A 59,927-nucleotide genomic window follows, 5' to 3' on the forward strand; every position below is an offset into this window, starting at 1 on the left:
GCTACGTACCTTGCTTTTGGAGGAAAAAATGTAGTATTTTGAAGTATGGTAATGATTAATTATGCCTGTTATGGCAGTGGTGTCAGATAATAGGGGGCGTGGCATTACCTTTAATCCACCCGACACTGAAACATGTCATCGTTACGTCACCATCGATAACCAATTATACCCTGGCATTGGTACATATATTCATCACGTCATATGCTCATATGTCTATATGTCTATACTGTATGTATGTATATGTAATTTCTGAGTTGATTAGTATACTGTGGTTACTCGGGTGGTTTGATGAGTACTGTATGTCCCTTTAATCCACCCGACACTGAAACATATCATTACGTCATTGTAAACCAATTATACCCTGGCATTGGTACATATCTTCATCACGTCATGGGACATACGCTTCGTAGAATGACGGAAAACATACCTGCACGGTCTGCTTCCGTATGTACCGTACGCATACGCATGGTAGCACCTGACTGATAACATTACTTGCACGCTCTGCTTGCGCAAGTAAATAGGATTGGATTTAAAATCGAAATTTGAGGCAGTCCCGGCTAGTTCAATTCACTGCTGTAAATATTATAAACTGTATCAAATGCATTAATTTGTCACTAGTGTCATCCAACACTGCCAACATCTCCTGTAGGACTCCTGCATTGCCATTACTTCCGCGAGCAGAGCGCAAGTATTGTTTTCGGCTGCGTATGTCCGTGACTGCTTCGGCCAATCGGGGATTGTGAATTGTCGGTGACACGCTCGGCCAATCAGGGATTGTGTATTGTCTATGGTGGTGTCGCTCGGCCAATCCAATCATGGATTGTGTATTCTTGGTGGCGTCTGGTGGCTCAGCCAATCAGAGAGCAGGCTGGCAGCTTGCTGCGTATGTTGGTGGCCCCTGGACGGATTGGATTGGGTCCGTATGTTGGTGGCGTCGCTCGGCCAATCAGAGATTGGCTGATGACCTAACTACCGGTATGTGTGTTTATGTAAAAACTGTGGTTCCGGGGGACAACACCGACATATGTGGATGACGTAACCAATTGCAACCCATTGAACCCATTGTAGTGGTGAGAGATAAGTTGCGCACTCTGCTTGCACACAAGTAGGCAAAGCGCAAGTTGGCAGCTCGACAGAGTGCATTTCTAGTTTATCCTGGATTTGGTATCAAAGTCCCAAACTTCACCAGAACACATCTACTATGTTAAAAGGTTTCTGGGGGAGTCGTCCCCCCCCTGTCCCCCCCCCCCCCCCCCCCCCCCCAAAATAAAAAATCTCCTGGATTTTCACCAGTGCCAAGAGTTGGGGCTCCTGGACTAGAGTACGTTTTTGTGTCCCTCCTATATACAGCTTTTGTCTCCACGTCTCAATATTTGCCATTGCCAATGAAAGGAGAAATTGAGTCAAATGTCCAGAAAATATGACGTCAATCTTGTCCCCACAAATGTCCGCCAAATTTGACGTAAATTTGTGGCAACACAAAGTACCCCTCACTTCACACAGTTGTGATTTTTGAGTGGTGCAACCACTCCTACAACCAGCAATGTCTGTGTTCAACTATGTATGTTCAACTATGTATGTGTTAATGAGCATGAGTACCAGTAGGGGCGCTGTTGCCTGCTAATGAGAGAGAGAGAGAGAGAGAGAGAGAAGGGGGGGAGAGGGGAGTTGCACCACTCGGTTCACACAAGTGTGATTTTTTTTTAGACTAGGCTGAACACAAGCAATCTTAAAATTTGAGACACAATACAATATATCGGTAAGGATTAGCATAAACTGACAATTTATTTTAATGTTAAGGGCATATACATCTGTGATGAGCCAGACCTTCGAACCTTGTCAGTAAAGAAAATCTGTTTGTGGTGGGGTGGCAGTGGCTTAGGAAACATCGGCCGCTTGGGAAACATAAGGTTCCCAGTTTGATTTTCAGCTCCCCCAGAGTTAGTGTTGAAGTGTCCTTGAGCAAGCAGGTTGGTGCCTTGCATGGTTTCCTACACTATCGGAGGGTGAATGTAATGCACATTGTGATTGTACTGCATTGTGCTATATAAATGCACCATTTAAAGTCAACTTAAGACATTCTTCATGTAAGCGAAATGCCCACCGACTGAATATCGTCAATGCTGTCGTACAAAACAAAAAGGTCATCCCATGTCATCAGCCCTAGATTCAAAAGATTTATTTATCATATTGGTCTTCCTGGTGAGATAACAATGAGTAACCTCAGAATCTTTTGATTAATTTCATCTGGAAGATTTCTGGAGGCAGTAAGGAGACCTTGTCACCTTGAGGTGAACCTGAGAAAAAGCTTAGAAAAAAAATCCCTATACTTCTGCTTCAATTATTTTGAAATTATGGTTAATCAAAAGCAATATAAAATAAAATATAACAAATGACAGACAAAGCAAAGAATTGAATGATCACTGAGAATAATGAACAAATATGTGTATAGTGCACCAACCCAAAGCTTCATATTATGACATATTTCAAGGTCTTGGACTCTCAGCTGTCAGCATTCTTGTGTTATTGCCTTGAAGCCACAAGGCATAACACCAGACATAAAATGACCAAATAAAGGCCACTGTTTGGATCTGATCTGCAATACTTTCCTGTAAGACTTCTACCTTTTTCTCCTGTTATGATCTGGATATTTGTAGAACCAATTATGATAATTACCCTGGCTAGCATACATTGTTTTGACCCTAGTTATTCACAGTTATCTAAATATTGATGGCTATTTCTGAATTTTGTTTCTTCCATAATAAACACTATAGGTGTGTGTGTGTGTGTGTGTGTGTGTGTGTGTGTGTGTGTGTGTGTGTGTGTGTGTGTGTGTGTGTGTGTGTGTGTGTGTGTGTGTGTGTGTGCGCGCGCGCATGCGTGAGCTCATTAGACACACAGAAAATGGGAAAAAAGTATGTTTTCCTTTTAGGTCACAGCATAGAACTATAGTGCATAACATAAACACTGTGGAGAGAATCCCACAAGAATTGTCATTTATCACCATGTTCAGAGAGAACCTTTTGGAACAGTTTAATGCTTCAATTACCAGTACACGTTACCTCATCATGTTTGAAAGAATGTATACATACAGATGCCTAAACATTAGTTGTGGCAGAATAAATGTCCTGTGATCTACACAAATAATCATGGCGATATACATCAAACTGTGGACTGGGTCTGAGAACATAATAGTCTTCGTCTAAAATGTCCATTAACTGCCATGCTGTTTCATAATGCAGGAAGTATGTACTTCCTGCATTATTGTGTTAGCAAACTTTTACAGTCTGTATTTATAGTCCAGTGAAATATTTGTTTCTTCAAAAACTGTACAATGTCTACACAAATGCATCTCTGGGATCTATTCCATAAAGTGTCTTGGAAATAAATTGAAGGATTACAATTCTGTTCTGTTGATAAAAAGAAAAACCTTCAAATGATAGGCTACTGAAAATGAAGACAATTGTATGACTCATGTCATGAGCCATAAGTGAGCTAGTTTAATGAGGAAATAGCGACCTCTTGAGGAGAAATGCATAATATGCATTTCATCATTTTGTCTATATTGTAGACAAAATACACCAATCAAGGTTTTGGTATGTAACCACACTTAACGTTGTAAAATGTCTCATCTGAATAGTAAAAATAAAGCATTGCTGTAAAGTTCGACAATGATTGAACTGTAATACTATAATTTTTATGATTTCTTCCAAATGTCTAATTATTTTATAAGATGTGCCTTCACTTAAATCTGTTAAAGAAACAATATCCTGACCCTGAAAAGCACATCAATGGCTGTAAGGTTTTACTTTTGACTTTCCACTATTTTATTTTAGAGGCAAATCACAACATTCATTTTATTAAGTTAAATTAATTAACACTTTACATAATATTGACCAGAGACCCAATGCTATGTGTTTCGTTCAACATGCATTGATGGGAGATCATGGTACATGAACTCACAGGTGGATAGGGAGAGCTGAAGGCCTGCTGGAGATAGAGATGGAGGGTAAAAGGGGATGAGATAGAGAAGGGGAGGGGAGGGGATGGAGAGTAGAAGGTGATGGAGAGGAGATGGGAGGAGGGTAAAAGGGGATGAGATGGAGAAGGGGAGGGGATGGAGAGTAGAAGGTGATGGAGAGGAGATGGGAGGAGGAGAGGAGAGCTTGGTGAGCCATGGGGACCTCCAGCAGCCTATGGCCTATAGCAGCTGACTACAAGCTTTGCCTAATCTTAAATGTACAATAGAGAGGGTGTCATGAGAACAACTGAGAGATTATTCCACAGTTGAAGAGTTTCATGGTTAAAGGCTCTGCCTCCCATTGTGATTGATTGAAATTGATTGAAATTTGTATTCGTGGTTTGCAGAATGCAGTACATTACAACAAAGGTACAGATCAATACAAAACTGCTACGAGGATAAAAACCAGGAAAAGCAATAAGACTTGTTTACATCAGGGTCCTCCATTTTCAATTCATCTTAACATTTAAAGACATACAGATATACACATCTACTGTATGCAAAAAGAAAAAAGAATCACACCCGTGTGAAGTGAGGGGCGCTCTTATCATTGTACATCATGACGTAAAATAGACCCCTTTGAGAGCGGTTTTGAAGGAGTATGTGTCCGGGTATACAGCTCAGTCGGTAGAGCTCTCGCCATTGGACCACAAGTTCATAGGTTCAATCACGGGCACTGCCAACTCAGCGTATGAGTAGCGCGGCTTGGAGGCAGCAAGTCATGACTTGTGCGGGAAGTAGGCTACTCGGAGCTGATGGTAAGTGTGGCGCTGCACCTCAGCAATCCATCTCCCAGGGGAGATGGATTATAAGCCACTCGCCCACTCCCAGCCTACTTCTAGGGATTCACATTTCTTAACGGCTGTTGGTAGGGGCGTTACACATTTTAGTGGCACAGGAACGAAGAGTTTAACCCCTTGTTTGAGCTGAATCTGGGTTGAACGTGGTTTGTGGTACTCCCTCTGGTGTTGTGATCGTGGACTTCGTTGACATTAAAGAAGTATTTTGATACTGGGTATATCTTAGTGGTGTAGCAAAATGTATAGACCAAGCTCATACTATTGATATATCTACTCTGATATTATATTCTTTCTTTCTAGGAAACAGAACTAAACCAGCATACTGGAAGTGCACTGGTGTTCTTCTAGCAGGCTTATACAAGGATGTGGGTCTGCCTGAACTGTAGGTAATATTAATAAAAACAGTAGATAATAATGAGTTGCAATATTCCAGCCTGGAAGTAACACATGCAGAGGAAAAATGCAGACTACCAAATTCCTTAGGGTGGCACTAGAGGCCAAGATAATTCCATTGATTCCAGAATAGGAATATGTTTCTGGTTTAGGGCCAAGCACAATCATTGCAGTATTGTCTGAGTTTAGTAGGTTATCATTGTTTTTTTTAATATAATCCTTCTACCCTAATAGACAGGTGGTACACAAGCACATGGCCGTTTATCTGTGCTCCTTCTCCTACCAAACCACACTGTTAGCACACATCTCTCTATGCAAAAAGAAATCTGCACACCCCCAGAATCCAGCTGCACTACATTGCATCCGTGCAACATATTTACTGTACAAATATTACTTTTGTCACACACACTGTTATTGCGCAACATTTCGCTGTGATGCAAATTACATCACAACTTTCTCGTTCCCCGGCACCTCCCCTTTTCACTGCACACACACACACACACACACACACACACACACACACGCACGTGCGCACACACATACACAGGGCACAGCAGCACGGTACAGCACAGTATGCTACAGTACAGTATGGGAAAGTATTGTACAGTACAGTATTGTACAGTACCGCATAGTACAGTATGGCACAGTTATGATACAGTACGGTACATTATGGTACCGAACCATACAGTACAGTACAGTACAGTACAGCTATTTTTGACTGCACCAACAATGCATAGGGCTTCAATTATATATACACTGTATATATCCATCTTAAACCACAGCCACTGTCCATCGTAGTCTGCAGACCCCCATTTGAAAATATATGCCAAAGACCCTTATAACAGAAGATTTTTACAGTAGTGATTTTCAACACTTTTAATTTCAAGGACCCCCAGTTTGATATGCAACAGGCTATGGACTCATTGCATTTCTATCTCTGAGACCCCAATGTATATTTATTTTTTTTGTGACCTAACGGAGTCCTGATTTAACCTTCTGTGCCGCTGTGAGTAGGGCTTGGATGGAATCTGTCCTTGCTCCCTGTGCTCGAGCACTGGAAGCCTCCAAACTCAAGACGTCATAGTAGGATAGCTTCCAACGGTGGATACTGAGCTTATGGGGCGGTTTCCATCTCATTACCAGCATCTTTTTTGCAGCTGTTAAACCGGCAAATAGCATTCTCTTCTTGTGAAGTGTTGGCTTAGAGATGAATCGTCATTTAGCAACAGAATGTGTGGTAAACACGGTATGTTTGTCTCGACTATATCGGACATAATGCTACCTTTGCCCAAAAGGCTAATTTTGGCATTCCCACATCATAAGATGTAAGAATGTTCCGATGGGTTTTAGCGGACATAGTGAGCATAGAGGACTTTGTAGTATTTTAATTTGGCAGAGTTTCCTGGGTGTAGAATAAAATCTTAAAATCAATTTGTATGTATATTTTAAAAGCAATGTTAATTTGTTCCAGACCCATAAGGGTCCATTTGGTTCCAAATTATCATTTAGCTGGGGACCCCCTGGACCACTCTTAAGAATCAGTGACTCAGAGGTAGGCCTACCCTAAACAAACATAACATTTATATGTTGGCTATTCAAAAAATTGCAGATATACAATTGTACATCTGCTTTTTTTTTTAAACATTTTTTACATTATTTTTTTTGGAAACTAAGAAGTAGTTTTGGAAGTGTGTTCAACCTTAACAGGTGTATAGAGGAATCTATATGTTGAAAACTATTTTGACTGGCATGCATAGGGCTTCAATTATATATATATATATATATATATATATATATATATATATATATATAGCTATATATAGTGATATAGTGAGACTCTGAGAGTGAGTGACTGATTGATTACTAGTGATATTGAATGTTTAACAAACAATTTGCAGCAGTTGGTTGCCTGACAACCAAATCCAATCAAGAAGCCATTATCCGTCCGGGCTATGGGATACTGGCTCTTCCTTTGACCAATTAGATCAAGCGAAATCACACAGGACTAGGCAGCGTCTTGAACGGCGCAAGAGGCCAGGGTAGCAACGACTTGGAAAGCATATTAGCATAATTCACATTACAAGTTGTAACATTAGCTCGCTGTCCAGCCTAGCTGCAGCTTGCAGGGGGACGTACGGGAGATTCACAAATATTGTGCTATCAAACAAACGATTCGCCAACCAGGGTGGAATAATTAATTGGCATTCCGCGCGGAGGAACCCAGAGGAGATGAGTAATAAGCTGCATGTAACCCTAAGGAACTGCCTGTCTGTCAGTTTAACATCAACTGACAGCTGTCATCGTACGTAGCTAGTTAGCTTAGCCAGAGGCTAACTAGCATCTTCTGTCCCTCACACTGGCTAACTAGCTGCTTCTCCTGTCGTTTGATTCGGCGGCCACTTCCTTCCGCATGGACATTATCTTATTCATCTTATCAACTGTGCATTTTGCTTGACTTGACTATAGCATACTGTCCTTTAGGAAACATCATGAGTTAAAGGTTAGGCGACGTTTAGTCAGAAGGTTGCTCGGAATATCTTGAGATCCAGCTAAGCATTTTAGCTGGAAGCTAGCTGTTTTCATTCAATTATTTCCAGCGTTAGCATAGCCATCCCTGTTCACAGTAGTAACAGCAGCGAGCTACTGTCCAGGATTGATCGTTGCTTACAAGGGTACTATTATACTGAACATTGACTGGGGGCGAGATAGACGAGAATGAAGAAATTCTTTGATTCCCGTCGGGAGCTGAGCTCCGGGCCTGGTTCTGGAGTCAGTGGAGGAGGAGGAGGAGGTTGCAGCTCCTCCAGCAGCGGTGGCAGCTTCATTGGACGGCTCTTCACCATTGGACGGTATCAAGTCACCATCGAGGAGATTATTGCTGAAGGTGAATTATAGCTTCATGTTACATTATATAGGTAGTATAGGTTCCCGTCACGCATGAAGCCATTTTTAGCCGTGGTACAGTTATGGACCTTTTGGGATATTTGGGGGAGAGAGCAGATTATAATGCGACCAACTCTGTGCCACCAGGGCTAAGCCAAGTTCCTGCTCTATGCGCGATGGGCAAATGTCCAAAACTAAGCTATACGACATGGCAACAAACATAACCACAACACTGACTGAGACTTAGCCCTTCTTAAATAGATAGATACAACTATGATGGTTTTACTTTCTTGATGGAAAAAGGTTTTTGACATGGTCAAGTCCTTGGTCAAGTCCATAATACTGTTGTAGTTTCCTGGAGCTGCTGTGGTATGGATCATTTCACTCAGCTGTTGACCAGCTGTCTCTGTATCCCTCCCTGGCATGTAAGTTAAACCTCTTATGCTATGGACATACAGTAACCAAAATATTTTACTATAAGTCTAGCGTGTTCTTAAATAGCTCTAGGTAAAGCACATTTCATGCTGTGTATACGGTGTCAGTACTGTACTGTTGAGTTTGTTGCTGTTTCTGTTTCTGATTCCATTATTTCACTTAACAGGCAGCTAGCCTCCAAGGCAGGGAGGGGAGGGACATGTATGACTTCATTGCCAGCTTGGCTGTAATGAATCCAAACCATGCTGAGTCATTAATCTTGAAAAGGCTGATAATGGGAATTAAAATTTCCATTTGTGTCCTTTTTTTCCAGTCAGATCACCTTCTGGCTAAATGAAACTTTCATATGATATTGATTGCCTCTTCACTTTAATAGTCTGACTTTAACAGACACCAAGAGCACAGACCCGGTTTCAATCAAAAGTTTCCAATCATGCATTTTGAATCTTTGATGCAAAAACGAATAATGCTCAAATAAAAAATTCCATGGTGCATTCCCAAGAAAGACTGATATAATATTAAATCATATCTTGCTGAGACACTGACCGTCTTTTTTTTTATGGAGGGACAGACAGTAGGCTGACAGGAAATGGGGAGAGAGATGGGGGGGGGGGGGGGTGACATGCAGTAAAGGTTGTCAGGATCAGGAGTCGAACCCGTGGCACACTGCCAGATAGCCCCTCTCGGACCCCCCCGGTTGAGCTCTTTTCATCGCTACCCGTGGGGTCCCTGTTCAAAAGTTGAAATCCTTATGCAAATGATGGTACACAGACATAAATACCTTCGGAAACGTCTTTGCTAAGGTTACCTGATGCGGGTCAGAATGTCCAAAAGGAGCATATAGGAGCTATAGGATACAACGGAAACCACTGCGAATTTTCCTTTGGCGCAGAAGCCGTTAAGTATTTTTAATCTGTGTTTGACCGTTTTGGCAGCTTGAAATTCTCTCTAACTTCCTTCCTTGACTTCCTTATTGACATCCCATTGTACCGCCTAGCTGGCTAGCTAGTGGCTAGCTGCCATCCCTACGTTCTTGCCTCTGATCTGCTCTGTCGTAGCTAGCCACTAGCTAGCCAGCTAGGCGGTACAATGGGATGTCAATAAGAAAGTCAAGGAAGGAAGGAAGAGAGAATTTCAAGCTGCGAAAAAGGTCAAACACAGATAAAAAATACTTCCACGCCAAAGGAAAATTCGCAGTGGTTTCCGTTGTCTCCTATAGCTCCTATAATGCTTCTTTTGGACATTCTGACCCGCATCAGATAACTGCAGCAAAGACGTTTCCGAAGTTATTTATGTCTGTGTACCATGTAGCAGGTTAGCGCTGGGACAGGACCCTATGGGTAAAGTTATCCAAATGTCAGAAACTTTACGTACCATTGGGTTCTGACTCGCGGGGCTAACTGCCAGACTGGATTACCAGCCAAGGTGCCTGGACCGCTGAGCCACGGCCCAGGCCAGACCGTCATTACTGTGTTCCTAACATTTGTTGTTTAATATAATATATATAATATAAGAGAAGAGATTACCACAAAGCTTGTCTGTCAGTGAGCTAAGGACAGTGGTTACTAAATAATGGATGGGCAGAGTGATTAATTCATCAGTACTATAGATGGGCACCATCTGTTGAGGCACACCATGCTTCTACTTATATGAATGGAGTCTCCATCTATACTGTCTGTACTCTCACTTCCTGCCTTGTATAGTATACAGATACGCTGGCCTGAGTGGTGAAAGTTGTTCATTTCTATTTAATCTATCATCTGAGATGGTAGCAGCTGGTTTATAGCCTATCCCCCCCCCCTCCACCCACCCACCCACCACCAATAGTTCAATTGGGCCTTTAATTATATTTTATATTATATTTTTATATTATATATTTTTTATATCATATGTATACATTTACATACATGCATTAAAATGCACAATACTGTGTGTATCTAATATATTTGTAGTTCACATGGATTGGGCTTGTTGGCAATATTTTGGTTCAATACAATGTAGCACCAGATTGTTTCCCTAAATGTGCATGTTTCATATAAAATTGTAGTTTTGGAATGTTATTCTGTGGATCATATTTTCTTGCACTGGCAGTGCAAGAGACTCATTCCTGTCTCAGTCCTGTTTGCTCAGATGGTTTTGGTTGTAGTCTAGTCTCTGTGCAACTGTGCATTGCTTTCGATCTACTATTCAGTGGTTCCCAAACTGTGGTGCGCGGGCGCCTTCTAGGGGGTGTGCGACATGAAAAGGCTAATGGTGGTGCTATGGTTTTATTTTAAATGTATTAACATATTGATATGCCAATATATGGCAAGTATATGCAGAATATAGCCTATGCTGGAATGCTGGATATATATGCCATATTCAGGTTGCATATATGTGGATAAATATTAAATAGGAAATAGTAACTATGTTATATACACTACTACAGTATTTGGAAATGGTGTTTGTTCTTCTCAGAAACTGGCTTCTGTATGTTGTTTGTGATCTCTGTGAACTGTGTCTGACGATAAGGCTATGTTCCATGTGTACAGTGTGAGAGCTTGAGTGTCATAGTTCTGTAGCTTACAGTATCAATGTACAATGTAGGCTTCATGCTTTGGAATCAATTTCATCTTGTAATTAATAGAGCCCGGCTGATATATCAGTCTGGGTAACATCATTTGACTTGTTGACAACACCTGTATCGTAGTTATGCAGCCAGTGTCATGTAAAAAAAAAAATCTAAATTGCATTCGACCCAAACATCTGTGGCAGAATGTCTAACTTAAATAATAATTACTTCAACAAGATGAAAATAGATTCCAAAGCATATTGTAATAATTAGACAGGTGAGTGTTGCTTAGCCTTAGACATTTGTGATTTGTTCTGGCTGCTTGATGTCAGAGGATTTTCAGTGACGTGACTTTCTTTCCTCACTATCAACAAGATAGGGTTTCTTCTCGCCGTCTACAATTACTGCTGGTAACATTATCCAACCCTGGAGCTATATGGGTGGCATTGTAGAGGGAGGATATCTGCCCAGTTCCTGCAGAAAGACTTTCTCAACTTGATTTTAGTGACCACACAAGACAAATATTTAAAGTTCACCGTTTTATCCTGGGGGAAAACAGCTCACTTGTCAAGTTAGTCTCACAGTCTCACTTGTAAAAAACAACAAAAAATAACAACAACATCATGGACATGGACTTTTCTATTTATGACCTAGACCAAAGCTAAAACAGGATAACCCATGTTAATCGTAGTTATTGAGATGGGGGCATTTCCTGATGTCAGTGCAGCTGCAGCATGGTCTAGTTTTGTAGTGTCCATGAATGTAAACAGTGTAGTACTAGTAGCCATGTGGAGTACTAAGGCCTGCATGGCTGTTACATATTTCCATTGTGCTGATGCCAAGATGCCAATGTTGTACCATTCGCCGTTCTTCTCATAACAACCTCTGAAGGTGTACTACTATTCTCATATACATTTGCCTGTGTCAGTATGTATTAGCTGAGCTCGAGTGGTATTATCCTGGTAGGCTACTGCATCAAGTGGCAATGGCTATTTGTAGCTCCACTTACTGTTGTTCAGATCTTCTGTCCAGTCGGTGGGAGCATAGGCCACTGCTGGATGCTGCTTAAGAAGGCGTAATCCTTCTACCGTAATTTCTTACAGGCATGTCAGATTAGATGGCATGAGGCAGTGGCTGTGTCAGTGTCATGTCAGTTCTGACACACAAGACAAGACCACTCATTCTACTAAACATTGTTGTTAACTAAATACTAGTCTTTATAATCATAATTGAAATAGACTTTTATGCTGCAAAAAGACACAGGGGATCCCTAAACTTCTTTGCCTTTTTTTTTTCTTCTTTTTTTTTTTTACTATTTTGAAAAACAATTCAAGTTGTTCAAGCCTAGTACAGTCCAAAGGCATAGCACCAAAAAAGTCCTTGCGTTCTTGTTTCCATTCAGGCCCTATGCAATCAATTCATAGACATGAAGAATTAACAAAATTCTTGTCTTGCCACTCGGCATCTTTTGTTATACAGTGTGTAGCCCGACACACACCGGCTGCGTCCCCCGCGCGGCGCCGCGCCGCGCCCCCCGGCGCGCCGATAGATCACAGTTCTATTTTCCAGGCGGCGCCGCGCAGCAACGTGCCGCAGACGGTCGCAGCCGGTGTGTGGTGGGCTTAAGAGAACGTGGTTGAACACAGGTGGTCGTCTAATATTATGCAAAGCAGGTAGATGCCATTCAGTGCTTTATTTAATTATTATTAAGGTCAAAGGTCATTGTTCAGAGTCATTTGGATGCAGGCTCGACTCTCGTAGGCACAGCGTTTATATGTGCCGGTGAGTGGGTGCCATCCCTGTCCCACTACACCCCTGAGTACTCTCGTCCAAGATCAATGAAGTACTTTATTAAAGCTCAAATAGATTTGAGCAAGATTGTTTTAACATCGTCTGTGACTCACACAACTCATCATCTTGTCATGAAGTCCTGGAGGGGTCTCTGAACCATCACGCTTATTTTTCTAACAGACAAGACCTAGGCCTTATTCCAAAGATATTACCAATACATTTATAGTGCTAACAAATTAATGTATTCAAAGTAGCTCTACACTTTCTATTAAGACAGATACTACCATGGCCCCTTTGTGCTCCATTCGTTTCTTTCATTGCACAAGCCAGACATACAGTATAGTAGCTCAAGGCAGTCTTAACCAAACTTCAAACACCACTGTCCTTAGGCTTAGTGATGCCAGCTCGATGAGTCAGCCCAATATATGGCATGAGCACAAGCCCGGGAGAGGACAGGGCCACACTCCTTTGAAGAGCAGCAGTATGAGCAGAATTGCAGGGTGTATGTATGCGTCTATGCGAAAACATGACTGGACTAAATCATGGTGAAAGTTGCCTTTATCTTTGGCTGTCTTGCTGTTTATATTAAAGAATACAGTTTTGAGAGAACTAAGTTTCAGGTAGCATACGCCTAAGGTTGTTTTGGCTCTAGGTTGTATTTAATTGCTCTCCTAATTTACATTGTTTTGGATATTTGTAGTACTGGGTCTGGGTTATTAATCAAAGGCAGAATCCCACCTCTTCAGATTTCCTCTGGTTTAAACCCTCACAGAGTTCAACTTCTGACTCTGATAAGTATTGTCGTATGTTTTTCATAGCATTCTATGGCTGCCTGCCTACCCTGTTGTTGCATGGCACTTACTCCAACCTATCACATTTTGTAAGTCGCTCTGGATAAGAATGTCTGATAAATGCCTAAATTGTTCTATTATAACAATATACCCAATATACCCAGAACAGAGAACAGTAAGACAAGCAATTTATTATTATTATTATTTTAATAGCACATTTCAACAAGGCAATACAAAGTGCTTGTTTACATAAAACTTTTAGATTTTTACATACAACTTTTAGACTTTTAGACACAGCATTAAGAGCGTTATAAAGGGACATTTGCAGTGCAGAAAAAAACTATAGAGATCACACCTGTGTGAAGTGAGGGGCATGCCATGTCGTCGTACAAATTTACGTCATATTTGGCAGACATTTGACCTAATTTCTCCTTTCATTGTCAATGGCAAATATTGAGACTTGTGGGGACAAAATATGTATATAGGAGGGACTAGCACCCCTCAAAAAGAAGCGGAAAAGAGCAGACAAAGGTTTTTCATAGCTAGTTTGTTCCAGATTTGGTGCATAAAAAAACAGAATGCGCCTTCTCCACCTTTAATTCTGACAGAAAGCAGACCTGAAGTTTTGTGATGTAGATCAAGATCAGAACATTATTTTATCCCTAAACCATTCAATGCTTTATGAACAAACTAGCATTTCCCATAATTGTATATGGATGGAAAGAAACCTGCATTTTGTTGTCAACCACACCATGTGAGTATGCAGATGGGAGGATGTATTCCGTCACTATTACAACCTTCCTCCACAGCGCTACTGCTGACTCACACAGTGCTGCTCTGAACTGCTCCCAACACTGCACTCGATACATATTGCACTGTAGAATTATTCTGCTTAACACGCCATCCCCATCAGACAGTGTTTGTGTGAATGTGAGGGCACAGTAGACCTGTTTTTGATTGAATGCCTTATTAGTCAGAAATGTAAACGGCGCAAGGTACAGTCAGACATTTAGGCTAAAAGTATAATTCCAAAATGTCCTGGGGACTTGTTTCCATTGTGGGTTTGTTTTGCCAATGCCAATGTTCTGTGCTGATGAGGTAATGAACAGATTAGAATAGGCTTAGCCTACTAAAAGCCATTTTGCAGCGCTAGGTGTATTGGGCTAGTACAGTAGCTGCCAGGCTGATCCCAAGACTGTTTTAGGAGTGATCTCTGAGAGTCAACCTCCTGGGGAGTTTTTTGCTTATGGATATTGAGAAGAGATCATCATGTCACTGTCAGATTTATGCTCTGTTGTCCATATTTCAGATGTTTGATATTTGAAACACTGTATGTCTCACCGTCTCACTGGCACTCTCCCTCATCTCCCCCATTCTCTCTTTACATCTTTCCTCATCCTTCTTAAAAATGTACAGGGGGCTTTGCCATTGTTTTCCTGGTGCGGACACACCAAGGGGTGCGATGTGCACTCAAGAGGATGTATGTCAACAATGAACATGATCTCCAGATCTGTAATCTGGAGATCCAGATTATGGTGAGTAAGATAAATCAATGCATTTGACTACAATTATAGAGCAATAAGCCAATCACCAAAGGATAGTGTTTATTTTATTTGGTTTATTTTATTTAGTACAGTATGCAGATTATTGACATAATGTCTTTTATTCATAATTTTCTGATTTGAAACCCCAATTATTTAAAAACAATCCTCCTTAAATTATTAAAATGACCCTACTCACGTGTATATACAGTGTGTAAGGTACTTGCTGTACGTATAGTACTGATGGTGTCTGACTCTGCTTGTGAAACAGCCAACACCACTTTTGTCCAGGTTATGATGAACTAACACTCTGTATTAGGGTGACTAATTTCTTCCCAACACTTAAAGCCTTTTCATGTAGCCGGACTTAACCAATGCCAAATAATACGATTATCATTTGACTTTGACCCGATGCCAGCATTGGTATTGGCGCACCTCTGGTTATAGTTGAGCAGAAAGTTGACTGTCAGATTTGTTTCAAATGCCAGTGTCAAATCAGAACTCTTTTTCCCCAGGTACGTACAGTGTATATATACGGACGTTGGCGCTAGCTGGCGTCTTATCCCAGGTCCGTATATATACGTACCCCAACGTATACCGTCTATATAATGGTTGAGGCCTACGGAGGCTTTTAACATTGGTCCGGTTCCTATGGCAACGCCCCACCGTTCCAACTATGGGATTGCAAATATAATCACAGTGCAAAGCAGTTGAAAGGAGGATTTTCAAACCTCCATAAGTCGGACTCCAGGATCGCTGTACTTGGTGGATCTTCTGCCATCTACATTTCAGGGGGGCAGCAACTGTGTATGGTGGCACTGGGAACTGGGGTTTATGCTAACAGCTAGCCGCAATTATATAGTTAAGTTAGGCATCACATTCTATTAAAATATACAACTTTCTAATTCATAATGTGGTTGTCTAAACTATACGTTACTAACTGCATTCTCCTTGCGGAAAACCCATTTCATCCATCTAGTAGCTTAACCCATTCTGACCGGGCACCCATTTTGGTGTTGGCATCATGTTATGCTTTAGCTATTGAAAAATAGCAGATCTACAAGCTCATATCGCGCCACCGAGTGGCGCGATACGAGCTTGTAGGTCTGCTATTTTTGAAAAATTCGAAGAACGACTGACATTTTTAGAATCTGATCTCAGGTCAGAATGGGTTAATCAGACCAGTGTGTGTCCCGTGGAAACCTCGTATGAATCTGATCTCAGGTCAGAATGGGTTAATAAAAAGACTTGAGACTTAGCTAGTCCCAGGTCTTCTGCCAATCCCCACTAAGAAAACGCAGGAAGCGTGAAGGAGCGCAAGGACAGATAGTGAGTCATTTTCTCTCGACATGCCACTGAAAATGTTGAGCCGACACTTTTCAAGCTGAACCCCCTCACCCGTCGACTTCCTAACTGAAGGCCTTACTGTAAGGGAAGCTAAGCAGTTTCCTTGAGGCACACCCTGGGGGGAGGGGGGCAGGGGGGCATGACTATTACAGGATGGTTATCATTATTACTTCCAGTCCTTTCGGCATGAACCCAACAGTCCTGTACTGACCAATGAGCCAAAATGAGCTGAGCACACATGGATGTATTTAGTCCGTTTCTTAGCCGCATTTGTTAGGATAAAAAACAAAAAAAGTCCTTGAAAGATATATTCTCATTATCTGTTATGTTAACCCATTTGCATGTTTGTTTACACAGAGAGACTTGGTGGGCCACAAAAACATAGTTGGTTTCCTGGACTCCAGCATAACTGCAGTTGGTGCAGGCGATGTGTGGGAAGTCCTTATCCTAATGGACTTCTGCCGAGGTAATTTTAACTACAAAATGTATTTTTGCCATTCTCAGAAATATTATATTTATAATTTCATTTTTCATACTTCCGACCTTCTAATATGTTTATTTAAAATATAGTGGATGTTATTCTAGTTCACTGCTTTCTGCTGCCCATCCATCTGACGGCCATCCTCGTAATGTCTTGCAACAGGTTCCCCATAGAGAAAAAGTAATTTGCAATCTAGCTGATTGCTTATGCTATATGAAAAAGTTGAAGATGACATACATTTTTCCCTTCATTGTCAATATAAGTAGCTCTCTCTCTGCCCCTTTCTCTCTCTGCTCCCCTCTCTCCCCCACTCCCTACCCCTCTCTCCCTCTTTATCTCCCGCATATATATTGGCTCATGTGGCACACCTGTTATGCGATGCTCAGCCAATCACAGTGCAGAATGACAGACCTCAAAGACTTCAAGACACAATTGACCATGAAATATTACTAGGAAAAATGCAGAGATATGGAATTAGGGGAGTTGCCCTCTCTTGGCTAGACAGCTATCTCAAAGACCGGATGCAATATGTCCATGTTAATGGAGTTGACTCAGAAACCCTGCAAGCAACATTCGAAGTCCCTCAAGGCTCTGTTCTAGGACCAAAACTTTTCATACTTTATATTAATGATATATGTGAAGCCTTGCAAAACATGCACTGTGTTTTATTTGCAGATGACACCAGTCTGTACTCTTCAGGAGCAGACCTTGGATAGCTCCTGCATCTAGTGGAAAATGACTTTAAACTTTAAAAAAGTGGTTTGACTTAAATAAACTATCATTAAACATCAGCAAAACTAAATTCATTATATTTGGCAATAAAAACATTAATTCTCCAATCAGATTAACCATAAACGACATTGAACTAGAGCAAACAAATCAAACAAAATTCCTAGGTATAATCCTTGATAACACACTCACTTGGAAACCACATTGATATTCTAAAAAGAAAACTGTCTAAAATAATTTCAATATTACATAAAATTAAAGTTTTTTTAATATTAAAAATTATTAATAAAAAATCACTTCAACCACTGTACAGATCATTACTGCTACCATATTTGACATACTGTGTGGAAGTCTGGGGGAATACATACAAAACAATATTACATCCCATTTTTATACTACAAGAAAAAGCAATAAGAATTGTCAATCTGTCAGATTACTGCACACCAACCAACTCGCTATTCATAGAAAACCACACATTGAAATTACAAGATCTAGTCAACCTCAACTCCACCGCAATAATGTACAAGGCCTAAAATGAAACACTCCCAAGCTGCATGCAGGAGTTGTTCAAGCCAAGAGAGGGCAATTATGAACTCCATTCTACTTTATATATATTATGATAAGGTGGGCAATATAAGCCTCTTTAAGCTCATTTGCTTTGTTGCGAACGCAGTGAGCACTTACTATGAGACCTAGCAGATCATGTCTGTCTGTGTGTCTGTGTGTCTGTCTGTCTGTCTGTCCCGCTATCCAAATATGGAGTGTGTTGCATCAGCAATCACTCAGCTCCATATATGGGCACAAAAGGGGCCAGGTCCACTTAGCTCCATATATGGGCACAAAAGGGGCCAGGTCCTCATATACAGTAACAGCGGGACAGACACACGGACAGACAGACATGATCTGCAGGGTCTCAGCTGCGTTCGCTTCCCGCGTTTGCGCGTCTTACTGGTATTTTTCATGCTCATTTGCTTTGTTTAGACATAAACTGTGTATTTCTAATCTATTCTATTTTATATATATACATTTCTTTATGATAAGCTTCGGCTTCAGCCCTAACCTTTTCGGCCAAATAGTCACCTTGTTGACTAAGTTGTAGGCTACTGTATGCCTATCAACTGTATTGTTTTTAACAAATGACCGAAATAAAAAATAAACTACCGGTAACTAACTTTAGTTTTTTTTAATAAACTAACCTTCCAGCCAATCACAGCACAGTATCTGCAGACTCAAATTTCATCTTACATTTTTGAGGACGCAACATTTAAAATGATTAGTTGATTATTTAATCATCTAGTATCTGTCTTTCTTTGTATGGATTACAACAGGATGCTCTCTGTAATGGTCTTTTCTTTGTCCTTGAATGTCAGCCAGCCATTGTGGATGCCAAGATGACCTTTGTGTTTTGTGCAGGAGGACAGGTCGTAAACCAGATGAACCAGCGGCTGCAGACAGGCTTTACAGAAGCCGAGGTTCTGCAGATCTTCTGTGACACTTGTGAGGCTTTGTCCCGCCTTCACCAGTGCAAGACTCCAATCGTACATCGAGACCTGAAGGCATGTCCTCAATACTGAACGCTGAAAGAGCATGATGTAATATCTGATTTCACACCATGTTAACTATTTTGAATTTGAAGTTCCAGTCTTGTCCTGACTTGTCATTTCATATGTTCTGTGTACAGGTAGAAAACATCCTGCTGCATGACCGAGGACACTACGTACTCTGTGACTTCGGTAGTGCCACAAATCGCTTCCAGAACCCCCAGACAGAGGGAGTACCAGTGGTGGAGGAGGAAATCAAGAAGTAGGTAGCTTCCCCCGCCCCCCGACCAACACCAAGATTAAACATACAAAGTACTACAATAGATTGCCTTTGTCTCTTCTGTCACTCAGGTACACTACTCTGTCATATCGTGCTCCTGAGATGGTCAATCTCTATGGTGGGAAGGTCATCACTACCAAGGCAGACATTTGGGTGCGATGGGCTGTTTTCATGACTGTTACAATTGCAATCCTACGCTGTGCCCACAGAATTATATTCCCACAAATTGTGTTAGCAAATACCCACTTCCTGGTGTCCAATTCAAGGTTATGTGTGTTGATAATATCCTCTTTCTTGTCTACCCAGGCCATGGGATGCCTGCTTTATAAACTGTGCTACTTTACACTACCATTTGGGGAGAGCCAAGTGGCTATCTGTGATGGCAGCTTCACCATCCCCGATAACTCACGCTACTCCCAGGACATGCACTGCCTCATCAGTAAGTAAACTTCACCACATACAAAATGATCAAGGACCAATTTTGGGGTGTGTGTGTGTGCGCGCGCAATGGTGATTTTCTTTCAGCACCACGTTCCGTACCTGCGTGTCACTTTTTTTTGGTACCATGGCGTGGTACTGCATTCTACGAGCATGACACCTGTGTGTGTGTGTGTGTCGGTGTGTGTGTGTGTGTGTGCTAGTCTTGGGCCAATATTTGATTATATTCCACAATACTGCCTTAATAACACAATATCTCAGTGATATTGTGATATTTTACAGGTCTACATCATGATCATGATATTACATTTTGGATATTGGCTCAGCCTAGTGTGTACTGTCAGTTAATTAAATGAGACATTTTTAGTGTCTATATCTAAATTATCCTTTGTTGTTGCCTCAGGATACATGCTGGAACCCGACCCTGACAAGAGACCAGATATCTACCAAGTATCCTATTTTGCCTTTAAGCTGGCTAGGCGAGAGTGTCCAGTCCAAAATGTACATGTAAGTCACTATCATCTGGTGTTAAGCAGCTGCTGATGGACTAAATCTCTGTTTTTGCACTGCGAAGCCTGGCACAGCATTGTGCATACAGTGGCTTTAAATGCATATCATTGCTCCACAAAATGAAAACATTAGTCCATAACAAAATGCCATAGTATAGTAGCCAAGCTTTTTAGGCTTTTGACAGTTGGCTGCCTTCCATTAGTTAGGCCCCTTTTGTAATGTATTGACAAAGCAATGTCAGCACCCAGTCCTCTGAGTCAGCACTTCTCCAACCTCATCCACAAAGCAGCCTTCGTGGAATATGCAAAATCAGTCAATGCAGTGAGGCTCAGATGATTTCTATCACCTTTCTCACAGATTGTTTACAAATTTTATTTACTCATCATAGATTTAATCATTTATTGCAACAAATGTAATAGTTATACTTGGCACGGTAACCGGAATCCTCGCACAATTAGCGCCGGGATTTCTTTCAAAATAACAGCTCGGGTGCCGCGCAGATATGTCCGCTTTTACTCTGTAAGCCCCCCCCCCCCCCTTCCGTTCCGGACTAAAACCGGGAGAAATATTTTTGCTTGCTTACCTCGCTATCATTACGATAAAGTCGCTGAATAATCCCTCACGTTCATATTTTGAACGAGAGGCAAAGTCAGAAATGAAGAGCTTAGTATATCCATCTGGTCAAAACCACAGAGAGCTCCCTAGATTAGGAGATACGAGGCATTCTTTCTGAGCTGTCTACAGGGAAGTGAACGGCAAAGCGCATGCGCAAAGAGCAAGGAGTATGGTGCAGAAGGAGAGGCCAACCCCCCCAAAAAAGAAAATAAATCTGAATATTTTTCTCTCGTTTGATGAAAATGCGCTACTAGCAATCCGTCGGTTGGATTAGCTATGACGTTTCCACACGCCCTACATCTAAATGGGTTAAACACGCTCGTCCTATTTTTTTCCCGCCAACTGATCGGTAGGGCGGTTCTTGTATTCTTGCATTTGTTTTTTTGCGAATATGGTAGAAATATATTTGGAGTTAGGCATAGTTTTACTGGGTTAAGTTTAGGAATGGGCAGAGACGTAGAGTTCTTATAATTGCCCCACCCGAACTAGCCAAGCACCATGCTAAGCTAAGGGAGCACAATGCGAGAGTGGACCCAAAGCTGTGAACTTTAACATTAGAGCAAGGCAAGGACTCTGAATTAGAAAGGATGGGGTCAGTGGTGGAGGCAAAGCTTTGCCAGCAGAAGCATTGGTGTAGAGATCAAGGAGCCATATTTAAATGCTTCAGCTTCTTTTGAGAATGGGCTATGACTGAAGCATATAAATAAAAATCTCCCATGGCCTGCATGAACTAACCTGATGCTTCATTTATTCTTAGACTTTGGCCATTCCTGCAAAGCTCCCTGAGCCCATCAGAACCAGTGAAGCTGTGGCCAAAAAGAGTCAAACCAAAGCCAGGTGACTGAAGCGCAGAGCATTTGAGAGTGTACTGTAGTGATCCATGAGTGTGACTTAACAACTGATCTTTCCCCTCTATCAGGCTCACAGACCCCATTCGCACCCTGGAAACCTCAATTGCACCTCGGCAGCGCCCCAAGGCGGGGCAGGCCCAGCCACAGCCTATATCAGGCATTCTACCCATACAGCCCACCCTCACTCCACGTAAGAGGCCTAATGTGGCTGCAGGAGGGTGCCAGCCTATAGGTATGTACAACTTGTTACTACCTCTGTGTTTTAGCCAGATTTGGGATCATTGAAGCTCCACTTTGGGGTTATTTGAATGAATACATATACATATTTACATACTTTATTTACATTTACATATTTTATCCATTTAAATTGTGTGAGGTATAGTTTAATCAATGTATACTCCATTGCTACACGTTGTTAGCTTGAATTCCACGGATGGCGCCAATCTCACAGGAGCGGGTGGAAATTGCTGTAAAAAATAAAATCAGGCCCGTCTGAACTTGTGTGTGTGTGTGTGGCTGCTGTACTTTATACCTCATACTAAGCATTAAAGTATGAGGTATAAAGTACAGCAGCCTTGTATTCCTAAAACAGAAAGATTGGGTATTGACTGACGTTATGTATCTTTCAGGACCTTTCACTGCTTTGTCTCAACCCTTACTATTTTACTATTTTTTTATGTTGCCACTACTGTTGGAGCAGCCATAAACTACACAGGTTCATCCCGATGTTCTGGGCATCTTTGTAATGTTAGTGTTAGTATAAAGCAGGTAAAAGAGTGACGTTTGAGGCAGACTAACATCAGTCACTTTTCCATTCACTGTAGTAGAAGGAGGTGCGGGGAAACCGCAGATATGTCGTCTCCGCCTACAGGAAATACGTTGCCTGCGACCATGAGACCCGTTTCTGAATCGGTCTATAGGAGTGGCTAGCACTACTCAAAAAGAAACCTGCTGGTCACTGAAAAACCCACACCATCCCGCAAAGAAAACGGATATAGCGCACCTGAAGCATGTCTGGTCGTGATTTACTTTAGCTTATGAACACATTAATCTTATGGCTAAATGCAGAGACTTTAAAATATTGTTCCCAAAACGTATGTAGACTATGTACAAATGCATCTATTTAATAACCAAGCAGTAAGTCTAGCCGAGCCCACTGTATCTCTGTCCGTGGTGCTGTAATGGCTGTATCTGTCTTTCATATAAACGGGATAATAACCTGTTTTGTTTACACCTGCAACAAGCGTGCCGTCATTGTGCATATGGTGCGTCCATTATGCCCGGCTGTACTGTATATTTATAGATCTCTTAATTCATTACAGAATATACACAATGCTTTGGCGGTTTTATTTTATTATTTATTTATCCTTTTATTGGGAAACTAAAGATAAGAGTGAAAACAGTCTTGAAAAACGTGTTCATGATTGGGGTGTTTAAGAAAAGGATACCAAAGTATTCTTGTTTGGTGTTGTAATTGCGTACTTGAGCAATGCTGTCCACTTAACTCTTAACCGTCGCAAAAGAACACAAACTCAAAGTTGTTTGCTGCTCGTGTTTTGCTGTCTCTCATTCATTTTTGTGTTTCCGCTTGTAATGTTTTGCAAGTGCGGTATTATGCGGGACCAAACCGCACTTACATTTTTGTTGAGGGCAGGAGAGGCGGACAGAAATGAACTGCGGGTGGTACGAAATGAAACCAGGAGGTTGCAGGCGGGAATGGTTGAAAATTCAGCGGGGTCAGGCGTGCAGTGCCGTGCACAGTATTTAGAAAACAGTCCCTCACAGGGCTCTAGATCAACCCTTTAAGAGTTTAAGGTGTTCTTTTTTTTAATGTTTTTGTTGTGGCTTTCGCCTTTATTTTGTATTTTTTTTTATAGAGGGACAGATACTAGGCTGACAGGACATGGGGAGAGAGATTGGGGGGGGGGGGTGACATGCAGTAATGGTCATCGGGATCGGGAGTCGAACCCGCGGTACACTGCTAGACTGGATTGCCAGCCAAGGTGTCTGGACCGCTGAGCTACGGTCCAGGCCAGTTTAAGGTGTTAAGGGATGTTATGAACCTGTATGCAGGGAGGTGTGTCAGCTAATACCCTTCTTCTCTTTATGCTGGTGACACCATTCTCATAGTAGCTGACATCCTGTATTGAGCGTATTGAACAGTTCAGGTCTTCAGCTGACATAACAAGGCCTTATATTCCTAGTGGTTCAGTTTGCCCATTATTAAAAGGCTGTCTATTATCAAGGCTTCTGACATTCACTGTCTCTTGCCCTTGTCTGTGGCTAGCCAGGCTGCAAACGCATGGTGCTTCCCCCCCTGCCTTTTTGTGCAGTCCACAATGCAGAGAAGCTTGCAGCACATTTTTCACCAAAAACCTGAGGCACAAAAATGGCACCCTGCAATGCAAACGCAGCCATCAAAAACCTTCATTCTCATTGATAACAATTACTGATAAAAACGCATCAGATTTTTGTTTTTGTCTAACAATGTTTTTAATCATCTCTTCTTTCCAGGTGTCGGAATCGGTGTCCCGCCTCCGGCTGCCGCTGCTGTACAGCCTGCTCAACAGGCTCCATCCTCTGCTGCTCAGGCCACACCTCAGCCAGCTCAGGCCACACCTCAGCATCAGCAGATGTTTATGAAACAGCAGCAGGCTGGAGCTTTCTTCAGCCCACAACAACAGAGCAGCCAGCAGGTAGACACACCAGCAGGGCATACAGTTTTGTTGAATACAAACATTCATTGCTATTTGAACCTGTGGGTGTGTGAGTGAAAATGCCCTTAATAAAACAACGGCAGAGCTTTCTTTGTTTTCTAGAGCACACCTACATTGCACCGCCAAAATGACTGATGGGAACTCCTTATATGGGGTCCGCCCCAAGCCCCCAGAGCGGCTAGCCGCATTTAGGCCTAGTAAACCCTGCGCACCTGGGGTTTAAACTTCTTAAACCCCAGGGGGGTCCAGGAGGGACCAGCCCCATTTTCCCGCTGAGAGCTGTTCATGAGGTGGACAGCCGGCGGGGGATTGGGGCTTAAGAGAGCGCTCGCATTACGATCAGAACCAAAAGTGGGTTGGCAAATGCGGAAGTAGAGCGTTCTTCCAGGTGCTTTAAAATGCCACTGAGCAACTTCCATTGAAATGAATAGCAGGGTTACCTTGTGAGATCAGTCAACGGATTAAACACTAAATAATGAAAGAGACATGGAGACAGAAAAATTACCGTTTCAGGCAATTATATTGAAATTCTTTATTTGGGAATACCCCTTGAGATACAGTATCTCGTTTTCGAGCGGTTCCTCAAGGCATTTAATATGCATTATGCACCATAAACCATTATGTGGTTTTCTCCTGAGTTGAATTATTGGCATAACTACCAATAACAATATCCATTCATCTTTGACCTAACAATGACCAATGATGAGTTTTTCTCCCCTTTTGATATTTTTCTTGTTTATGTCCCATTTTTTGTTTTGGGACACATTCTACATATATATTTTTTATTTGAGGGCAGGTTTAATGTTTGTTTTTAGTTCAATATTTGTTTTAAAAATGCCATTGACAATAAAGAGAATTTAATGTTTGTTTTGACACCGTTTGTTTTACATCATCTAATCATAGCAACATGAGTTAGAGCTGCTGCCATACCGAATTCTCTCCTCGATGTTGTAAGATGATAAGAGCGCCCCTCACTTCACACGGGTGTGATATTTTTAATACTACTGTAGGTTCAGCATAGTTCAAGGAATACATGGATTAAAAATAATAAATATAGCAGCTCTATATATTGGAGGTGTATTATGTTACTATAAACTGGAGGTGAGTTGTGCCATCATTGTTGGTTGTGTGTGGTATTCCCGTGTATCATCAGTTGGTGCAGAACCTCCATCACCGCCATCAACAGCTGCAGCAGCAGACAACCTCTCAGGAGTCAGGGCCTCCTCTACCGTTCACTTTTAAGCCCGTTCCTGCAGCTGCTACCCTGCAGCTGCACCACCATGACCAGCAGCCAGCCTGCCCTGCAGTGGTCATGGTCTCTGAAATCGCTGCACCCCATTTGACTCCCATCCCTGAGTCTGTGCCCGTTGTTTACCATGCAGCCGACCCAGAGGCCATGGTAACCTTTCCTTCGTTACGCCTCTCACTGCCGTTTGCTGCTTGATGGATGAGGGTTGCTTACTGGCTCTTCTCCTCTATTTAATGTACTCCATCTTCCCTTGCACTTGGAGTCATTTTGTATAGCATAATCACTTTCTTGGGTCATGCTCCTTGCTGTGATTTACTGTCTGTGAGTCATAAAGATGTCCTTGTTGCAATGATGTGAAATCAAATCCTTTGAAGACATATACATGCCTTTTGGGTAGCAACTAATCCATTCTTTTTTGGTTGACTATACTGTAGAGATACATATGGTATAATGAAAACCCTGTAGTCTCCATGATTAATTACTTAACCAGCATTGAATCATCATCCTTTTCCAGTTCTGTATGTCCTGTGTATTTTTGCTCCTCTCTCTACCGTGTTCATTACCCTGATTACTGAGGGAATTAATAAGCTGTCATCTTTAGAATCAAAATCGATCTTTTCTTTTGTGATCCTCTTTTCAGATATTTTTTTCCTTTTTTCTTTTTTTCTCTGGGATGTGGTGGATGTACCTTTTTGTAGAGCACAACCCACGATTTGTGCTTTGTCATTTCACCTCCCCCTTGCAGACCTCTGGACCAGCAATGCACAAAGTGGGCTCCCTGACACCACCCTCATCCCCAAAGATGGTCGCAAAGAGTGGCCACAGGCGCATCCTGAGCGATGTCACCCACAGTGCTGTGTTTGGGGTCCCGGTTAGCAAGTCGACCCAGCTCCTCCAGTCGGCTGCAGCGGAGGCTAGCCTCAACAAGTCCAAGTGGGTGGAATTAACTCCTCTTTGACCATCTGAGGGATCAGTGGTTCATTCAGGGCAATAAACAGCCCATTCATGAGGCCGATAATCTCAAAGGAGAATAAATGAGCCTTTTACGGCCCTGTGGGTTCGGCACAGGAAGAATCACTTCATTCAGTCTACAAATAACTCAGTGGGCTATTGACTCAGTCTTATTAGCATACATCAGCATCTCTGTTTATACGCATGTAGCATTGACTGAGATAGATGCCTGCTGATCCGTTGTATGTTTTTTGGGGGAGGCTGTTTATGGATGTGTATTTTGTCCACAGATCAGCCAGCACCACCCCATCCGGCTCTCCCTGCTCCTCCCAGCAGAGTGTCTACCAGCCAGGTGAGGGTGGTGCCCCTTCAGCCCCTCAGGGCACCAGTGTACAACCCAGCTGGAACCCCTTCGGGGACGACAATTTCTCTAAACTTACGGCAGAGGAACTGCTCAACAAGGACTTTGCGAAGTTGTCTGAGAGTAAGACCAGCACGTTCAGTGTATATATTGTAACATTGGCAGAAGGATGTGTAGTACTACTAAATTACTACTTCCTTTTATTGCAGCTAACCCAGGAGAGAAGGGCACAGGCTCCATTGAGGACCTCATTCCAGGGCTCCAAGCGTTCCCAGGTAAAGTTCACATATCAGTGTTCTTTTTCTCAATGATTAAATGTACCTTCCCAGAGCGACATTACAGTCAATGCATTCAGCTTTTACATTTCTTCTTCCCTGCTCTGCATGACTTGCATTCTTCTATGAAGGGTGTGTTAACTCATGTCAAGTAGATTTAACTATCTTTGAACCTGTTTGACTGTTACAGCATGGCCCATGGCAAGAGGGTCATGCTGTGTGTTGTTCTCTAGCTTGTTTTGGTTTGTTAATAAGCTCCTACACAATACAATCATCACTGGTACTTTATCCATTTGTAACTCCAAGTGTCCAAATGGTTCCATTTGTACACTCTCGGAGTTAAATGACTAAAGATTTTACAGTGTATTGTTTTCATAAACCTCAGCTTACGTCCACTCCAATGTCCCACCATCCGTCCTTCTATTTGCTTATGTTGTCCCACTGTCCTTTCTCACAACCATTGTGTCTCTCTTTGCTGAAATATTAAGCGGAAAGATCGGCAGACATCCTCGGTTTGGATGCAGGTTCAGCGTTGCTGAGCGTCTCGGACCCCTTTAATGCCCTCTCCCTCTCCGACAGTCCAGGTAAACATTTTTATCTCTGCATTGGAGCATTATATACCATGGGCTCCATCTTGCGCCACCCTTATCCCTTATCCCTAAACGTATTTGCCATTTTTTACTAAAAAAATTGTTCAACTACCTGATCTACATCGAGACATTGTGAGCTTGTAGATCGGCTATTTGAACTATTTTAAAGGGTTTTTTTTTAAATTAGTTCAGGGATAAGGGTTATGGGGTGGCGCAAGATATAGCTCTATGTCTATAGTTCTATACAACATTACACACCAAAATCCTTGGTGTTCATTTAACTCAAGTGTGTGCACTGCAAATGTACCCTTAGCCTTAAGGCTGCATTTGGTTATATTTGTGCACTGCCTAAGTTATGAATGGATAAATGAATGAACACTGAGGATTTTACCATTTCCAAGTCACATCTATACTTTACTGTGAAATTACATGTTACTACCATCACAGTACATTTAGTTATGGATGGCTCTAGTGGAAATTGTACACTTAGTGTTTAGGCTCCTGAGCAGATATTTATTTTTATTCTATTGGTTTCCTGGAAATCGTCACGTTAGCTTTATAGGTATTGGTATTTACCCTTTTCTTCCTAACCTGTGGACATAGTAGGCCGTATCTGGGTGGTCCATTGTCTGTTCCTATGGATAAAGATGGTAGCTAACTACCACTAGATTGCAGTCATAGGTCCTTGCCTTTTGCGGTTGCCTAGTAACATCAAGGACACATTTTCCTTTGTTAATTGGATTGCGATACAGCCGGAGGTGTCTGCTATACCACTGCTGGTTACCGTTTGCCATTCTCAGATGTTTGCTAACTGAACACCGACCTGGCCTTTTTATGCTGTCGTCAGTTCTTAGCCTGTTAGCCTTCAACCTTTAGCCCTTCTGTGAGTGTGGGCTTTTATCTCTTACACACCACAGGTCTGCAGAAAGCACTTGTCTGTGTGTTCGCTCAGTCGGGACTGAACTGAGAGGATAACGTGTTAAGACCGTTACATAATCAGGGTGTAGTAAATCCTCTTCCCTACGCTCTCACTCTTCTTTGTTTCTGTACGTACGTACACACAAACAAACACGTTAAAACATCTGCACCTGGAACACAGAGAGATTTGACCGTTCTCGGCACAGCTCTCTGTCCAGTGCTCATGTGCAGGAGTTGCCACAAGAAGTTAATGTAGATAAGGGACCAAACCACAAAGGGAATAAAACGTAATTCAATTTGTGTGAGAAAGTTGTAGCTTGGCGTTGTTCTAAATAATCCCTTCATGCTCTACAGAGTTTACAGGCAGAGAATTAGCTTTTGTCAGTGGGGATTTATAACATTTAATCATCGGCGTTGATTCTCGACCTGTCTTCCATTGTAAAAGGGGCAAAAGGTCACATCTGCTGTGTCATGTTCTGAGGCCACGCATTCCCTGCCTCAGGTCCTCTGTCCCCATTTCACCCCATAGCAGTCACTTGAGTAAGTATGAGATAAGTTACATAAAGAAGGAATTAACTGGTAATTAAACGCATGGTCTAGTGCACTTAACCTCATTCTTGATTATAACTTGGCCTCTTAGGTCGGTTTTCTGTCTCGTCTGAGATGCTGTGATCTGAGCTGATCATTATACTTTGCCTGTGTTAGTGTGTTGAAGGGGTTGGCACACTGTGCAAAAGCGACTTAACAAATATGTCGCCCTGTTGTCTGTGAGCAATTGTCCAAACTTGTCCACAACAAAAGTTGTGAGAGTTGGCATGTGGAATAGGGGTGGTGCAGTGGAGCTGTGTTTGTCTGGCTTGTTGTAGAGAAAGATATTCAGTGATTACATAATAAAATCCTCTGTGTTAATCTATTTATTTGTGATTGTCAGTGTGCGAATGGAGCCAAATGGCCCCATGGCACATTTGGTTCCAATTTGTACACTCCCAGAGTAAAATTAAAACTGAGGATTTCACTGTGTATGCGCTTGTTTGCTGAATCAAAACCACTGGAGAAACTAATGGTTTTCTGTTAAGTAGAATGTTTTTTTTTGGGATGTCTAGGTTTGAAATATTGCTGTTTTATAGGATAGCAGGGCTTTTTTGTGCCTTGGAAAGCATGGCATTTCACCCCACTAACTGCTTTGTTTGGATATCGCTGTGGTCTGCACAATTAGCTTAATTAACTTCACTCAACGCCCAAGCACATTGACATCAGTTTAATTTCCATAAAAAAAAGGGGAAAAAAGTATGTATTAATTTGTAATTTACAAACTCGCAATATCCAGTTTATTATCATTCTGTATTTTTAACCAAATACATTTACTAATATGATCTTGTGTTATGTGTAATACTGTCGCTTGCCTCAGGTATCATGCTAAGATTTCTTCTTTTTGCCTGAGTTTCAGGCTTTGTTTGTCTCTACTCCTATTCCAACATATCTATGCAAAATCCTTCCTCATCTCCTTTCCTCTCTTCCCTATCTATATCCTTGCCCCACCTTCCTTCCATCTCTCTTTCTCTCGCTCTCCCTCCGCACTCTGTCTGCCTCTCTCTCAATGGCTCATAGAGAAGCTGATTGAGGGACTGAAGTCCCCAGAGACTTCTCTGTTGCTCCCTGACCTCTTACCCCTGGCTGACCCCTTCAGCAGTTCTGTGGAGGGCTCCGGCAATGGTACAGGCAATGGCCCTAGAATCACCTGTTAAATCTGCATGCATCTGTCATACCTTGCTTTGCTTCTTCTCTCTTTCTCCATCTCTACATATGTACACAGTTATAACATTCTTGAAGTCAGAAGGGCCTATCGGGTAAAAGGAGTGAGGAATCTTATTAAGCTTTACATAATCACACAATAGTCTCCCTACTTACTCTTAAAGAATGTCAATACTTTATCTTAATTTATGTTTTCATTCCCTTGTTTATGTAGCGACGACAGACATGTGTGTGGACTCCCTGATTCCTGGCCTGGAGCCCCCCCAAGCCCAGCGACATGCTGGCCAATCAGAGTTCATCTCCACCAGCTTACCAGGTCAGTTTCTTGCACATTATCAGCAATGATCAAATACGAATTTAAATCTGTTTATTATAGCCATCTGAGGTTACGATCTTATCATCTTCTGTTGTTCCCCATTGTTTACACAAGGTTTTCACTCCAGCACCTTTACAGCAGAAATAGTTACTGTAATTTGTGGTTGACAGTATAAAAATGTCTTTCTTTGACACAGAATGGCGTCATAACCCAATTCAAATGACATACTGTATGATGTCACTGTTCTTATATGCAGCCAGCTGTGTTGTCTGGAGTGATTGACAGTGTCGCATAATTGCTGGGCCAAGTGTTTTCTTGAGAGTGAAACGTGCATTATTGGCAATGCTGACTTTGGAAAATATAACCATGGCCTAAATACTCCTGCAATGGTTGACTTTGGAAGACCGGCCAATAGATAACACAGGTTTTCCTGAGCATGTCTGTTGCCCATGAATTTGAACTTGTTTTTTGTCTTGCCAGGGTGGCCAGGTTTTTGCTCCTGTCCGTGTATCTGTGTTTGGCAACTTTGGCTGTCTGTATTATTATATTATTCCCCAAATCACCCTGCTGGCTGCATTGGTTGCCTTCTGCTGGCCCAGTGTAGGATGAGCCAACCCTGAATTAAGTGACTTACTAACTCTGTGCTCTCTCGTCTGCCTTTGTACTGTAACTTTCTTACCTTCCTAATTCTTCTGGTTTGGTCTGGCTTTGTTTCGTCCTCTCTCAGACCCTCTGGCTGGGGAGGATTCTCTGCTGGGCGATCTGTTATCACACCCTTCCACTCCTGGATCCCAGTCTGTCTCTGCTCTCCCTTCCTCATCCTGCTCCTGTCTGGATGAGCTGGCCTCTGTGTCACTGCCCCCAGGCCAGACAGCTTCTGGTAAGATCTTCTCTCTGCAGTACCTCACAGTGAGCCTTATGTCTCAGGTGTTTAGGCCAATGCATTCCAAACCAGACCAGACCAGACCACCAATCAATCTCCAAGGCTGTCTACAGAGTAGACGTGCACTTCGTCTAATGTGATATGTGATGAGTAGAGTACATCTAATGAGACCATAAACAGACCCTTGACTCATTTGTATAAAAGCCAAAAGCCACATAAAGTGCATGGCTTTTAAGCATTGGGACTGCCCTGGCTGCAACTATTTTGTTAGAAACTCCTTGCATCCTCCTTCCCTTTTGCTCTTTCTCTGGGCTGCATTTTATCTTCCCGCCTCCGCCTTTACTTCCTCTTCCTTCGCCGCAGACTCTGCTTTCCTCATGTCGGGTGGGGAGAAGGGCACTGAGGACGAGTTTGATCCCATTCCTGTGCTCATCTCCAAAACATCCAACCAAGGTAAGCAGGCTAGCGTAATACAGAGATGAGCACCTTCCCATTAGGCTTGGCTGATATCCCAAATTTGAGTCCTTGAGTCAACATATTGCGATATTCAATATCATCATCTGTGTGTGTGTGTGTGTGTGTGTGTGTGTGTGTGTGTGTGTGTGTGTGTGTGCGCGCACGCGCAATATATGTGATGTATTTATAACGTATCCATACAGCAGGAGTATTCAACTAGATTAGGTCGGGGGCCACAACTGTAGAATGATTGAGTGTGTGCACGAAGCGCGGCATTATTTGCATTCTACAAATGCATTTTGTGTTCAAACACAAAGATTTATGTAGGCTAATACATTTGTGAACAGTATGAGCACAAGGTGATATATGTCTATACAAGTATATGCTATACCTTAGAATAGACCTATTTGACAGAACGAGCGTCAACGAGCACTAGCTGAAAATACAAACACACACACACTCTCTGCAGAAGTCTGTCTAATTTCTCTCCAAAAGACTTTGAATATGATAGAATAAAATTTAGGATTACGTCTGTCAGTATGATAATCTAGCACTAGCAGTTTGAAAATTATGTCCCGCGGGCCGCCAGTTGAATTGCCCTGCCATACTATATGGTATCAAATATCGCAATGTTCGATTATTGGTCCAAGCCTACTTCCCACACCTGCTAAAGCCTAGGGTTAGAAGCCTCCCTCCTCAGGCAGCGCATCCGCCACATAAAGATGAATGATGAGCCCTTCATTCAGAAAGCGCTAACATCATCAGTGTTCATGCTGTGGCCATTGATGTGAAGCTGATGATGGGAGATGTCTTGGATGACATTACGGCTTTTCATCGACTCAAGCTCTCACATCAGTGAGCTCTCTCACATTCCCTTAGTTATTGCCAGTGTCACGCCGCCAGGGATCCTTCCACTTTGCACGTGTTTGGCTCTTGATCGTTTGTCTGACTATTTATAGCCAAAAATGGGATTGGACAAAGAATAGAATACAGCAATCGCCTTTCAAAGTTAGGATGTATACGTTCTTCTACTCTCTCCCTGAAATGATGCAGCTGTATTAAGATAACACCCAGCTTACTCTCTATCTCTGTCTTTCTCTTCCTTACCCCTGTTTGTCATATGCATCTTTCTGTTCATCATCCTGACCTCATCCTCATCAACTCTTCACCTTTACGGTCTATGTTAATATTACTTATTCTTTTGCTTGTTATTCACGCTCTTACACTCCCTTGGCATTTCCATGTCCATCTCTCTCTGTCTGTCTTTCTTTTCCTCTCTTTCTTGCACGTTTCAGGTGGTCACTCGCGCAGCAACAGTGGCAGTTCAGAGTCCAGCATCCCCAACATGGCCCGCTCTCTCCTGCTGGTGGATCAGCTCATCGACCTATAGGGGTTGTGGGAGAGAGGTCGAAGGGGCGGTGTGCAATCGTAACAAAGGGGGATAGAGATGGGGGAAGCAGAGGCACTTTGGTTTGATTTATACTTCATCGCACGACCCTTTTGATGAGTGTCATTCTGCAAAAATACGTACTTTTTGTTGAGCAAGTGTCGTACGATATTGTATAAATTTGCCTTTATTGTAGCACCTTACAAGGTGAAGCTGAGGAGCCAGCATAGATTGGTTCAGTGGAACCGCTCTCTTTATGTGCCTCCTTGGCTTCAACTCCATCTCAACTTGCCAGATAAGCTCATTTTCAAACATCGGGCTGGTCATTGACATTTCCACTATGGAAACAACAGTAAGGCGAATTTAGACTTTGTCGTACAACAAGTGTTTGACAAAACATTGGTATTTTTCAGTATTGAAAATACGTCATTTTTGTTGGCCCAATGGGTTGTGCAAAAAGGACTAAATTAACCTATATATTAACCCCTTGGCACTGCCTGTTTCTGTCCTGGCTGCTGCTTCTGTCCATGCTTTCCTCATACTGTCAATCATTGGGCTCATCCAGTGTGCTGCCATGGGGATCACCCTGCATTACATGTCCATATTATCTGGCTCAACCCCACTACATTGTGTTTGCTGTATTTGTATACGTATCAGGGTTGGCGCTTTACCCGTACAAACCACCTTTCGGCAAACTCATATGTGTCATGGGTCTGACTGTAGCATGATCAGTGCAATGCTTTAACCCTCCTGGATAATTTACTGCACTTCTTGCATTAGCTTAGAATATTAGCTTTGAACATGAGTAGTGAATGCCTTCAGGAGGCTAACTATGGACCAGGCAACAACACGCCCAGAGCGTGTTCAAAGTGAATTATCGCTATCGGCTGCTTGCATTGATTGGACTATGGCCATAAACTAGGAAGTGACCAATGCTATTGTTGTCATTCACTGCAACACTAGAACAAGGAATGTTCTGCTGCTTTTCAAATGGTTTGGATGAATGCAATCTCAATGCACACATGGAATCTGTGCCATTTATTGTTGTCAAATCATTTGAATTCTAACTATTCCGAGATACACCCAAATAGTAAGTGTGTGATGTTTGCTTTAGTTAGGCTGATCTTTGACGCAGTGTAGAAATTGCATTTTTGCCCTACCTGTAATTTTGTTGTTACCTCATTGTGGCTCTTGAGCTGGTGTTTCTTTTCCTGGTAGTGTAGCCTTGGAAACTACCAATTATAATGATATTGAAATCATGAAAACTGAGGAAACCAATATGAATCATATGAATTTGCTGACTAATGTTCCATGACTTTGGTCATGGCAGCACACATGACCATCACCTAAAATGCATGTTAAAACTATGAAGGACTTTTTTTGTGAATGGTTTGGATCAATATCTTTATCTTCTTTGCTATCCCATTGGCAAGAAAAGTAGAAAGAAAAGGGGTGGTAAACATGCCAAAGTTAGATAAAGAGATGTTTCAAGGTGTGCCAGCTTTGCCAAAATTGCCATTATGTCTGGTCTCAGGGTCTGTGAAGTTGAGGACATTGTTTCTGTACGCCACTATCGAGAGCACGAGGGAATGCGTTCCATCCATTTATGCAGTGTAGGTTTGATCAGACGGACTACATTGTGTTGTCTCCTCTTTAACCACATGAATCCTAGCATCCCTATTTTGGGCATGTCATAATAAGTGAACATTTGGCAAAAAAGAACAGATCTACAAGCTCACAATGTCTTGTGATGTGTTATTAGCTTGTAGATCTGCTATGATCGTCATTTGACATGCAATAAAGTATAATGGGATTTGTGGTTTATGTGTGATGTTGCACATGTTTACTCCCTCTCCCTTTCCTATTCACATCCTCTCTGTCTTGTACTTATCTTATCCCTCTCCTCTTGTACCACATTTCCTTGAAGTCGCTTCCCCCTACAGTAGATCAGAGTAATATTCATTTCCATTCTGGAAAGATATTCTTATCCATTCCTTTGTATATACAACCACTGTTTAGATTTCCGCAATTGTCCCTGGCAGCACTAGTAAAGTAGACTACAAAGTGTTCAATATGTAGAAGCATTTCATATATCATGGTATGAATACATGTGACATGATAGAAAATTAGAATCATGATGAATGTATGAAGTGCGTATCAATATGAAATCAATATGAAAAGTACAAAATATAAGTTTTTATTTTTATTTCTCTGTATTATTTGCTAAGCTGTATTTTATAAGAGTGTTTAAGAGTGCAATGATGAGTCCTCTTTTGTCCAAAGTCCTTTTGTCTATTTCTCCATTCATGTCACAGTCTGAACATCAGTTATCCTAATCTGTAGGTGCAACTCTGTTCTTGTGACTAATCTCATTCGGTATTTTAGTATTTTAAGCACTCGTTTCAAATTATTTTCATAATGTTAGCGATTTGACTTTAAATTGCATGACTGGAATAAGTTTCCGCAACATCTTGGAAACGGCACTCTCAGTGCAAGGCAGAGCTTATGACGGAACATGATTCTTGATATCTCTGATCCTGTAGCCCTTCTCGGTTTCCTCTGCTCATAGCATATAAGCTGAGCAGAGCCACATGTGAATCTTACAAACCAACTAACTGTACAACTTGCATTACATAGGAAGGGTTTTCCTTCTATGATATGGATTATAAGTCCTTAAACCCACCTTTTCATTTGAATTGCCTTCAGCCCAGATGAAAGTCACAAAACGTCCTTGGCATAGTCAGAAGTTACCATTGTATAGTGCATATCAGTTACTGAATATATCAGAAATTACACTGACACAGTACAGTACCAGAACATACATTTAACTGTTTCCTAAACTTGTAAATGTGTTAAAAGCATAACTTTCCATTGAGATGTAACCATTACTATATGCTTTAAGTTAAAGTTATTTATTCCTTTGTGAAATGAATAATGGTTCTATTCTCGCTTCCTCTCAATGCCATTATAGATGGTTTCATGTCAGTGCAATCATGTTGTTTTTAAACAAGCGACTGACTGTAGCCTATATTGACGGGGATAATCCCACAAGACAATTTATCCCATTATAATTTTATTTCCAGATTCATAATGTCACAATAATTGCTCATAACTAGCTGACCTAATAGCTAAGTAATCTGACTGACAAGCAAGGCTTTGCTTAGTTTATATCCAGGAAATGGAAATAAAGTTAATTGCTTGAAACGTATTCGCTGTTTGGAACCGTCTACATTTTTAAGGTTAGTCACAGACATTGGCCTGTGGTTCATTATAAGAATTGCATCAATTATGCGACAAATAATTAGTCACTAAAACTATGCATTTATTTTGTTTTTCACAAGTAATGTTGAACAGTGCAGTCATTTGCAGGTTTTGGTGTGGCTAACCTATGCAATTCTTCAATAACAAAAATACAATATTCTTAGACACCACAGTGCTGTATTCTAGAGTTCTAGCCTTGCCCGTATAGTCTTGTGTTGCTGTGTGGAACCGATGTACTTAGTGTGTTGGTTGGGTTTAAACAGTGACCGATATAATTACTTCGATTATTTGAAAAGTTACATGATTTGGCAGAAAATGTCCATAATATGTCAAAGCAGAGTTATTATCCAGTGTGTACTTATATTTTTATGAATTGAGGGGGAAAAATAGTAAAAACTAAATGATGAGGGAATAAAACTTGTAAATGTGAATGTAACTTCAGTCTCTTTGGTCTTTCTGTATTGATTGTTCTACCAAAGAAAGCAGGGGCTTGCAGTCTTTTTTTTTGGTCTATTTTGAATATTGTGAATTGAATTAGTATTCAGATACTGTATTTATTTCCTTTTAACCCATCTATGTCATTTTAGATTTTAGTGTTGTCTATTCAAAAATAGCAAACTCACAGCGCGTCACTTTGTGTCGGACTGCAAGCTTGTACATCTGCTTTTTTTTTAAATCCTGAAAGTACATTACTGATTTAGAAGGCATTTGTAGAATCAGCCTCAAGTCTTTATGATTGAACTGATAGGCTATTGATCATTCCCGTGGTCAGTCAAAATGTAGTCTAATCCTACTTTATGGTAGCAACTAGGACCTCTATCTCACTAGCCAAGGTTGCCCAATTGATCAACCTTGGCGATAACAACACCCAGAGAGAATAATGTGTCTCACTCTGTTATGGCGTATCAACACTTAAACTCACTCAGTAAGTGCCTTTCCCTTTGGCTGACAGAACAGTGCCAAAAGATTTAAAGGGACATGCCAGTGTTTTCATTTTTATGATTACAGGAGATATTGCCCATATTGAATCATTCAACTAATCTCTAATTTCTTGGATTTACAACCCACCCACATCGCTTTACAATATGTTTTTTTAAGGTTAAATTACTATCTGAAATTCCATCTGTATTGATTTTGTGACATCTGCTTTCCAAGGGAAAACAAAGTACCTCTTTGATTTTAAGCAACAATACAACTTGGTATGCTAAGCAGGAACAATGTGGTCCTAGCCCTAGTGTTTGAACTGAAAGCTGGTGCTTTCCTTTAATGGCTGCCACTAACCATCTTCCCTAGAGCTGCCAGCTAACAGCTGCTGCCCACACTGCTGAGGTAAGACTGTTCTGTCTCTGCTCCTGTGTCTGTCCCCGGCTTCTAACAATATTGTGATTCCAGTGAGTGCTTTGGCTTCTTGTTTCCATTGACCTACTCACTCCTCTCTGAGCTCCTTCCTTGTTCAACAGTGTCTGCTCCAACCCCCTATATCCAAACCGTCACCCTTGCTACTTTTTTGACTCTGTGCTCCAGGCTGAGCAAGGCAGGTTTTGCTGATGGTTGAGTAAATGTGCATAGAGGATTGTGCAGCTGTTGAGAAAGCAATTTGCTGAAACAAGGTAATTTTATGTTGTAGTGGTAGTGATGGCTCGTCTTGTCTGTGTTGTGTTAGTAGTTCTGTAGAGTAGTAGAGTATGTCTAGTGTTTTTTGTTGAACTTACGGTCACTTGTGACTGTAAGGTCACTTCCATCGATTGCTTAGTGTCAATAGTTGTTAACACATTATGTGATATATATATAAGCTTTGACGGACAGCTGCACTTAATACTGATGGAACTGTAGGGTGAGGTGTCTTGTAAGTGACATTTATGTGTTGAATACTAGAAGATACCTGCAAATTTGTTTCCTTTCTTTAATTGATTTCTTTTTGCCTTTTCTCTGTGCTGCAGAACTAAAAGGGGAGAGTAACGGGTATACTGTTCTCAGCGAGCAGAGTGAGGCGGCTGCACCGGTATTAGAGGCTGAAGCAGATGAGGGCTGTGTTCACTCTAGCGAGGAAGAAGAGGACGAAATGGAGGAAGAGGAAGAAGAGAAGGAGGAGGAAGCTGAGATGGAAGAACAGCACAGCCGGGGAGCAGCAGAGTGTGAGGCAGGAACCCATGACTGCAGTGGCTCCAGACCATTGCTACTAGACTCTGAAGATGAAGAGGAACAAGGGCCTGAGTTACGCCACCAACCATCTCAGCACTCTGTATTACCTGTATTACCAATACAAGAATCTGCTGACTTCCATCCAGATGCTCCAAACACTTTTGCTCAGAATCATTCGCAGCAGGCACCCCAACCGACAAGGGGTACAGATGCAGTTCCAGATGTCTTCTCTAAAGCCCCATTTCGGATTGCACAAGATGAAGCGAGCGATGTGTTTGCCAATGCTCCGTTCTCCCGTGCCCCCTCCGCAACGCCACACAACATGGATGTGTTCATGCAGGCTCCTTTTGGGAGGAAGAAGGAGGCTACAGAAGTCGATAGTATGTCACCTCAGCCCAAGACCCATCCGTACACTCATCCCACTGTTGCTCACTCGATAACACCTGAACAAGCAGTGCTTGGACAGGTTGCCCCACAACCGTTCCGCCCACAAGCCCTGGCCAAATATTCTCGACACTTTGAGGGACCTTTGCCCCAGCAGCCTGTAGCAGCTCATAGGGTCGTTTCTAATGTGAGCAGACAAGCGGCTGTGGGTTCGGTGGCTGTTGGTCCGCTTCACTCGTGGACCTCAGAGGTGGGTGCTGTAGACCCATTTGTTTCTGCGCCCTTTCACCTTAAGGTTCCACAAGAAAAGCCCTAAAGGAAGGCACAGATAAGGGCTGTATGTATTGGAGCCATTAAATGATGCACATCAAAACAGGCACACTGCATGCTGTCACCAGCACTTTGGCTGGACTGCAGGCCTTCGTGGATCTCATTCTTAGATGGCTCGATTTTGTTTTAATAGTAGTAGATGGTCTCCACTATACTTAAATGCTGCAATAGGATAAGGAAGTTGACGTCAGTCCCAGGCTCCAGCTGGCTTTCTTTTTTCTTTTTTTCTTGTCCTTTTCATTAATATCATGAAGTGTCACTCAACCTTCGGTACGCACTGAGGATTATGGTAGTCAATATTTGTTTCTTTTCCTGCCTACCTCAGTTACAGTATGACATATCGGCTCTTAAATATTGCTCAGTTAAGGACTAATTTATCTCAACGTTTTGGCAGTTTAGCTTCCTGGACATTCAAGCTTTACTGTGAAACTGTACCTTTAGAGTGACATTGCCACATTAAACTTCCATGTCTCTGAAACAAGGTTCTAAGAATGGAAGTGCTGAGCTTGGTCAGCTCATATGATTATAACTTGACAAAGGCTTAAAATGAAGAAGAAAAAAGCCCTTATAGCACTTGTAATTTGCGTAGCTATGATACAGGCTCGGGTCTCATTAATTCATAGGAATTGAACTGCAATTATATTACCTTTCTTATGCTATCCGATCCCACTGAATACTCCTCTTCCCTTTGTCTCAGTATTTAGGATGAAAAGCATTGCATCTGAACAGTACTGTTATACCCAATATTTCTACCTTAATCGGATGCTGGATAATAAACGGATACATTTCACACAATGTTTAATGTTTGAAATTGTACTTGCTCAGTGTCAGTCTAACTTGTCTGTCATGTGTATTGTGTTGTGTTTATGGCTCCTGCCATGTGTGTGTGATGAAAATGTTAACATAGGGCTTATTCTACATTACATGCCAGCTTTATATGAATGCACTACATACATACCCAATACAGTCAAATAATTCCTGTTATATCTTGTTCTTAAAATGTACTTTTTTTTTGCTTTACAGTCAGTCAATCAGTTTTTAGGATTCTGCTAAAAACTGTCTTTCACACACACACACACACACACACACACACACATCCATATTATTCACAACATGGCTGCCATTTTGTTGTATGCTTCCTAATTAGCCGATGCATTTACTGGATCATATTTTTGCACTCTCATTGACAACCAAATGCTTCTGAACAATCATGTTCCTTTTGCCCTTTTGCTGTCTCCTTTGTGCACATCAACAGCCTTTTTTTCTTTTCTTTTTTACATCTTTGTTTATTACGCCCATCTCTGAATTTGTGCTGGTTGGCTGGCCGTCATTACCAAGCACCTGAAGTGAAAACATGTACAAATAACTTCCTCTAACGAAACCAATGCTTGCCTTCAGCATCGTGCAACTAACTACAGCTCTTGTGCTTCATGTAAATGATACAGAGGATTGTAATTATCACAGTTGAGCCCTCATAGTGGCGAGTCTTATTTCTTTCTTTCCTTCTGTTTTTTTCTTTTCCTCCTTTTTTAAAAATAACCTTGAAAATGTTGTTGCCTTTTACCTTTGAAGTCTTGAGGCACTTTTTCCACCCCTACATGGCACATTCAAGAATGGACTACCAAAACAATTCATGTCAAAGTGTGATCTTTCATTCCTTCCTTGTGTTAACATGTAAATCATCTTCTTGGAGTGTACAATCTTTTATAAATGCTTAGGCTACTTATGTCACTCAATCTCTATAAATGAAGGTTGCACAAAGCCGCTGACAAACTGTCAAGTCAGATTCTAGGAGTGTTTTGATTATAACACATGAGGTTTATATCAAATGTATTTTGGCCACAGTCTGTCAAATAAGAAACTTATCTCAGACATGACAGCTTCAGATGCTGTACCCTATAGCACTCATTATGAAAATACTTGAGTCATGCTGCAAAGCTTGCCTTGAAAACTGTCATGTCATAAGGAAAATATTAAATGAATGTAAAACAAGCAACAGAACAGTCTGTGTCATTTAAACTTGAGTTCGGGGTTTTAAACGAGGGCGTGTGGAATGGACCACCACTAGAGGTCAGTATATAAACAGTTTGGTCATCTGAAATTGAATGCGATCGAGGGTGCTTAAAACAACTTTCACATTAGGTATACATTGATTGTTTTTTTTTTTTTCAGTTTGTAGAATGTGTAGGCTATAGTTCAAACGAAAGTGCAGGTCAATACAAAAACTGCTACTGAGGATATAATCAGAAAAAGCACTTCGACTTCTTCTTCTTTTCAATAGGTTACTCTGGTGACGCGAGGTTAGGTTTAGATCATAGCTCTAGATTCAAGGTCAATAACAATGACGTTACGTTACGTGTGTACGTTCCCTGAGTCCAGGATATTTATTTTTATTTATTCAAGCGGAACCATCTCTTCTTCTGTGAAAATACTGGTCGGTCGGAATCAGAAGTCGGAACGGAAACGGAAATGGAGAAAAACAATAGTGCACACTTCATTCGCTGTTTTAATCCTATGGTTTTAATTCCTAACGGCTCTAATACTGGTACGGCTCTGGTTAATTCTGACAGAGTTACAAAGTAACGCAATCAATCAGACTATGCAATAGGAGGTACGTATTGTATATATATTATATAATTGTGTAAAATAGCTTAAGCGTTTTACATTTGCTCGAATAGCCAGTATACATTTCCATGTCCGTTTCTTTTGTGCAATCATTGAATTGAATGGACGTGATCTCTTGTATTGCCTGATTGTGATGCCCATGTCCTGGATGTGTTTACTACAGTCAGGTAAAGTTAGCTCTGCTGCCGTCTCCTGCGCAGGATGGCTACTCAGAGAGTCTCACAGAGCAAAGAGACGCTCCTCCAGAACTACAATAAAAGACTTAAGGATGACATCAGATCCATTCTGGATAACTTCACAGAAATAATCAAAACGGCAAAGGTACCGTGCTGAGTCCTCCTCTTTAACACAGATTATTTTTTACGTAATCTGGCACTACTTTCTGAATCGCTCTGATACCATGCTGTTGTCTACAGGTATATATATATATTAATGTTTTGGAAAACGTATTTCCAACAGATTGAAGACGAAACGCAGGTTTCTCGAGCCACCCAAGGGGAGCAAGACCATTATGAGATGCACGTTAGAGCGGCCAACATTGTAAGTATTTTTAACTATGATTCTTATACAAGAGACACGCAATACATGGGACCAATTAAGGGAAGGGTTTTATTTATCCCCTTTCGGAACCATGCATAATTTGTTTGTATTTGGGTCGGGATGACTGTATACTGTCATCCTAAATACAAAAAAGAAAAAGGTATACAGTGTTCCGAAAGGGGCTTGCTTTGGTTATGCTTTTATGTGTATACCGGTGTCCTGGGTACTCTTATTCCTTTTACCCAAATCAAATGAATACTATCTTTCTCTTTATCTCTGTTGCTGTGACAGGTGCGTGCGGGTGAGTCGCTGATGAAGCTGGTATCTGACTTGAAGCAGTTCCTGATTCTGAACGACTTCCCTTCTGTAAACGATGCGATCAGCCTCCAGAACCAGCATCTCCGCTCACTGCAGGAGGAGTGTGACAAGAAACTCATAAATCTCCGCGACGAGATCGCCATCGACCTGTACGAGCTAGAGGAAGAATATTACTCATCCAGGTACAAGTAGGCTCATACAGGCCTTATTACCAATGCTCCTCCATAGCATCATGCTGTTCTTGTACCTTGTTCGTTCACCACCAAGCCTCGTGTAAGGTGTAATATCTTACCCCATTCCTTGCCCGAAAACCTTAATACTGTGGTAACCTCAAATTTAGTTTAATATGAGCTACCATTTGCCATTCATTTTCAAATAAGTGATATTGACTTTGTGGTATCATGCAAAACATAACATGCCACCAGGTTATATCTTCTTCACGGTGTACTTGATGATCGAGTGCCTTCATTTTATTATACGTGATGTTGTATTATTGTCAATAGTAGACCTTATATTTGCTGGATATCGTGATTTAAAGGGACATGCCACTGAATATTTGCATATAAATATGTCTATGGACATTTGTCTGTAGACTGTATATATATTTTTCCTTTTCTCAGCACTTATTGTTCCTCCTAACCTTACCGGTGTGCGGTTAATTTGGAAATAAGTGGCAATGGTAAAAGAAAAAGAAAAAAAAAAAAATATATATATATACACACTACTTTGGTAGTTACTCAATATCTGGATACATTTACCACAGCACTTACTTAGAACTACCAATAAAGGTAAGGTAAGACAAATTACATTTTTAATTTTGTTCAAATTCTGTCTGGCTGTGGGCTTTACATGCTGAAGACTTGACAGTTTTGTGACGTTTTCTTTGGTATCTATCCTGGGAGATATAAACTCGGCACACAAAGTTCAGAAACTTAACTTTGGTCCATTATTTCTCCACTTTAATAATACCAAGTGGTATTGTATTTTATATCATACTAATTGTAGATTAGTCACCTTTACAACGAAGTATAGCTTGTATGCATTGTGCATTCGTGGAATGAGCAATACAGCTAAACATGTGGGTAGCGCCTCCAAAACAATTGGTTGGTATTCAACCCTTGCTTTGAGTTGCTTAGTCAGTGGATTGGATGATTGCACTCTCCCACAGTAATAAGGAAAAAACAACACATATTGGCCATTTTTACACTCAGTGTTATAGAACTCAGTATAAGAGTGTGCGGGTGTAAGAAAGGTACCGCCTCATGCTCACCAACCTAGGCACATTTTTCTGTGGGATGGCATCCCATTCCTCAACCAGGTTTTGTCATCCAATGTGGTTCTGTTGGTCACTCTAGTCTAGTCTAGCACGTACAGCATGCCCAAGCTGATCTCAAGTGTTCAGTTAGGTTGAGGTCTGGACTTACGGCACGCCATTCCATCCTCTCCACTCCAAAATTCTGGAGGTACTCTGTGGGGCTGAGCGTTGTCCAGATTCTGAAGATTTGGCATCGCCACTGGCTCCAGAATCTCATCCCGATATGTACTGCATTTGAGATTGCCTTCAATGATGACAAGTTCTGTCTTGCCTGTGAGAGAGATACTGCCCCCTTACCATACCAAGATGTTGTGGCTGTGTATGGATCTTCCAGATGCTACTGAGTTCCCTAACACTGAGAAATTAAAGTGTAAAAATGGCAAATTGTTTAGTTCCTCATTACTGTGTGAGAGTGCAATCATCCAATCCAATAAGCAACTCAAAGTAAGGGTGAATACCAACCACTTTCCATTTTGGCAATGTTTTGGGAAGCGCTACCCACACGTTTAGCTGCGTTGCTTATTCCAAGGACCAAAGTTAACTTTCCGAAATGTGTGTGTCGAGTTTAGAAATATTGACTGGACAATTATAGATAAAAGTGTTTGCCTAAATTGAGTGGTGTTCTTATTTAATGCACTGATGATGCTATATTATTCATTCCTTAGTTCCTCCAGAGCTAAAACATCTCAGGGGTGAAATGATGACCATGTTGCATGAAGTGCATGAAATCAGAACCGCTCATTCACAAAATGTCACATTCAAAGTTCGTTAAGGCAATTTCATTAATGGATGTAAAGAGATGGATGGATGTTGGATATGTATCAAGGGAAATCGTGCAATGAAAGCAAATAAAATACTTTATGGGGGGTACCCGTAATTTCCGGACTATAAGGCGCACCTGAATATAAGCCGCACCAGCCAAATTTAGGGAAAATCCCAAATATGTACGTATACAAGCCGCAACGGACTATAAGCCGCAGGTGGCGCCCTAGTGGCTGTTACGTTAGCTCAGAGCCTTAGATGGCTCTGCGTTAGCTGTAAAAATCCATAGATTAGCCGCACCGTTGTATAAGCCGCAGGGTTCAAATCATGGGTAAAAAGTTGCGGCTTATAGTCCGGAAATTACGGTAAATCATGTTCAAGAAACCAAACTGTTGAAAATAGTATTTTGAAAATGTACATTAATTTTTAATACTACATTTTACATACATTTTTAATATTTATATAATGCTATCTAAATTTACAAATATAAAGTGCAAAGCCTGTATGTGTAAGTATGTGTAGACGTATGCATGTTTTCTGTTACTTTCTATTATTCTCTTAGGTCAAATTTAAAACTAGGCCAGGTGAAACTAATTACGATTCCCAAGGTTTTGTTTTCTGTAAATAGCCTAAATACAGGTGTCGAATCTTTATAGCTTCCTTCCGTCCTTAACCCTCCAGTGACTCTGTATCAGTTATCAGTAGACCCACGACGATTAAGAAATAAAGTAGAAACGAAACAGTTGTAGTTTGTCTAATTTGTTTTTTGTGTAAGAAAGGGCTGAGATTGTCTTTCTTTAAACTGCTTTTAGCATGCCGGATGTAGGGCTCCTTTCTGCCTTGCTGCACTCACTTGTTCTTTCTCTTCTCCACCACCAACTATTGCATAATATTGTACTTTGTATGCAGATTGCAGGCTCAAGCCTAATTTATACTTCGTTGAGTGACGCAGTCATGCAACGAAATATAAAATTGCCCCTATTAGGCAACGCCAGAACATCTAAGCTTTCTGTTCACACTGGCTGTTGTTTCATGGCCTTGTGGCTAATTCTTGTCTGTCCTCCTATTTCTTTGGTCCCTTGACAATTATTTCCATTTTCCCCTGAATGTGCTTTTTGTCACTGGGCGCTCTTGTCTGCTCCTTTCTTGCTGTGCTGCGCTGATTCTATGCCTCCTATTGGTTTCTGTTCTGAAAAGCTACAGTCAATGGGACAGTACCGACCTACCCTTGTGTGAGGCCTACCGGCGACGAGACAGTTGGGCCTCCCCAGGTGCCAGCTGTGGTTCTGCCCAGGGGGGCAGAGAAGACGTTGGACCTCCCTCACAGGAAACTAACCCACACCATCTCAACGGACATGGGACCACATCTACAGAGAAACCTTGAAACACTGAAGATTGGAGAATATCAAGAACAGTTTGGAACATAAAAGACCTCCTACATGGTTTGTATATAATAGTACAGCCTAGGTCAGGGTTCAGCATCCTTTTTTGACATGAAGTGCCATGCTTCCATTTTCTTAGTCAGTGTGCCATATCCATATGTTAAATTATTACCTTTGATTGTCCATAGGTTATACATAACAACCTTTAGAAATATTGGCTGTATGATCATTAGACTAGCAATAACCCACCTCTGATTGTGGAATTATGGGTATCAGGTACTGACGCCCCTAAACCATCTCGCCCCTCTATTTTTCCGCCGACCTCTCGGTCTGACGGTTCTTGTATTCTTTATTTTGTTTTACTGAGAATAAGGTTAGAAATAAGTTTAGGGTTAGGCATAGTTATACTGAGGTTAAGGTTAGGAATACGGTTAGGTTTAACCGTTTAAGCATAATTTATTAGGAATACAAGGCCACACAGTGTGTGCACACTAATTATGTGCACAATGTAATTTGTGACCGACTGACTAAACATTTCTTCTTCTTCTACTTTTGCCAGTGATCCACTTTCCCCTTTGCCTAAGGTTGCCTACCCCTGGCCTAGGTCATTGCTAGGAATGTCTCTTGGTGTGTTAAGTTTTTTAAATTGTATTCACATAAAGGTGGACTGGAATTTAAAGGACAACTTTAGTTGTTTTTTTTGGGGGGGGTTTTAGGTTCATGTTTTAGGTTATTAGAGAGAACGTACATTTCATTGGTCTCTTTCATTTTAGCGATTTTAGCTATTTCTTTCAGGGGGGTGGGGCATTCGAACATGGGGCTAATTGTTTTTTTACGAAATTGTATAGCGATTTATTTTTTTAATTCACTACTATAGTTCTTCTAGACCCCATAAATTTACATCTGGCCACAAAAGATCAGGGGATCTACTGAATGTGAAGGGGGGTACTATAGGGGGCTGCCATACTGTGTTCACATTCAGTAGATCCTGTGATATTGTGGGTAGATGTAATTTTCTGGGGTCTAGTAGGACTATAGCAAATACAAAAATAAATCGCTATAAAATGTTGTAGAAACAAATACATATTATTTAGCCCCTAAAATCGTTAAGACGAAAGAAAGCAGCAAATGAAAAAAATAACACCCTTACTTTCTCCAAGAATCTAAAACATGAACCATGGTTGGAAAATAAATAGTTGAAATTGAACATTTCTACACAATCACAGAATAGAAACATACCATAAATAAGCTGATGATTTCATCCAAATGAACAGGATCAAGTATAAATTTCACATTGCAAATATTACTCGTCAAAATCTTTATTAGTCAAGTTCCATATTCCTGCTTCCATGCCATGGCATCGTTCAAAGAATCTCTCATAGCCAGACCATCACTAGCCTGGGTGGGTACCCAGGCTTTTTTTTCCATTTGCAGACGACCATTAATGCACTTAACGGTGGTCCTTCATATTGGGTATGTAGGTTTGTTAGCACTGGTATTCTGCATGGTTCTACCTCCTACATTGAATTTTAATTTCCTCATAATTTTAGATCTGATCGTCTGGCTATGCGAGACTACCTTATACTGTATATACAAGTTTCAAAAGAGAATTCAAACAATAAACGTCTTGGATTTGTGTATTACTAATTGAAGTACAAATTCAGTTATGTTTATTCAAGAATAACTCAACGAGTGAGTGAAAGACTTGAAACCTTGATGGTATATTTACTACCGGTATATTAGATGTCAAAGAGTAAAAAAAAAGAAGATATATTCCAAATGTACATTTTCTATCTTGATAAAAATCAGCCTAATGGCACATCTGGTGGGTCACAGGTGCAACAGTTGCAGAAGAAAGGATAGACACTGACATATTTTTAGTCAAACAATGTCTAGTTTGGTCCTTGAAGTCAAACTGACTATAGGAGTAACGGATCTATTTCAGCGGAATTACCATTTAACACAACACATATAGTAAGCAACCATAATGTTCAAATCTGAATGACAGATTTACAAAGGAAAAAAAAAAAGGTTCAACACTGAGAACAACAGTTCAACTTATTCTGTCAATAGTTGAATTCTGTTTAGCCAGAATACCATCTACAAATTACACAGCTCTTCTATGGATATTAATAGAAAACAGGATCATCAGGTTGAATTATAAATAAGACTCAGTACCGCCGATTCATCTTCTTGAACTTCTCGTAATGGTAGTCATCAGTGGCCTTCTCATTATTAGGACGTTTGCGGTAGTTGGGTGGCGATGGTGCAGCTTATAAAAGATTTAAGATGGGAGTCATTTTATTAATTCCAGACAGAGTTCTCCATACAGGTATACCATTGCTTTTAGTCAAGTGTCTGATGTAAGATATACATTTACTACTGTTAATTGTTGTGAGTGCAGCGTTTGCCTACACAACACTTGCTTACCTTCTGGACCTGGTTTCTCTGTGTCACCCACACGCAGTGGCCTTGCCTTAGGCTCTTCCTGTTTGTGTCTGTGGTGGTGCCTCTGTGGTGCATTCACATCCTCACGATAGACTTGAGAGAAGGGTTAGAAGTTAGCCAGCCATTTACTTCTTATTTTACATTATTTACAATGCAGAGTTTTACCCAAATCTTTAAAAAAATGTCTAACTCACAGCGGTTATGCTGGACATAGTTGACAGCAATGTTAGTGGGTACAAAGGATGTGCCATGGTCCCTCTTCTTGTTTCTCTGCTCTGCCAGGAGCTTTGCTTTTGCTTCCTCTGTAAAGATAATGTTTTTTATCTTTGCGCTAGAAGACAAATTAAATAAACAGTGGCATGTAAGTTACATTGGAATCCTTTTGTCAGCTTAAGAGTGGCATAAAATTACTATCCAAAAACTGGCAAGACTAGAATATGATATGTTAAGTAAGTCATAAACTGGTGCATGCAACACTCCACATACTCGATACCAAGGTCAACTTCAGGGATTCCACTCAGCATCTGGTTGGACAACATCTCCTCTGTCTTCTTGGCCGAGTTGACCCTGATGTTCTCCGGTAGCTCATACAGTAAGTCCTCTGCATTCTTCACCTTCACCTTCTGTACCTCTGCCTCTACCAACCCCTTCTTCTTTCTTAATTCTGTCTCAATGTATTTCATCCTGAGAGGAAAAACAATGAGTTGGTGGCATATTCTGATTCAAGTTAAGTTTGTGCACAATGCTTGCATTATTTGACTTGTAAGTAATGTATGGATTAAAGTCGTGAAACATAAGTACACCAAATCTAAAAATATATATTTTTTCAAGATAAAGAGAAAATGTGCATACATGTCTGCATCCTCATCTCTTCTATTTGTTTCGGCTGAGAAAGAGGTGCCCAGGCTGAGATCTGAGGTCTCTTCTTCTGTCCTGAAAAGAGAAGACATGACATTCAGTTACTATAACTCAGCCCAAAATAAAACACCCACTGGTACCACCCACCTATAGAAATCCTCCTTCTACAGCACTGCCACCAAAGTGTGGAATACCCCCGACACCATCCCTTAACAAATGTGGATCACTGGCTTATGTATTTCAAAACACTCCTGAAAAGGAGATGTTGATGATGTTGACGAATTTAATACATAGGACCACAATGGAAACAAGTCCCCCGGACTTTTCTGTGATATCCTTTTAGCTCAAATGTCTGAATGTACCTTGTGCTGTTTTACATTTCTGTCTAATGAAGAATTCAGTCAAATCATCAAAACAGTTCCAGGATTCCTTACATGTCCCTATTCCTGTCCTTTATTTTCTTCATATCCACAACACCTCCTGTCTTCAGTTTAAATGGGTCATCCTGTAAGGTAAGTTTAAAGAAACAATGATGTGTAATTTCAAAATGTGCCAATGAAAGGCTTAGATATAAAGTTATAAATATTATTACTCAAGTTGGTAAACTTACATCAATGTCACCATCAAGAGGCAGTTTCTCCCCCACCAATAAGGCGGCAACACTATCCAGAAGGAAATGTAAACAATGTTGGTTAATAAATCAAACGTAGTAGGCTAATGCAGAATTTGTTAAGCCACCCCTTGCACCTCTGTACCTGACACCAGTCTGTCTTTTCCGCAAACCCTGTAGTTCTTTTGCCTCATCCACTTTGGCTCTAAATGAAGGGGAAAACACATTATGAACATAAACTAAAAAAAGCTTCACGGTGAAGTTCATAGCTAATGTTGCGGTAATGGTACAACAAAGCATCTGGATAGATGCAATCATTATATAACAATAACCAAGAAATAATTGAAAATAAGCAAATACAGAAAGAAAGAAATTGTACAGAAAACAAATTCATCCCTTGTCACAAAGTACAACACAGATCCATCCATTCCGTGGCATTTAAAAGGAACCCAAGTGAGCTAGAGACTGAGTCGACAAACCGTTGAAGTTAGCATACATTACCTTACTTCTTCTGTTACCTCGTCTTCCTCTAAATCAGACGAATCCCTTCTCTTCCGAAAGTTTCGATTTGAAGGCATCTTTTGGTACTTTAATGTGGAGGATTGACTATTTCTAAAACCGTCGAGTATTAGCCTGGTGACGCGAGGTTGGTCGCGGATTATGTTGGCTCGGGGGAATGATTTAACCGACGTACCATTTTATTTTACCATTTACGTAAACAGGAATGACGACACAATGCAGAGTTGCAGACCCGCCTTAACATGTGTCTGATTGGCTCCCTGGCATGCATAGTTTTACTCATAGAGTATCTGAGGTTAGGTTTAGGGTTTACTTTATGGTATAGTGTAACCAAAGATTTTTAATATATAAAGAAGGGTACAGGTATAAACGAGGGGAATCGTCATCGTGACAAGCACCCAGTCGTAAATAAAGAGAGATTTAGGGAGAGGTTATCAGCAAATTTGCAAATTGCTACACTCCTCGCGAGAGACTCCAGACTCCTACTGGCCAATCACAGCAGGGCTTTCCTAGAACGTTGGTGGACAGGACATACAAGGATAATAACAAACATGGCGACTTGCAGACAGGTCGGGAGGTTGTTGAGTATTTCGACAAGATTTTCTTATCGGTATGTTTTTGTCAGTATTTGCATTTGTGTTCAATCATGGGATACAACAGTGTGGACCTTTCCATCAAAGTTTCGCCTTTTGCAAAAGTCTTGTACTCATCTATCAGTTGTAGCCCAAACATTTAGACTCTCGTAGAGGTTTTTTTCGATTCTGACGAATGAGAGTCTAAATGTTTGGGCTATATCAGTTGTAACTTGTACCCTCTAAGGTAGTACCCTGGTCAACGTTAGGTAACTTACACGAATGAACTGGAATGACGCAGATATATGTATAAGTGCATGGTTCTGGCCACAAGCTAGCAACTCTTACATTTTATTTTTAATATCTGGAACTCAGTTAGCCCTACAAGCAGAACCCAATGCTACTGAAGACCCAGACATCCAAATTTCAGAAAAGCTTTACGGAGGGTTCCGAGAGGGGCTAGAACTCAGTGTGAGTGTGGGATCGTGGTGATTTTATTTGTTTCTCAGTCGGTAGTGTTAAGTAGCCTACCCATCGTCGTTTGATTACCAATCAACGGTAATAAAGTAGATACTTAGTCAAGTTGCCAGTATTACTACGATGATCCTTGCGAGTCCGAGGACACGAGTTTTCAATCCCGTTATGTCAGTCTCGCATGTCTCTCCCGTGTTTAGGCCTTAGCTTTCCTGTCTCAGTCTGTACACACTCATATGTATGAATTGCAGCATGAATTGCAAACAAAATAATCATAATATATATGTATACAAAGGCGTCATGCAGCCCAAAATGTTAGATTCTCGTAGAGGTTTTTTTCGATTCTGACGAATCTCTCTACGAGAGAGATTCTCGTAGAGAGATTCGTCAGAATCGAAAAAAAACCTCTACGAGAATCTAACATTTTGGGCTAAGCTGCATGGTTGGTGTTCAAGTTGTTAATCTGTGCTTTCAGACAGAGTGAGATGGTGTCACAATCTAACTCACCACTGGCGCTCTCACACTGTGAAGAGACTCAAGAGAGTATAATTTCCCCCCTCAGAATCTAACTCACATTGAAGAGAGACAGCCGGGGACAGTGATCTGTAGCCATGGGGGACAGTGATATATTCTGTACTGTAGCTGGGGACAGTGAGAAGAGACTAGGCAGGGTGCAGAGCTCTCTCTAGCTGGGGGACAGTGACAGGAAGAACAGTGACAGGTACTCTCTTCAATGTGAGCACCAGCGGGGATATTAAAAACATTTCATTTGCAAATTATAAAGCCTACTTTGGTGGCTGAGACCCCCACCACACGTATAAAATGTACTTTTTGACTTGAAACTAGAAAGGGATTTCTTTTCACCGGAATGAAAAATCTTGTCTATGATGTTTTCTCTTGGCAATATCGGTAGAGGGTACAGTGGAGTAACTAATATATTATTATTATTTATAGCAGATGTATAAAACAAAACCCACCACAACAGTGCCAATACACAATATAAAAATGTAAAACATATCATGGGAAAAAATGTAGTAGGTCAGGTAAAATAGTCAAAATTAGGGCAACCACATCAATAACTAGAAAAAGTGCCCCTCGGGGCACAGCTGGTCTCCACCAGGCCAGGTCAGGTTGTGGCCTCCTGGTGGCACTATAATAGGCCAATGTGAAAAGGCTGCCATTTGTTCTTACACCATTGATGGCAATTGGATGATTTGAGACATTTTGTTCCAAAAATGTGTTGCAAAAATCCACCTGTTGGTGGCGCTATAACAGGCCAATGTGAAACGGGTGGGATATATTCCTCAGCATAGTAGGAAAGTCTGTGAAAGATTACATGTAAATTGCACGCTGCGTTCATGATTTGAGGCTTTTTGTTTAAAAAGGGCCAATCCTGCAAACTTTGAAAACCTTTGCTAGCCAATTAGGATGGAATCTGAAATATCGGACAGATCCATCTTGAACACATGACTATAGAGATAGTGTGTAACTATTTGCGGGATTTTTGGACAGAATCTGGAGGAATATTAAACAATGTGTTTTTCAAAAGTCGGCCTCATGGTGGCGCTATAACAGGCCGTTCTGAAAATTTTGGGGCAGAGGTTCATCGTTGGCATCCAGGGAGTGTGTGTGCAAACTGTGGCATCGACCAGGTTAACGGTGCCGGAGATTAGCTGTTCACGGACGGATGGACACACGAACGGACGGAGTGCAAAACATATTCTATCCCCATGCCTTCAGCCTGGTGGAGACAATAAAGGCTTAATAAATAGAGTGGTATTAACACATTTATGACCATTGGGGTTATAGAAATGGGCTGAGGTCTACACTCTCATTTAAGCCATTAGGTTCCATTGTGTTCAGGGTGAAAATCCAGTGTGCCTCTTTCTGTAAAAGCAGTTTTACAATGTCACCGCCTCTAGGTGGCAGGTCAACCCTCTCTATGCCAATACATTTGAGGGTGGCTGCTGACCCATGTCCCCTTTCTTTGTAATGACAATAGCATAGTCCATATTCCCATTTCGGATTGCAGCTTCATGTTCGACTATTCTTATTTTCAGATTGCGTTTAGTTTGACCAACATATACCATCCCGCACAGGCATTTTAACATATATACAACATGAGTTGTGTTACAATTAACGAAGCCCTTTATTTTGTGTTCCTGACCAGTCTGTGGATGATAGAAGACCTTGGTGGTACTAGTGTTTGAGCAGTGGGTACATCTACCACAAGGGTGGTTGCCACACAGTATTTAACCAATTATTCCCAATGGCCTTGGGTGATTTGTACATGGAAGTGACAACAAAATCCTTAACATTTTTACCTCTCTTAAAACAAAACCTGGGTGGTACTGTTGAAATATTTTTCAAGTTGGGAGCGCATTTCAGTATGTTCCAATGTTTGTGGATAATATGTTTACTTTAATTGCATGAGATGAGGTGCTAAATTCCGAAACAGACTTTATTGTCTGAAGTATCTCTGTTAACAGGTTGCAGGAGGGTCTCTCTTTGTACATCTTTAATTTTCTTTTCTGCCGTATGTATGGTAGATGTCTTGTAACTCCTATCTCTGAACCTGTTTTGCCTTTGCCTTTATTTTGAAGTCAGGCAGTCAGCAGAATCGCTGCAAATCCGTTTGAGGTGCAAAAACTGTCCATATGGGCAGTACCTATCGGTACCCTATACCAGATCCATGTCTCCCGTCTTAGGCGTCTCTCTACACTCCAGTAGCATAACATGGCAAACAAAAGAATCATAAAATAAATACAGATGCCACTTGAGGTGTCATGGTTGGTGTTCAAGAAAGAATTGCTGGATCTCAATTGTCAACTTGTGCTTTCAGTCTATTAGGATTAGGGCATGGGTGTCAGCGTGCTGGATTGCACTGGGTTTCACAGAACACAGGAGCCAAAAGGAGATGGCCACAGGCACCCTTCTCTCTTATTTCGGGTAGGTAGACCTGACCAGAAAGTTTTATTTTATTTTTTATGATTACTGCAGCATTGAACATTCCTTTCATATTCGTGTATCTCTTCACAGCAAGGACCATGTTTATTCAGACCCAGGACACACCCAATCCAAACAGCTTAAAGTTTCTGCCTGGGTGCTCAGTTCTTGAATCAGGAACAATGGATTTTGCTGCACCTCGGGATGCATACGGATCTCCTCTGGCCAGGTATAAAATTGTCAAATAGAGGGTTACATAATGAAAAATTCCACCCAGTATTAACAATGCAATGACTTAAGAATTAAATAGATGTACAGTATATACATTAAAAATAAATGTTTTAATGCATGCATACACACAATTATGTGAGGGGTAATAAGCAGGAATGGCAACAATTATAGAAATACTGTACCACTCAATAATTGTATGATTTTTTGGTTGCACATACCATCATCATCATGCTTTTCCATCTATTTTTTTCACATACCAGTTACTTATATTTGCAAATAAAAAAGAAACCTTCGTTAACTGTATACATTTTAAGAAGGGAACCATTGTAGGGGTTCCTTGAGTGTCCCAAATCCATATGGACCCTTACCCATGTCGGACTCGTCTGGCGAGTGTCTCCCCCATTAGGGAGTGCTGTAAAAGTTTGAGAACCGTTGCACCCGCTTCGAATGTTATCACACCTTAATCAAGAGAATGTTCGTGATCAGAAGCTTAGAATACAGCTAGAATGTGATAATCACACATACTGGGAAACGCAGAAGTGAAACTATGGGAGCGTTTGCTTTTTGTGATCATGACGGAGGCGTGCCATCTCTGGTGGCCTTGATCCACGTGAGGCACCGCCGAGCGAGTCACCGTGCCAAGTGTTGCGAGAATAGTAAATATTAGTACCCCCTAGTTTCCATGCCACGACCATAGAGTTGGCCCTGACACGTCCAGCAGGGGGAGTCAATTCAATTCAATTCAAAGAGCTTTATTGGCATGAGAAAACATACGTTTACATTGCCAAAGCAGAAAGAACAAAACAACAATACAGCAATACAATCAAAACAAAAATTATGTACTTTGAAGGTCAGAATCTTCAATAGATCAACTTCTGTGTACCAAGATAACTCGATGCAGGTATAGTGCAGGAATATACACAATGATTAGTCTTTAGGGTGGTTGTGTTCCATTTGATATCCTTCTCCTATCACAGCAACTCACAAATCTTGCTGCTGTGTTTGCGCATTGTTGTACTTCGCCCAGCAGATATGGGAGTTTTTTGTCATTGGTCATGTTTTCAAAATCTCCGTGTGTGGTTGTAATCTGTGGGAAGTATGTGTCTCTGATGTCTTGGTACAATGGACAGATGGTTAGGAAGTGTAGCTCGGTTTCCACTTCGTTTAGTGTGCAGTGGGTGCATAGTCTGTCTTCTCTCGGGATACAGGTCTGCCTATGACGGCCTTTCTCGATCGCGAGACTGTGCTCACTGAGTCTGTACCTAGTTAAGATTTTTCTTTGTTTTGGGTCGGTCACGGTGCTCAGGTATTCTGCCACTGTGTATTCTCTGTTTAGGGCCAGATAGCATTCTAGTTTACTCTGCTTTTGTGTTGCTTCTTTCCAATGTGTCAGATAGTTTTCCCTTTGCTGTTTTATAATTTGGTTTAGTCCAATGGGTTTTCTATCTCGTGGCTCTGTTTGTGTCATTGAGTCATTTACCAGGCTATGTCTGCACCACGCCTGCATGCGTGCAGTCCGGGTGAACACAGCCAAACACCACAATGTCTAGTATGCAGTATGGCCATATTCCAATGTCTTGATAACAGTTGATTTCATGTATTTAATGCAGTGATAACATATGAATCTGTTGAACCATTAGAATTGGGCTTTGGCACTGTTCCACTGCTTATGGGAATGTGAGGAGATTAAAACATTTTGGAGGTCCGTGGTCCATTATGTCTCTCAGATTACGTCAGGTCCAGTTCCTCTGTGTCCTAAATTATGTATACTCAGTATTTATCCATTAAATTGTACACTAAATAGTAATGAAAAAAGAATGACCGACCTCTGCCTGTTACAGGCCAGACACTCAATTGCGCTATGTTGGAAGAATGTCAATGCCCCTACGATCGGCTTTTGGCTGAGGAATTTAACAACCAGTTTGGCACATGAGAAACTAACTTATGTAATTAGGAAGAAACCTGAGGTATTCTATAATATATGGGAGAATTTCTTGAACTTCATTAGGCGAGGTGATATTGAAGAGGCTTTGGATGTATAGTGGTTATCTGAGTAGTTAGCTGGGGGGTGGGGGTAGGGAACTGTGATGGACATTGTGAATCTGTTTAACTGTATGTAATGTGTTTTATTTTCGTTTTATTTTTTGTTTTGTCATTATTTATTCATTTTTGTTTTGTATTTATTATTGTCAATTCATTTTGTTTTAAGATTTTGTTTGTATTTGTGCTGCCAGAGGGATGTGGGGGGGGGGGAAATATATGTCAATTGTTGAAAATACTTCTGTAATATAAAGAAAATGAATAAACATATGTTAAAAAAAAAAAAAAGAATTGGGCTTTGGGGCCCAAAGCTTCGTCTGAGGACCCTTCTCGCCTCCCGACTGCGACTCTCCATTATGGGGAGGTTCTCCTCCTCTGCCCCGTTCCTCCACCACCTCCTGGAAAGAACAATTTACTGTGCGCATAAAGACCCGAGAACAGGGCGAACACTGACAGCATGTACAGGACCACCAGTGCGCAGATCAGTATCTCAGTTTGCGACATATTTTTTCCAGGCTGCACGCTGCAGCAGTCATGACATGAGAACGGGACTCTGCTGTATGTCGGGACAGAAGAACAAGGGGGAACTCTGATCACCGATAACTGCTGCTGACTGTTGCTGTTGTGACCCCCACTGTTGGTGGCTGATGATCGGCAAAGTTTACAAATGCCTTGGTGGTCTTAAATTCCGTGGCACAGTTGACCTTACCTCAGTGTGCCATGGCGCATCGCCTGAAATGAGCTTTTAGTGTATTTTGATTTTGACAATTCTGTTTCCTGTTTCCTCCAGGCAGTTGTTTAGAATTGATGGAGTGAAGAGTGTTTTCCTAGGCCCTGATTTCATCACTATAACAAAGGTAATATTATACACAGAAACTAGAAAACACGCTAATACACTGTGCATACAATGTTTAATAATACACCATTAATACACTATTATAATTTAATCTCATTGAAATATCTCTTTCTGTTTTTAGAGTGATGCAAATATGGAATGGAAAGTAATTAAACCTGATGTATTTGCTGCTATAATGGACTTTTTCACAACCGGACTGCCTGTTATAAGCGACGGAACTGTTCCTCGTGAAGATACAGGCAAGGGACACACACAGCCAACACAAATAGAATAGGCCAATATTTTGTAATTTCTTTTAAATATAAATAATAATCACTTTGTCTTTGCAGCACCATCAGATGATGATGATGAAGTGGTTGCTATGATCAAAGAACTTCTAGATACTCGAATCAGGTAGCTAGTTGCTCTTGTAGGTTATATTGTACATCATAGTTCTACTTCATAAACTTTTCCATATAATGATGGTGATGTTAATCCTTGCCAGACCAACTGTACAGGAGGATGGCGGAGATATTGTGTATCGAGGCTTTGAAGACGGCGTTGTAAAACTGAAGCTGCAAGGCTCCTGTACAAGTTGTCCTAGTTCCATTGTCACCTTGAAGAGTGGAATTCAAAATATGCTACAGTTCTACGTTCCAGAAGTAGAATCAGTTGAGGAGGTTTGTGACTTCCCAAGAAGATGTCCTATCAACAACATATTGCATATTACATATTTTTTTAGGGTACTAGAACAATGAATACTGATAATTTCTTATGCATTTTCTTGATTTCAGGTGAAGGATGAGGAGGAGGAGGGAATTGCCCAGGCCTGAATCTAAAACCGGAAAATCTGAAACGAGAGTCCCTCTAGAGTAGACATTTGTATTTCTCACTCCATCACCACTCCCTACTCTAACTACATCCCAGCAATACACATAATGACCATTTTAAAATTATAGGTTTGTCTACATTATAATAGTTGCAAGAGAATGATCGTATTTATCCAGAGACATTCTTGTAAACCTTGATAGTGCTAAATTCTTAACACACAATTGGTCAGCATACTGAAACACCAGAGAGATTATATCTGAAGAACTGAAATACAGTAGATTTTACTTCACTGTCACACCTGGCTTGAATCCATCAATACAGTAAATAACAGGCATATATTGATGTTTTGTATGAAACATACTTATTAATGTAAATAAACTATTATATATTAGTATGTTGTTACAATGACTGCTTCTTTATCAGCAAACAGTATATCTGATTACTGTTTGTAGTGTCAGGTTTGAATGGTTTAACGAGGCCTAACTCTTAACATTGAATAGAGCAAACATTCTCACTTTATTTGGTGGTAGGCTACTCTTTAAATTAGGTCGACCAGATGATTTAATGAATGTGTTGTAAGTATCCCGTGTAGCCTATAGCCTACCCTATATTCTGTATGTCTTTGGCTTAACCCAGGGCGGTGCAACTGGC

At 41.1% G+C, this 59,927-nt stretch overlaps 4 protein-coding genes across 6 annotated transcripts; 3 read left to right on the forward strand and 1 right to left on the reverse strand.

The window, feature by feature from the left end:
• Window positions 1–7,299: 7,299 nt before the first annotated feature.
• aak1a (AP2 associated kinase 1a) lies at window positions 7,300–41,954 on the forward strand. The gene is made up of 20 exons (XM_080765050.1): window positions 7,300–8,098; window positions 15,082–15,200; window positions 16,911–17,019; window positions 19,177–19,319; window positions 19,445–19,566; window positions 19,656–19,737; window positions 19,891–20,023; window positions 20,426–20,529; window positions 21,905–21,984; window positions 22,067–22,230; window positions 24,513–24,694; window positions 25,869–26,114; window positions 26,710–26,897; window positions 27,206–27,399; window positions 27,486–27,551; window positions 28,040–28,135; window positions 31,026–31,127; window positions 31,855–32,007; window positions 32,374–32,463; window positions 39,055–41,954. The coding sequence occupies exons 1-20, from the start codon at window positions 7,930–7,932 to the stop codon at window positions 39,954–39,956; spliced, it is 3,444 nt and encodes a 1,147-aa protein (XP_080621176.1). The 5' UTR covers window positions 7,300–7,929; the 3' UTR covers window positions 39,957–41,954.
• A 486-nt stretch (window positions 41,955–42,440) lies between these two features.
• med22 (mediator complex subunit 22) lies at window positions 42,441–47,604 on the forward strand. Of its 3 annotated transcripts, none has more exons than XM_080765590.1 (5): window positions 42,441–42,581; window positions 42,759–42,916; window positions 43,055–43,135; window positions 43,427–43,635; window positions 46,728–47,604. In XM_080765590.1, exons 2-5 carry the CDS (start codon window positions 42,797–42,799, stop codon window positions 46,912–46,914), a joined length of 597 nt encoding a protein of 198 aa, XP_080621716.1. In that variant the 5' UTR covers window positions 42,441–42,581; window positions 42,759–42,796; the 3' UTR covers window positions 46,915–47,604. The 3 variants fall into 3 exon arrangements, with proteins under 3 accessions (XP_080621716.1, XP_080621717.1, XP_080621718.1); XM_080765591.1 differs by having other exon boundaries at window positions 42,796–42,916; XM_080765592.1 differs by lacking the exon at window positions 46,728–47,604 and having other exon boundaries at window positions 43,427–46,275.
• Window positions 47,605–48,215: 611 nt separating this feature from the next.
• cUnh9orf78 (chromosome Un C9orf78 homolog) lies at window positions 48,216–51,524 on the reverse strand. The gene is made up of 9 exons (XM_080766709.1): window positions 51,330–51,524; window positions 50,974–51,033; window positions 50,829–50,880; window positions 50,653–50,723; window positions 50,213–50,293; window positions 49,847–50,044; window positions 49,555–49,691; window positions 49,343–49,453; window positions 48,216–49,184 (listed from the first exon to the last, which is right to left on the reverse strand). Exons 1-9 carry the CDS (start codon window positions 51,404–51,406, stop codon window positions 49,084–49,086), a joined length of 888 nt encoding a protein of 295 aa, XP_080622835.1. The 5' UTR covers window positions 51,407–51,524; the 3' UTR covers window positions 48,216–49,083.
• A 222-nt stretch (window positions 51,525–51,746) lies between these two features.
• Window positions 51,747–59,670, forward strand: nfu1 (NFU1 iron-sulfur cluster scaffold homolog). Its single transcript, XM_080765540.1, has 8 exons — window positions 51,747–51,957; window positions 55,236–55,342; window positions 55,433–55,568; window positions 58,401–58,467; window positions 58,588–58,705; window positions 58,796–58,859; window positions 58,951–59,125; window positions 59,240–59,670. The coding sequence occupies exons 1-8, from the start codon at window positions 51,899–51,901 to the stop codon at window positions 59,276–59,278; spliced, it is 765 nt and encodes a 254-aa protein (XP_080621666.1). The 5' UTR covers window positions 51,747–51,898; the 3' UTR covers window positions 59,279–59,670.
• The last annotated feature ends 257 nt before the right edge of the window (window positions 59,671–59,927 follow it).

This window comes from Protomyctophum bolini (genome assembly GCF_963924005.1).
Source record: "Protomyctophum bolini genome assembly, chromosome: 6".
Lineage (NCBI taxonomy): Eukaryota > Metazoa > Chordata > Actinopteri > Myctophiformes > Myctophidae > Protomyctophum > Protomyctophum bolini.

Coding starts and splice junctions, on each gene's coding strand:
- aak1a (XM_080765050.1), top strand. CDS start 7,930: ATGAAGAAATTCTTTGATTCCCGTCGGGAGCTGAGCTCCGGGCCTGGT. Junction 19,320..19,444: donor TCGTACATCGAGACCTGAAG/GCATGTCCTCAA, acceptor TTCTGTGTACAG/GTAGAAAACATCCTGCTGCA. Junction 20,530..21,904: donor GTCCAGTCCAAAATGTACAT/GTAAGTCACTAT, acceptor ATTTATTCTTAG/ACTTTGGCCATTCCTGCAAA.
- med22 (XM_080765590.1), top strand. CDS start 42,797: ATGGCTACTCAGAGAGTCTCACAGAGCAAAGAGACGCTCCTCCAGAAC. Junction 43,136..43,426: donor ACGTTAGAGCGGCCAACATT/GTAAGTATTTTT, acceptor TTGCTGTGACAG/GTGCGTGCGGGTGAGTCGCT. Junction 43,636..46,727: donor GAAGAATATTACTCATCCAG/GTACAAGTAGGC, acceptor TGTTCTGAAAAG/CTACAGTCAATGGGACAGTA.
- cUnh9orf78 (XM_080766709.1), bottom strand. CDS start 51,406: ATGCCTTCAAATCGAAACTTTCGGAAGAGAAGGGATTCGTCTGATTTA. Junction 51,034..51,329: donor GAGGTAACAGAAGAAGTAAG/GTAATGTATGCT, acceptor CCCTTCATTTAG/AGCCAAAGTGGATGAGGCAA. Junction 49,454..49,554: donor CTATGTCCAGCATAACCGCT/GTGAGTTAGACA, acceptor CCTTCTCTCAAG/TCTATCGTGAGGATGTGAAT.
- nfu1 (XM_080765540.1), top strand. CDS start 51,899: ATGGCGACTTGCAGACAGGTCGGGAGGTTGTTGAGTATTTCGACAAGA. Junction 58,860..58,950: donor CTTCTAGATACTCGAATCAG/GTAGCTAGTTGC, acceptor AATCCTTGCCAG/ACCAACTGTACAGGAGGATG. Junction 59,126..59,239: donor AAGTAGAATCAGTTGAGGAG/GTTTGTGACTTC, acceptor TCTTGATTTCAG/GTGAAGGATGAGGAGGAGGA.